Source organism: Rhineura floridana, chromosome 10 (genome assembly GCF_030035675.1).
Source record: "Rhineura floridana isolate rRhiFlo1 chromosome 10, rRhiFlo1.hap2, whole genome shotgun sequence".
Lineage (NCBI taxonomy): Eukaryota > Metazoa > Chordata > Lepidosauria > Squamata > Rhineuridae > Rhineura > Rhineura floridana.
This window is the reverse complement of record NC_084489.1, coordinates 18,008,265-18,065,553: the sequence shown is the minus strand read 5'-3', so window position 1 is coordinate 18,065,553 and position 57,289 is coordinate 18,008,265. Positions and strand designations below refer to the sequence as shown.

Genomic DNA, 57,289 nt, shown 5'->3' with positions numbered 1-57,289 from the left:
CCCTTCAGCTAAAGGGTGAAGCCATTTAATTCTGAAAAGGGTATTATTGGAAATACACTGCAACAGCTTGGTATTAATGTTCTTAAACTACTTTACAGCAAGACTATACTACAGTGAGTGCCAATAATGGGGAAATATATTCCTTCTACTGGAATATTCTATAACAGGACATATATGTATGATGCTATCTGTTATGGTAATTTAACTATCAAGAAAAATTCTAATAGGTTGTCAAACAAAACTTTTGATATGTTTGACTCTTAAAAGGTCATGTGTCTATGAAATTCAAAAGGTGAAAATAAAAAGGTACTTGCATCCCTATTTAGATTGGTTTCAATCATTTCAAAATAAAATGGCAGATCAATGAAGGAGGCAATCTTCTATCAGTAGGCCTTTAAAGTTCAACAGATTATATGCATCATCATCACCAACACCTCTTAAAGAGTTATACGGTTAACAGTTCCATAAAATGTAGTTGGGAGGGGGTAGAACATTTCTGTCCAAATAAAAAAAACACGCACTACCACCTGCACTTTTAGTATTAGTTACTAGGTCTTCTAGGTCTTACAAAAGTAAGGAAAAAACTTACAAAATTATTGGAAAATGTTTTTACTGAAATTGAAATGTATACATCTTATTTAAAAACAAAAAGCAATTTGCTGGTGCCATAATTAATCCAAGTGGACCAAACTACTGTACAGCTTTTATAATTTAGTGACTTTTTCAATCAAAGATTCTCCACAGATCAGAAAAATGTGATGACGCATCAAGTCAATTGAAGACACCCAAATATAACTAAACTAAAAATAATTTATAGGCAAGAAAAATACAGTTAAGTATGCTCAGAAACTTCGCTCTCCCTTCCCATCAGTGCAGAATAGTCTCGGTCATGCAGGGATGTGGGAAGGAAGCCCTCATCCTAACTCGGAATGAAACAACTTTATTAAAATAAAGACTTAGCCTATGCATAATTAAAATGGGAATGAAATTAAAACAGTAGTTGACATGCTGCTCTTCCCCCCCATCAAATATTCACTACATTATTTAAGATTTTAGCTATCTGATAAAAGGCCAAGTCCACACACCGTGACGGCAGACCACCTTGCGTTCTTTGTCTGAATCTGCCACAAACCTATATTTAATACATAATCTGTAACAGACGTGCACCTGTCCTTGGATAGCTATCTCCAATCTTCAGGTAATTAAGGACATTTCTGCAGTTCATTAAGATGTGCAACTGCTAATCAAGTATTTGGTTTTATGGAAGAGGCACTGTAACTATGGTCTTTCCACAAGACTCAGAGAAACAAGGAAGTAACAGTTCACACATGGGAGTGATTTAAGGGAAGATACTGGTCTTCAACTAGAGAGAAAAAAGTAATTTGAAAGTTTGTGTTGTTCACTCCTGCCAAAAAACAGTCCCTTGATGACAGTGACATTCCATTTTTCTCCATGAGGAAATCCCAACTCACTACTATTAACAGTATGGTTTGAAAAGCAAACAATGAACAGTGCTTTATAGAAAAACTAAAAAAAAAAAAAGACAATGCATAGGCAGATTCTCTGTAATGAACCTATTACAAAGCAAACTATTGTACCTTCACAGGATTTGTTTTAATCCTCTCAAATAGGTACTAAACATAATGCTCAATTACCATTAATTATGGTTGCTGCATGCTTAATTTTCACCTGGTTAGGACTTTTAGTAAGTCCAACTCTGACATTTACACTTCTTACATTCACGCTTATACACAATTTACACAGAGGATGCTGTTTTGACAGCTTTACTCTCAAGACCCCAAACCTGATTGCTATCATCTTTACTACTTATTTCCACACAAATTACTATGTGCTCTGCTAACATCAAAAAAAATAAAATCAGCATAAAGGTACAAGCGAGTAATAGACAAACTGGCACAGAAAGGTAAATGCCCAGAATAAGTTTACATTCAAACTGGATACAGTGTAATAGGAAAGCAGTGATGCTTCTAGAAACTGCATCTACTGGCCAGAGCTTGCCTTATTTTTTAAAAAGGGCAAACACCTTTTGTTTCCTTTGTTTCCTCCATGCCTGTACATAAGCTGTTAACGGCATTTATACCTCTTATGAGGACATTTGGCTACGGCAGTGGTAAGTTCATCTAAACAGCTCATTAGAAATGTCAACTTGTGTTTTCAATATGAAACATCCTATATGGTGAAGTCAAATCCCTGAAGAGACAATGTTATATGCCATTCTTGAGCATGACTTCATTCTATACTGGAATATCAGTCCATCCATATGTATGGCAACATCACTTCAAAATTATATGGAAACCTTCGCCATTTTCAGCTGCAGAGGAAAAAAATAAGCAATTAAAAAAAGGAGTCATCATTTCAATAAAGTTCACAGAAGCAAATACAAGATTATGTTTTCATTCTGCACTGCAAAGATTGATCTCATCAGTTCTTTCGTCTAAGCCTCAATCCTGGAAACACTCATTCTATAAGATTTAAATACTTTAAAAAACCCATTTTTTTCAAGTGGAATGTTAGTAGTTTTAGTTTCTGAATTTTTACCAAAAGAACCCTGAATTACAATACAGAGACGTAAAATGGTCCTTTGCTCAGAAGCATTAGGCCGCAGCTTAAAAAAGGCTCAACATCTTCAGTTATACAACACATCTAATGGAAAGTATTTTAAATTGAATGTACAAGGCATTTAAATGTACATTTCTTATATAGTATTTTTGTAAGCCTCATGACCCTGCGCAGAAACATAGCGTGACATAATGGGTGTGGCACCCAGCAGAGGGAGCACAGCTGTGGCACCCGTGGCAAGCAGATGTCGCAAGCGAAATGCCTGGTGGTGGCTGGGCCTAGCCTTTGGTGGGTCAGTTGGCTGGTGGAGGGAGGGGGCATGCTGGAGACCCATGTGCAGGGGGGAGATGGCACACTGGAGACCCGTAGGGGAGGTGCGCTGCTGACAGCAGGTGGGGCTGGCGAGTGAAGTCCCTAGTTACTTAAAACAATGTACCACCAAAAATATTCTCGGGCTAAAATGCAGGGATGCCAGTACATGCATGTCAATTATTCATGTGTGTGAGTGGCCAATTCTTCCTTCAAGCAGCAACCCCTTGGATCTTATCATATTCTCCTCCAGAGTGCCCCATGATATGAGAGATGCCCCGGAAGAAAGTGAAAGCCCCCAAACTAAGATTATCTGTATGTGATAGCTGATAATATAAAAGCCAAAACATTACTCATTCCATTATTTTAGATTTATTTTATTATAATTCTGTTCATGACCAAGATGCCAGACTGGTTAGCTACACCACGAAAAATACCAACTCGTTACTTATATGAGGGAGGGAGCGTGTATGGTTTTGTTGTTCCCTTTCTGCCTCAGAGGAAATCCTGAAATGGGTAACTCCTCTCACCCACCTCCAGAAACATAATACATACAAAGCCCTTTTTCCTTTTCTTCCAGGAGTTCCATCCATCTTTGGTCCATCTCTGAGCAAGCAGGGCAGATTGCTGTTTTTTTGGCAACTCTTTTTCATTCTTACCACCTTCCCAGTCTTAAATTGGCTGGACAAGAGGTAATATCCAAATGTCAAGCCAACATCACAAGGAGGAGCTGTATAGGAGCTGTCATACTAAGAGATATCTTGCATGCACAAAATGAATGTTATTTAGTACTTGTAAAGTTCTGCAGATCAAAGCGGTCAAGTGAGCATATATGCAGTAAGATGATTCTTCAAGTAGGCGGGCATCTTTGCTATATTCTTTTTGGCACCTGCTAAAACCTTTTTTGTTTAGGCATGCCTACCCAGATATGTCCCCCTTTAGGATGCACACCTTAATGTGGTGAAGGGGTTTGAGAGTGTTGAAGAAGCTGACAGCAATGCTGTCAGGAGTCTAGTTCAAGAGGCTAGACTCCTAGCAAGGGCACCCATGGCGGAATGGTCAAAGCTGAGACACCAGACTAAGATGCATCCAAACTCAGAGGAAGGCAATGGAAAACCACCTCTGAATACCTCTTACCACGAAAACCCTATGAACAGAGTATCCAAAATGCAACACAAGATAGTGCCGGAAGATGAGACCCCCAGGTCAGAAGGAACTCACCAAGCTACTGGGGAAGAACAAAAGACAAGTACGAGTAGCACTGTGATTAATGACGCAGCTGGGTCAAAGCCGAAAGGAAGCCCAGAGGCTGATGCGCACAGATGTGAAAGGAGAGTCCAGAGTTGTACGACGTACACATTAGGAACATGGAATGTGAGAAGCATGAACCAGGGAAAGTTAGAAATTGTCAAGCAAGAAATGGAGTGTATCAACATTACAATACTTGGCGTGAGTGAATTAAAATGGACTGGAATGGGACATTTTCAATCAGGCAACTACAAAATATTTTATGCAGGAAATGAGAAATCAAGAAGAAACGGGGTTACTTTAATAGTAAGAAGTGATGTAGCAAAAGCAATTAGGAGCTACAATGCAAGGTCTGAGCGAGTAACCTATTAACGGGAAACCTATTAACATAACCATCATCCAAGTCTACGCTCCAACATCAAATGCAGAAGAAGAGGAATTGGAGAGATTTTATGCAGAAGTACAGGAGGAAATTGATCACACACCAAAACAAGATATGATGATAATCATGGGGGACTGGAATGCAAAAGTAGGGAACAGAGAAGAACTAGGAATTGTGGGGAAATGGGGCTTAGGTGACAGAAATGAAGCAGGAGAAAGACTTATTGAATTCTGTGAAGCCAATGATTTGTTTCTTGCCAACACATTTTTTGAGCAACCACAAAGACGACTGTAGACGTGGATGTGACACCCCTTCCCTGGCTCTCCCTGTCAGGTTCCAACCTGCTCGTGGCTACTGCCTGTCACTAGGCACCACCAGGGACTCCACCAGTCCGGACCATCCTTTTTTATGGTTTCCCTCTCCACTCTAGCATAGATCTCAACATATCCCCCTGCTAGGCAGCACTACCAGTCACGTCCTATAACCAGTATTCCCAGAGACTCTGCCTGAGTCTCTCTCAATCATGTTACCTCTGTGACTCCGTGCTTAAGCTGTCCCACTCCCTTTGTATCAATGCAGATAATTCTGGTTTGCTCTGAATACTTGTGGTGTTATTCTCTTCACCGCTGCCACCATTTGTTACCCTTCAGCCTTGGTTATTTACCTCACCCTCCCTTCTGGTCTGTGAAACCCCAGCCAAGGATCAGGCCTTTGGTAAACCAAATTAAGTATTTATTAAATAACACAGACAACAAGATTACTTCATAAGGCACATAAGCATATGGTTTTATCTAATACTAATCCGAACTCCACCCCCCTCCTTCTCCACGCTCTCCTGACAAACACCACCAAACACTTCTCAAACAACTCTCAGAAAACCCCCACACGTCCACACAGATTTACCTGACATCCTTCCATTTATACTCTCAGCCATTTTAAACATTCAGCCAATCATCCAGCATTCTACTGCCCATTCACTCCCCCCTCCTCTTCCATTCCACTTACCATGTATCTTTTATTGAAACAGCACTTACCATATATACACTAATACAGGATCATCACATTGGACATCACCAGATGGTCAATATAGGAATCAAATTGATTATATAATTGGAAACAGAAGATGGAGAAGTTCCATACTTTCTGCAAAAACAAGACCAGGAGCAGACTGTGGTACAGATCATGAACTGATCGTATCGAAAATCAGAGTAAAGCTAAAGAAGAACAACAAAGCAATCTTAATGCCAAAATACAATTTAAATAACATCCCAGAAGAATATAAAGATCAAATAAGGAACAGGTTTGAGGCTTTAAACTTAGTTGACAGAGAACCAGAAGAACCATGGAGTGAAGTCAGAGACATTATCAGGGAAGAATGCAAAAAGACAATACCTCTAGTTAAAAAGAGAGAAAGACCTCAATGGATGACTGAAGAAACTCTTAAAATGGTTAAAGAGAGAAGGAAAGCAAAAGCAAAAGGAGATGGAAACACGGTCAGAACCCTAAATGCAACTATACAATGACTAGTACGTAGGGACAAAGAAAACTATTACAATAGTTATTGTATAGAAATAGAAAAGGACAACAAAATGGGAAGAACAAGAGCCCTATTCCAAAAGATTAGAGAAATGAAAGGGAAATTTAAACCATGAGTAGGGATGTTGAATAATCAACAGGGGAACACACTGACTGACCGAGATGAAGTAAAAGGAAGATGGAAGCAATACACCAAAGAACTCTATAAAAGAGATGACAGGATCACAGATTCATTCACGGAGAAACCATATGATGAATAACCAGAAATTTTAGAATGTGAGGTGAAAGCTGCTCTTAAAATTCTTGGAAGAAACAAATCACCAGGAATGGACAGCATACCAACAGAGTTGCTACAAGTTACTGAGACTGAATCTGTCCAAATTTTGACAAAAATTTGTCAAGAAATATGGAAAACTAAACAATGGCCCACAGACTGGAAGTATTCAATATATATCCCACTTCCAAAGAAAGGGGATCCCAGAGAATGCAGTAATTACCAAACTATTGCCTTAATATCCCATGCAAGTAAAGTAATGCTCAAGATTCTACAACAAAGGCTCTTACCATATATGGAGTGAGAAATGCCAGACGTCCAAGGTGGATTTAGAAAGGGAAGAGGCACCAGAGATCATGTCGCAAACATACATTGGATAATGGAACGGAGCAAGGAATTTCAGAAGAAAATCACCCTGTGCTTTATAGACTACAGCAAAGCCTTTGACTGTGCAGATCATGAAAAACTAGGGAATGATTTAAAAGAAATGGGGGATGCCACAGCATCTGATTGTCCTGATGTGCAACCTATACTCTGGACAAGAGGCTAGGACAGAGGTAAGGACAGAATATGGAGAAACCGATTGGGAACCAAAGGGTGTGAGACAGGGTTGTATTTTATCACCCTATATGTTTAATCTGTACGCAGAACATATCATACGGAAAGCAGGATTGGACCAAGATGAAGGAGGTGTGAACACTGGAGGGAGAAACATCAATAATTTAAGATATGCAGACGATACCATACTCTTAGCAGAAACCAGTAATGATTTGAAACGAATGCTGATGAAAGTTAAAGAGGAAAGCACAAAAGCAGGACTAAAGCTGAATGTCAAGACTAAATTAATGACAACAGAAGATTTATGTTAACTTTACAGTTGACAATGACTTTACAGTTGACACCTTGTCACAGATTATCAATACCTGGGCACAGTCATTAACCAAAATGGAGACAATAGTCAAGAAATCAGAAGAAGGCTAGGACTGGGGAGGGCAGCTGTGAGAGAACTAGAAAAGGTCCTCAAATGCAAAGATGTATCACTGAACACCAAAGTCAGGATCATTCAGACCATGGTATTCCTGATCTCTATGTATGGATGTGAAAGTTGGACAGTGAAAAAGGCGGATAAGAGAAAAATCAACTCATTTGAAATGTGGTGCTGGAGAAGAGCTCTGCCCATACCATGGGCTGCGAAAGAGACCAATAATTGGGTGTTGGAACAAATTAAACCAGAACTATCACTAGAAGCTAAAATGATGAAACTGAGGTTATCATACTTTGGACACATAATGAGAAGACATGATTCACTAGAAAAGACAATAATGCTGGGAAAAACAAAAGGGAATAGAAAAAGAGGAAGGCCAAACAAGAGATGGATTGATTCGATAAAGGAAGCCACAGACCTGAACGTACAAGATCTGAACAGCGTGGTTCATGACATATGCTCTTGGAGGTTGCTGATTCATAGGGTCGCCATAAGTCATAATCGACTTGAAGGCACATAACAACAACAACAACAACTCAGATATGTAATGTGGACACGCATTTTAACAGGCAATTTTTTGTTTTTTATAATGTATATTTTTAACTACTGGTTTTATTTATACTTGGATTTGGTTTTTTTAGGTCAACTTGTTTTTAACTTCTGACTTTTGTTGCACATTTTGATATATATTTCACGTATAATGGCTGAAAGATCCTTTCTGAGCAATCTTGACATTAGCTGTGAGAGTATGTGATTGTTTTCTATGTTTTTAGACTCTTTAATTGTTTTTAAATGCCAAGTGTAGATGATTTTAATAGTTTTAAATATGTTTTAATTGTATTGTTTTATCTCTGTGTGTGTTGCCCTGGGCTCCTTTTGGTGGAAAGGTAGGATAGAAATTTTATGAATAAATAATGAATAAACCCTCCACAGCTTTCCGGATGGGCAGATAATTGATTCTCCAAATGGCCACTGCAACCTAACTTGGGGCTTGCACCCAAGCACATATCCTGCGGCAACACATCGAGAACCAGTATCCACCAGATTCTGGGTGTAAGTCAAGTTTTCCATCACCTACCCCTGACAATATCAGGGTCCCTGGTACCCCTGACAATAAAAGACAGGCCCTTTCTGCATCCTGGATTTTATAGGAATTAGGATGCCCCACTTCCATGGAAAGCACAAAAAGAAATGAGAGTGCTATTGATCTCCCTTAGAGTTGCCCAACCCTTACTGCTGTTGTTCCAGTTCCTAACTCCAGATTAAGTAAGGGTATAACATCATTACTTTCCCAGTGTCATTCACAACTCAACAGCCATTTTAAAGAAATCCTTCTCACAAAATCCTAGTATCCATACAGCCAGGATACTTAGAACCACATCCATACCTCTCCCCACCTACCCCACCCCCTGTGGATAAGGATTCCCTTGCCCACCTCCCAGCAGACTGGATCAAAGGGGAGGCTTCCTTGATATCTCAGAACAGTTTGTGGATGAATAAACTTCCTTTCTCCATGTCTGAAAAAGGAACTGTGATCTGACATTGCTAGTAATGAGCCTCACCTGCACAATTGTACCAGAGGACAAAGTCAAGGGAATCCTGATTTTAGCAAGAACATCCCAACATCTCAAGAGATTCTGAATTCCCTAAAACTTTTTTTTTTTTTTCAATAATTTTTATTCAGATTTTCATAAAACATACAAGACAAAATCATAAAACATTCAAAGACAAAAAACAAAATCAAAAATAGTTAAACAAAAAGAAAAAAAGAAAAGAAGAAAAAAAAAAATAAATAAAAAATAAAGAGTAAAATATTGACTTCCCATTTGTCAAAGATCAAATCAGTTATAAGTCTATAATATATAGCAATCCTGTCTCTTAAGTCATATTATAAAATCACTTTCCTCCAGTAGTTATCTTACTTAATCATCAAATCTCATAAACATTACTTTATTCTTTCCACAAAAAGTCAAAGAGAGGTTTCAATTCTTTAAGAAATATATCTATCAATTTTTTTTTCCAGATAAGCATATCGATTAATCCATCTCATTACTAATTATGATAATCTTATTGTCATAACCATAGTCAAAATAAACATTTCAATTAATCCATCACATCAGAATCTGTTAGGTTCAGTAATTTCAGTAGCCATTGTTCTATTATCTCTATTAGTTCCATTTTCCATCTTCCATCTTCAGTAGTCTTGTTAAGTCCAGTAATTTCAATATCCAATCTTCCATTATCAGTATTCCATAATAATCTTGCTGTCAAAGCCATAGTCATATAATAAGAGTCTGATGGGAATTACCTCTATCCCAAATATTTTCTTGCCATCCATTCTGAATAAGTTGCTGAAATACTGCTGTAAAATCATATCTCTGTTCTTTTTTTCAAAATACACTGGGTCATCTCTTAAAAGTTTTTCCATTGTCACATGGCTGCAGTTAATTCCATAGATTTTCTCTATATTGGGCTCCATCACATCATTCCAGTCCAGAAGATAATCCATGCCATTGATAACTTTATCTCTAGAATCTTCATTAATTTCTTCAGAGATAACATTGAGTTCCAAACAATAGATTTTATTTCTAAAGTCCATAGACTCCAAATCTTGTTCCTGTTCCACGTTTGTTCCAATCTCCGGGATCTCCTCTCTCACAGGGACCCCTATTCCAGTCTCCAGGGTCTCCTCTCTCACAGGGACCCCTATTCCAATCTCCGGGGTCTCCTCTCTCACAGGGACCCCTTCCAGGGTCACCTCTCTCACAGGGACCCTTATATCTTTAATCTCCTGCTTCATTTTACTCAATTCAATTTTCGTTATCTCAATCTCATTCATTATTCTCTGAAACATAGTTATTTCCAGATTCTCAGCCACTTTCTTAATTGCCATTTTAAAAGAAAAATATAGGAAAACCACTTCTTATTTCAGCAACAATTGGGTTAATACTCCAAACTTGGTGACATCACAGTATAAACAGAGCAGACAGCCTTATCTCTCCAATAGTTAAGTAAACAAAATGCAGTTCCCAGGATCGAAGCAATTAATGGCAATCGTCAAGAAACAGATTCGTCAAAATAAAATAGACCAAAAAGAGAGTAGTCTCAAAACAGTATAATATTTTTCAAAATAAAAATCTGGAATAGAAATCCCTCTTCTGTGTGTATCTTTAGAATGCAAATCCAGGACAGCTTTTTGCAACAAAAACAGAGATAAGCTATTAATTAGTGCGTAGCAGAGAGAAGTTACGGCTCCCCAGTGAGATGTCAAAAACCGATCAATCTGGCAAATCTCTTTTAAACAGCAACAATTTAAGTCAAGTAAAAGAAAAATATAGAAAGAAGGGTGCTTGCCTGTTAGTGCGTTCTCTCTTAGAAGATAAGATGAACGTTCGCTTTAACAGATAGAGCTTGCTGTTAAAAATCCGTCCCACCTTCGTCGGCTGGACCTCGTCCCATAAATTAATGAGATCTGGTCGTCCCAACAAAAATAGGCTTTGAGGTTAATCTCTTCGTTTCTCCCTACCCGGGAGAAGTTTAATCAGTCAAAAAAAAAAGAAAAAACTGACTGATATATCTGAATAAGCTTCTTTTGAGGCAGGAGCCCGTCTCAAAAGCAGGCACAGGCTAAGTCACCCTTCTTTTAGGTAAAAACCCTGATTGATCTTCCTGAATAAATTGTTGCAATATTATTTTCAATCTTTCAGCCAAAATCATTGTAAAAATTTTATAGTCATTGTTCAGTAGAGATATTGGCCGATAATTTTTTGTTTTAGTTAAATCTTGGTCCTCTTTAGGTATTAATGTTATATTAGCATTTTTCCAACTATCCGGTATCTTTCCCTCTTGCAAAATAGAATTCATTGTAGACTGTAAAGGTAGCAGGAGTTCTTCCTCCAAACATTTATAATACATTGCAGATAGCCCATCTGGTCCTGGTGCCTTTCCTAATTTAATTTTATTTATAGCTTCAGATATCTCTCTTGACGTAATAGGGCCATTAATAACTTGTCTCTGAAAATCTGTAATTTTAGGCAAATTCTGTTTAAATAAATACTCTTCTATTTTTTCAGATGGAATTTCTTGACACTTATACAATGTTGAGTAATATTGATGAAAAATCTTTTTAATTTTTACATTATCTGTCAACGTCTCATCTCCTTCTTGTATCTTTAAAATGATATTTTTTTTGACGTTCTTTTCTTAATTTATATGCTAACCATTTCCCAGGTTTATTTGCAAATTCAAAAGTCCTTTGTTTAGCAAAATTTAGTTTTCTTTCAATTTCTCTAACTGTCAGCATTGATACTTGCTTCTGTAACATTTTGATTTGATTTACAATAGAAACTTTAGTTGGATTCTTTTTCAATTCTTCCTCTTTTTGTTTTATTTCTTCCAAAATTAATTGCATTTTCTGTTGTTTCTTTTTTTTTAATTCAGAGTTACATTTAATAAGATATCCCCTCATAAATGCCTTACTTGTATCCCAAACAATATTTTCACTTGTTCCTTTATGTAAATTATGTTCAAAAAACTCTTTTAATTTCTTCTTACATTCTTGTACTACTTTGTCATTCTGTAATAAAGATTCATTTAGTCTCCATCTAAATCCAAGATTTTTCTTTTTTAAAGTTAATATTACAGGGTTATGATCCGAAAAAGTTTTTGGTAATATATCCATTTTAAAAGTGTCCTTCGCTAAAATTTTAGACATCCAAATCATATCAATCCTCGAGAATGTTTTGTGTCTTTCTGAAAAATAAGTAAATTCCTTTGCATTATCATTTATATATCTCCAGGTATCCACCAATTCTAAATGTTCCATCAGTTCAAAGCAAATCTTCGGTAATTTACCCTGTGTCTCTTTGATATTTTTTTCAGAAAGCCTATCAATTTTTGGTGAATTCCCTAAAACTTTTAAAGGTTGTATCATTTATTGGTTCCCGTTTCTGGTGCAATCTTTCTCAAAGAAGGAGATGACATCCTCAAAAATCCATGGGGAAAAAGAAATGAGAATGCTCCATAAGGCAGACACGGCCTCAATACATGGACAATTATTTGTGCAACTGCACTCGTGCTCTGGCACTGGAACCATCTAAATAAGACTACACTCACCAGAACTCACAAAGGTGAAAGGAGACCTGTATAAGCTGAACAAGGCTACTGCCTCCATAGTAGATTTCTGCCTAGACTGTATACAATTCTCAGAAAAAGAAATGGCAGATTCTGCAATGGTCTCCAGCTTAAATCTTGGAACATGGATGCTAAGTCAATCTTGTCATTCCTCTCTTTCTAGGGAGCAAATCTCTTAATTTGAAAGTCTCTTCAACAGGCCCGCACAGACATTAAAGAAAAAAGCTATCATCATCTGCTCCGTAGGAGGAGCAACATAATCATATTATTAAGCAATCATCTGATTTCTTCCATATTTACAGGTTTCCTCTCTTTTCCAGGGTTTGTAGACTTCCCAGACTGTTGTACATAAGGAGCCCATCTGCTCTGGGCAAGTAGAACCCGAAACACAAAACACCAGTCTAGTGCCGGCAGAGCTTGGCAACTGAGGGAGCAGTTTACATCATGGGACCAAGTGTACCCCCGTCTTATGGTGGGGTGGGATGGTGCCAACTATTCTTTCACAGGTGGAAGCACTCAGTGGCCAACCATATACTTGCATACTGGAAATAAGTCAGAAATGTTTCGCTGTAGCACAAACCAACTGCAACTTCATATATCATTCTCCTCTGAAGAGAAAAAACTTTCACAGCATGCCCAACGTGACTTTCAGCAGCTATTGGACCAAACTGCTTTTGAAATGCAGAATTCAAAATCCACTTTGAGGGCTCAGTGGGCTGGTAGAAGGGAATATTAATAAAATATTTCTTACAAATGCTATAAAGTCTCCAGATTACAACCAATCATCTCCGGCATAACATTTCATTACGAACATAGAAGCAACCCCCCCCCCCAAAAAAAACCCAGGCAATATGGTGTAGTTAAAATCCTGGAAGTTCTTCCTTTGTAATAACAAAGGTCGTTATTTCAGAATAACCTTGGCTATCACACATCATATTCAGCACTGCATTTTGTCAATTATTACTAGCATACCTTTTATTGTGGTAACTAAGAAGCAGCTTTCATCTTCAAAATTTTGAACCATCTAGGAAGAAATACAATTAAATACAACTACTTGCTGACAACATGCACAGCAACATACCATAGTTTCATGGAACACACAAAAAAATTGCCAGGAGAGCCAAACTGTTTCCACAAGCTGAGCCTGATTCTTCCCCCTCCTCATTTCAAATTTGTTGCTCTAGTGAAAAAGTGCAGTGTTTCCTATAATTCTTGTACAGTGTAAAAAAATATATATAATGCTACTTCATGTCAACAAGATGTGGCATTGATGTGGCTATAAATGGGTGTCTTGGGCTTTATATATACATAAAGAACCCACTCATTATTAAAAATAATCCCATAATAATAAAGTCACATTAAGTCAAATTTGTTAGAAACCATTGGTCATCACAAAAATACAGAAGTACATTTTAGCATACGTGGTCCCCCACACTGGAGACCCCATCTTGTACAATGAAATTCTGTCTGATCTGTTGAGTTGCTAAGGCAAATGTAGAACCTTATATGTAGTGTATTTGTCCCCATCCATCAACAACCAACATATTTTTCCCCTATTATTCAAAAAGGTAACTCTCTGGAGAATTTGAGAAATCTGTCTTTAGAAGAATAATACAAGGAGCAGTACAAAAGATTTTCCACCTCTCCTTTGCCAGTATTCTGGTATATCTTCCTTTCAAATATGCTGTGGGCATACTTTGAAATTTCAAAGCTGTAAATGCCTTCCTCAATGCATCAATTGTTAAATTTAAAAAAACCTGGAAGACATAGATTTCACATAAGATGGTGAGAACTGTGTAGTTTGGAGATAACATCAAACTAACAAGGTCCCACTTTTTATTTTTAAATATACTGCTTTGCAACTATAGGAATAGTAACCTCCAGGGTATCAACAATCAGTCCATATTTGATAAGGGTTTTGCATGTTTTGGACCAGCTTTGTACAGATTAGAAATCTGCGCCACATACATTTTTGGGGAACCTTGTAATTTCAACTAGTACCAAAGCAAGGAAACAAAAACTCTGAATGACATGGGGGGGGCAACGTCAAATATCATGGCAACAGGAGTGCTATGTGGAGGTTCAAGAGTGACTTCAGAAAGAAGCATTGAATGGTTTCTAATTTGACATAACTTCCCAAGCATCACGTTACATATTATGCATCACACACATATATGTGGAAAAACCTGACAACATAGAGTGGGGCAGCAACTATAAGTGACATGTCCATGGGACAATCTTGAATCCTAACCTTTGACCTGGGGTGCAAGGTACAGGTCATCATGAATCTTCATGATTTTCATATGGGACGCCAACTAAATCATAGAACACTTTGAGCATGCAGTGACCTACGATTTGATGGTGGTTTTGAGGGAATCTAGGCTTTTGTGCATTGGCAGATCTGCAAAGTGTCAGATCCATGATTTTTATGGTTTAGTCAATGAAGACAGATGTGATCGTGATTTGACAGTGGTGTGTGTTGGTAATGCTCTTTCCATTTCTTTTTCACTTCTATGTGCTTTTCAAAGCTCAGGTTGATAGCCCAGGTACGAAAATGAGTCTAAAAACACACAGAGCTGAAAAAGTGGGGGAAAACAACTTTCTTCCCACTTCTTCCTCCAGCACTCAGTACTTTGTTTCGGGGGGGGGGGGATGGGGAAGATAACCACACTTAACATCTCGAGACAAAGGGGACAGTGAGCAGGGGGAGCACAAAGGCTTTGCTGGCACCAAAAGCAACCTTCAAGAGTGCCACAAGCAGGAAACCAAAGCCAACAGGAACCAATCTTTTGGATTTTATTTTAATTTCAATTGGTTGATGGTGTTGGCTCCTCCTGCTGTTGCGGTATTGGATCATCACTTAAGAAACAGGGACCCTGCCCTAAAATGTTGAGGTTTCCTATGAGATTTAGAATCCTCGGTGATCAGGGTTCTAAATCACGTGGGTAGCCTTAAACATGCCACACACTTCCTGCTTTGGAAGTGATGACCCATAACAGCAATGGCAGGAGGAGCTCAGCAACTTTAGAGACGAGGCTAAACACACAGTCATATTACTCCTTTCATCATGCTTACCCCTTCCATGTGAGTAATACAGGAAAAGGGCTGCACTCACATATTAAAGCACCTTAGAATTCCTTACCATCAGCAATACTTTTTATGTTAGAATTTGTATCCCCGATTTTACATTTGTTCATCCTTGGCTATAGCAGCAACCATGCCACCAAAGCAACTCTGAGTGAGTTCTAATTAATAATTCAGATGTTAATTAAAAAAAACTAGATGGAAAAATATAATTTACCTGGTCACTGACAAGGATATGGATGCCAGTAGGACCCTGTCTGTAAACCTGGTTGATCTGATGCAAAGGAATATTGAATACCAAAGCAAGTTTGCGTGTGACTTCTGAGGCAGCCATTTCTTCCAAGTAGATTGCATGATAAACTAAAATAAATATATATTTTAAGTACTCTGTTCCAAAACACAGACTTTCTGTCTTTTCTTTGTGAAAGTTATTGGAATCTTTATTTTAAAAAACGCTATAATGTCATTCAGCCACATACACACAAAGTAATAGTAGTATGGTGTGGGCTATCAGAAATGAAGTTACCTGCAGTTCAGATCTGCGACAGTCTCTAGAGACTTCTTTCCTATGTTCTCTGCTCTCCAACTCAAGGGCAGGTGTCTCAGTCTATCAATCTGGTTTAGCACAATCTCAACCTTGGTACCAGCTGCCTAAAACAGGGTCTAGAATCCTAATCCATCAACCATTCTCTTCCATAACATCCTGGAACTGGAACCAAGCCAAGACAAAATGTAGTCCTTCTAGTGTTCCAGATGAATTCCAAGTAGCAATAGGCACAACTTTCACCCCATACAATGTCTCTAAGGGATGGTACATCATTATGCATCATCCCTCAAAGGGGTATTTCCAGCTGCATTTCACAGCACATAGCAGCTGCTGTAGTCTCAAGCTGTTCCAAGCACCTAGATCCTGTTTAATAAAACAAGGAAATGCATGTAGCCTTTGGACCACCTTCTAAAGGTGTTGTGTACATACCTTTAAACAATAAATAAATCTGCATATGTTGTTTGAAACTGGTCAGAATGGACTTTATAATGGTCATGTGCAAAACTTGTACAGACCAAACTGAGTTTATCTGCTCACTCTTTCATATATTGTTTTGTACCTGTTAGAAGTTTCATTTCATTGCTACTAGTTCACATCAAGTGCCTCAAGATGACTGCACAATTTTAGCTTTTCCTCTACAGTATTTGAAATTTCCAGTTTTGTTATCTGTGCATTTGAGTAGTAGAATGCCCTTTACCTAGCTCATTAATGAGTATATTAAACAGCACCAGACCAAGGGCCCCTTACGGAACCCTGCTACACTTTTCAGATCAATGCAGATCCTACCCACTCAACCACCACTTGTGAGCAGCAGTTCCATGTCAAGCTAGTTTATTTTTATTTTTTAAAAAAGGTTGTCTCATGGGCCCAGCTAAAAACCTGTGCACATGTCTAGTCTGTGTCAACTTTGAATCTCTGGTTTACTAATTAACCTACCTTGATAAAGGGGACAACCACAACAGATTTGGCATGATTTGTTTTTAGCATGTCAAATGTTAAGTGAAGCAGTATCTTTTTTTCCATTCTAGGTGCTTGGATATTGTTTATGTACTCCAATATTTTGTCCATGAAGTGTTTCCAGATATAACACCAACTCTTTTTGTTATAGAAGTTCCAATAATTCTGTCCATTATAGACTATTCACATCAGCACAGTAAAATTCAAATTATATTTGTTCCAAACAAATACCCAAAGAACCTTTAAGTTCTGTGGCTTACTACAAAGCCCAAAGATGGCTGTAAGTGATGAATAAATTGCATTCCTTCAATATAGATTTCATATTAAAATAAGTTTTTGACAGTCACATACCATATATTGCACCATTCCTGCTCTCTCCACTGCCTGAGTCTTGCTGCCTTTCCAGTTGTAGGCTTCTTGATTGCTCTTGGCATACATAGATTGTTAGACGTGGCCTAACAGACCTAGAATGTAAAGAATTTAATTAATTATGTTTAGTATACGCTGACATTGTTTTAATTTTTAATATTTTTAACTTTTTATATGTTTTATATTGATACATGTCTTGTACTTTGCTATTTCTTGTCTTGTGAACCGCACAGAGAGCTTCGGCTATGGGGCGGTCTATAAGTTTAATGAAATAAATAAATAAATAAATAAAGACAAAAAAATAAATACCCCTGTACATAATGGATCGTCATTTTATTTTGTTATTTTAACACTATTCTTTATTTCTTTACAATCTATTTCAAATCTGAGGCAAACTACCAAAGATTGTTTAGTCTGATGACTAATCTCAGAACCACTGAGATTGTCTGATGGTGAATTAATCTTCAAATTTAAATTAAAGCAATTAGGACACTGGTGTATGGTGCAATTTTGGAATACAACTACTTGAGTAGCAGAAGTAACAGCAAGTTAACATCATCTATTATGCCAGCTTAATTCATACTTAGAAATCTGCAATTGTTAATATTTAGTAGCCACGACCTCAAGAACTTTAGGTTGGTTATAGCTCACCTAAATGAGAAGATTTGTCTCTTGGCAACAAACCCATCCGTCTTCAAGAAATCAGTACTGCCCAACTGCATTGCTACCAGTCTTACAGTCTACCTTTGAGCTCATCAGTGCCTGCATCATATCTGTGGCCTGCCCTGAAGGTGTACAACAAAACATTCTTCTTTTGAGCACAGTACTTCCAACTCCTGCATGAGCTCACACAGGCATATGCCAATCTCCCAATCCCTCTAGTCTAAGACAGACTTTCTTATACAACTGATACAAGCAGAGATGACATAAGGATAATATTTACCTTGATTTAAGTGCATTGTACAGCCGAATTCCATCAGCTGGACCACAGATTTGTACCAGATCTTCTCTCGTAAGCTTCAATAAATCAGCACCTACAAAAATAAGACAAAATAGCATCTAGATAGTATATATATCAGAATGCAAAGTCTAGCTGTTGGAAAGCAATGCTGTGCAGGGATCAATCACACATTTGGCAACATTTTATTTATTTATTTTATATCTTGCCCCCTTCTCCCAGTAGGAGCCCAGCGAGGCAAACAAAAGCACTAAAAACACTTTAAAACATCATAAAAACAGACTTCAAAATATATTAAAATACAACCATTAAAAACGTATTAAAACAAAACATCTTTAAAAACATTTTTTAAAAAGCTTTAAAAAAGGTTTAAAAATATATCAAAATGTTAAAAATTTGTTAAAAAACTTTTCTGCACAAGTTACCAGTTACGCTTGCTGGCTTTAAGGCATGCTAAGCAAAACTAAGCTCCCTTGGATTCCTGTTAACATTCCTTCCATTTTAAATGTGAATAACATGCAGATTGCAGGCGGCACTTCAATAAGACGTAGATGAGGAAAAGATAACCGTAAGATGCATGATTACATAAGCCATCGGCTCTTGTAAACAAAGAGCATGCTATGTTCCTTCTGTGCTTTCCTCCTTCCTAACTGTTGCAATGCCACTGTGGCCTAGCATGCATTCCAACAGATACTTTAGTGTCCCTGTCTCCAAAGTATTTAGCTGAAAGGTGACGCATGCTCAACCTTCTAATTCTGTCAAGACAATTTTAGCTGGCTTCAGGGAGTTAGCTGGAAAACAATTTTTCTAACTTGGTTGTTACATGCCTAGCAGCAGTATCGACATTACGCAGGACCCAACGTCTGCTACTAGCACTGCCAGAACTGCTATCAACAAACACACGTCATACACGTGCATACATACATTCTAAGCTGGCTAGGATTCTCCCCTCACCCACAAGAGGAAATGTGTCATCTTGGGATCATGGCCAATAGCTCAATAAAAATTCAGTTTGCAGTGGTGGCAAAAAATGAAAATCCCAACTTGTGGATAATCAGGAAAGGAACTGAAAATAAGACTGCCACTATTGTAATGTTTTGAGATAAATGCGGTCATATTTGGCATCCTGTGTACAGGCCTGCTCACTCCATCTCAAAAAGGATATTGTGGGGAAAAGATGTAAAAAAAAAGGCAACCAAAATGATCAAGCACTGGAACATCCCTACAAAGGAAGCATTTGGGGCTTTTTATTTTATTTTATTTATTTATTACATTTATACCCCGCATTTTTATTCCTTTCATACATTACTAGAACTCAGGCTCCCCCAATTAAATAAAATGGCAACAGATCCTGGACAGACAAAAGTACCTTGCACACAGTTATTTCCCAAAATTTATGGAAATCCCTGCCACACTTGATGCCAGTGGCACAGATGCTTTAAAAGGGGATTAGACACTTTCATGAAAGATACCCAATGTCTATTTCTTAGTGAAACTTCCATGCTTCAGAGGCGATATTCTTCTGGATACCAGCTTCTGGGGGGCAAACAGGAAATAGCGAAGTTGTTTGTGGGCTTCCCAGAAATATCTGGCAGGCCACTTTTGGAAATGGGATGTCATTTAGATAAACCATTGGCCTCCTCCAACGAAGTGGTTCTTAAGATTATACCCAAGAAACGATACTACAACAGTGTCAACAAAAACAATCAAAAATGCCGGAAATAATTTCAAGGACTAAAAGAAATCTGGTTAGATTTAAGATCACTTGCAGAGTAGCCTGCTAAATATGTATGTCTCATCTGACCTGTAAATCAGGAATACACCAAGTCTCATGGGAAGAAGCTTTCAGAAGATCTACTTTTAAAAAACAAACAAACAAACCCAACAGTTGATTTTGTAAGTACCTGAGAAATTTGAGAACATCCTGCTGTAAGTGGAAAATCTATGTTTAAGCAACCATTGTTGGGTTTCCTGGATTGTGGCTGATGGATGAAGTTGCTGGGGGGAAAGAGAAAAACTATTACTTGTCTTTACATTTTGTATAGCAATGTACACTCTTAGGCTTTTTAAATACAATGTATTATTTGTTTATATAAGTATTTCTGTACTGCCATATCATAAAATATCAGGGCTGTATACATTGATAAAACATAATACACCATAATAAATACAAAAAATCATTGAAGTGACTGGCTGTTGAAAAAAGGAAAGCCCAGTCAGCATAAAAAGGTCTTAAACAGACACCTGAAACTCAAAAGCAAGGATGCCTGCTGAATTTCTGCTGGAAGAGAGTTCAACAGGATAGGACCAGCAACACTAAATGCCCAACTTTTAGTCATGGCCAGTCAGGCGTTTGTAACACAGGGGACAAATAACAGCGCTCCTCCAGATGATTTCTATGATTGGGCCCGAGTATAAGGGTTCAGGTGGTCCTCAGGTTATCTTGGACCCAAGTTGTTTAGGGCTTTGTTCTTGCTACACAAGAACACTGAACCTGTCCTGGTAGCATATGAGCTTGCATGCTGTCAGCCATCTGATTCCATCAGCAGACTAGCCACTGCATTTTATACCAGCTGGAGCTTCTGGACCAGACCAAAGGGCAGGCCCACATATAGCACATTGCAGTAATCCAATTTCAAGGTTGCCAGTGCACAGATTACAGTGGACATGTGATCTCAATCCAGATATGGCCATAACTGGCATACCAGACAAAGCTACTAAAAGCCATTCGTAACCACAGAGGCCACTTGGGCCTCTAATGACAGAGATGTATCCAGGAGTACTCCAAAACTACATACCTACTTCTTTAGAGGCAGCGCAACCCTATCCAGAACAGGCAACTGGCCTATCTTCTGGACATGGGAACCATCTATCCACACAGCCTCCATCTTCCCAGGGTTAAAACTCAGTTTACTGCCCCTTATCCAGTCCACCACTGCGTTAAGGTATTGATCAAGGGCTTGCACAGCCTCTTCCGATTCAGATGTTATGGAGAAACAGAGCTGCATGTCGTCAGCATACTGATGACACCATACTCCAGAACTCCTAATGACCATTCCCAATTCTTCACACACATGTAAAATAACAGTAGGCACAAAATGGTGTCCTGTGGAATCCCATAGCTTAAGTGCAAGGGAGTTGAAGAGTACTCCCTCCTTGCTACTCTCTGGAATTAACCATGCAGATAGGACAGTGCTTCTGATATCCAACCCACTCAGCCACTCCAGGAGGATACCATGGTCAATAGCATTAAAGGCCACTGAGAGATCAATTAAGAGTAACAGGTCACAACTCACCCGTCCTCTTTCCAATACAGGTCACCTATCAGGGCAACCAAAGCTGATTTAGCCCTGAAACAAGACCTAAAGCCAGACTGAAGGGGATCCAGATAAACAGTGTCATCCAGGAACACTTGCACTTGCTCTGCCACCACTCTCTCCAGTACTGGCAACTAGCTACTAGTGATTACACACCATTGAGTCCTGGGTGGATTTTAAGAATCAGTCACACCTCTGCCTCTTAAAGTGAAGCTGGCACCAACCCATCATGCAATGATGCATTCACACTGTGGACTCACCTGGCTACCCCATTCTGGTTGGCTTTAACCAACTGGGAAAGGTAAGGGTCCAGAGGAAACAGATGGACGCATCACTGCAAGTATCTTGTCGACATCATCAGGCTGCATGAACTGGAAATGATCCCATAACACTGGGCCAGATGTAATATTGGATACTTGACTGGATTTGCTGTGATAACAGCATCTAAGTCACTACAAAGTTGAGCAACTTTGCCCTCAAAGTGTCTTGTAAACAGCTCGCTGCTAGTCATCGTGTGCTCCAGGGGTCCATCCCCTGAATCTGGGGTAATGATGCTCCAGACAACATGGAACAATTCTGCACACTGATTCCTCAAGGATGCAATGGATGCAGTGAAGGAGACTTTCTTCACTGCCTTCACCACCATGCGGTAGGCCTGATTATGTGTCCTAACAAGTGTTCTATCAGCTTTGGAGTGAGATTTCCACCATTTGCGCTCCAGTCTTTGTCCAGTCCAGTCCACTTCATCAACCACAGTGCCCTGGAGTACGAGGGAACAATGCAATCTCCATGGTGCCTGAGATGACCCTTGGGATCAACTGTGTCAATGGCCCCACTCATCTTGCTGTTGCACAGCAAAACAGCCTCAACAGGCTCACTTGCTTTACCCACTGGAAAAAAACCCTAGAGTCTTCAGAAGTCCATCAGCCTCCAAGGGCGGACCATACAAACTGGTCCCCCATCCCTGCAGATGGGAGTAGTTGCTACAAGACCAAACTTCACCAGGAAGTGGCTGAAATGACAATGGGGTAAAAACTACCCATCTACTTCCAGACCACTCCCCTCCACACCTGGAGCAAACACTAAGTCAAGAGTATGCCCTACTTTGTGCACTGGGACGATTACCATTTGAGACAGTTCCAAGGTCACATGAAATCCTGAGCTGAACCCAAGGCGTCTTCAGCATGGTTGTTAAAGTCACCCAGGATCATCATCCTGGGCTTCTCCAGCACCACAATGGAAGCCATCTCAGCCAAGGAGGCTCTTGGGCAGCAGGGTAGACAGTACACCAACAGCATCCCTAGTCTGCCTCTTTGGCCAAGCACCAGATGCAGGCCTTCCAGTCCCACTTCACGGAAGAGTTTATTGGAGATGGAGAACAAACTCCAGTGGACCACAGCAACTCCCCCTCCCCACCTCTCCAATCTGGTTTGGTACTGCAATGAGTAACCAGGAGGGCAGAGCCAAGCTAGCTATAGTGCCCCAGGTCTCAGTAATACATGGCAGGTCAGCCTGCTCATCAACAGTTAAATCATGGATGAGCAAGGTCTATCTTATGGCAAACCGACCTGGCATTTAACAGCAATGCCACCAGACTGCATGGCACAGTGGTGGAGCATCCAGCAGTATCAAGGACAGGCAGGAGCTCAGTGAGAGACACAGGCTGCAAATGCCTCTAATTCCCCCTCTGGCCATGCCTGCCCTTCCCCTAGATCACAGACAGGCTGTCCTGCTATGGCACCCAAAACTTGTTTCCCCCAGGTACCTACAATCCACTCAACTGAATGTGATCATGGTTATGAATGAACATTATGAGGTTTCCTGGATGCATGAGAAACTGGCACTCACCTCTCCAGATACTTGGGGAATTCCATCTCCTTGGTGATTTGGAGATGATGAATTGCTAGACAGGGATGGATGTGGAAAGAAAGATCACAAAACTATTTGAATGTGACTTTATGAAGCGTTACAAAATTAAGAGCATGTACACGTCTTAAGTACTTTCCTATCAGCAGCTTTCAATTGCAAACTTTGACTTGCTGCTTAAACTTTTTGAAGTTTAAAAGCAGTTTTGGAGTTTGGTGCTAAAATTCCCACTAGGAACCAACTCCAGTGTATGTGCTCTTTGAAAGTGCATGTATCATCAGTGCGCCAAACCACTAGGAAAAGTTAAGTAGCTGTTTTCTATCAGATATCTTAGCGTGAAAGACTCCTGATAAGGAAACACAGCAATGCAAGATAATTCAGTTTCCCAGACGGAAGACAGCAGAATACTGTCATAGCACAGAGCCTGGGTACTTCTGCTTATGTTGTGCTTTGAACAGGGTCGATCCAGGACATTTTGCTGCCTACGGCAAAGGACAAGGTGCCCCCTGCAATATTCCACAAACAGAAGCCAACCAGTCTGGCAGCTTACTTTAATGTGGGATATGACACAACGTCCTCCACTGCAACTGAGGGCAGGAGGCTAGCTTAGGGGCACAGGGCAAGCCACATGGCACACACGTCTGTCCTCTTATCACTTCATTGCCACTCTGCAGCATCTGCTGCCTGCTGTGTCTAATGACAGGGGCATGCTGGCTTAACATTGTGTGTTTATAACCTAGTGTAAAATCCTGCATGTCTCTAGGGCTTCCTGGGTTTTCCCAAAACACTACAAAGTCAGGAATCCTGAGGTTAACCTATCTCTTCCACATTTTTGGAAAACTTTGGGCTTTGTATTATAATTTCTTGCAATCTAATTACCCCCAAAAAGATAATTAAATGCGAAGAAATCACCAAGTTCCACAGCATCATTATCTTAGACTCTTAATCTTAAAATATGGGAAACCAGAAGAGAAACATACCTGTCTGGGACACTGTAAGTATTATGTGGAGTAGAGGCAAAAGCCGGAGTTGGGGTAGGACTACTGTTCACAAATGCAGTGGGTGTATCAGGCCATGGTGAACACTAGAGAAAAGAGAAACATTAAAATAGTAGTTTTATCATTAAAGCTGGGCATCACTCTGCAGGAGCATAATCTTTATTTTTTTAAAAAAGATCTCTACCAGTTTTAGCCCTCACTTACTTTATTACACAATTATATTTTTGCCTTGCAAGCATACAACTCAAGATAGTTACGAAGATTTGTGTGTTATATGAAGGCAGTGATTTGTTGCCTTGTGCTAATAATGAATTAAGTAATAACCAACTATTTCCTAGACCAATGTTCTTCAACTTTGAGTCCTCAGATGTTGGACTACAACTCCCATGATTCCTTGACCAGTGGCTAAGCTGGCTGGAGATAATGGGAGTGGTAGTCCAAGAACATTTGAGGACCCAAGGTTAAAGAACAGTGCCCTAGACAAATGCAATCTATTCAAACCTCTATTCCTAAAATATTCCATAAACTGACTCAGCCTTCAGTGAATGACTAACAAAAAAACCAAGAACTTTTACAGGTAAGTGTTATATTTTAAAAATTACATATTTTAAAAGCAACTGAAGACTTACTATGTACAACATAGTGGTCCTGTGGCCCATGCTATTACCACTGCTCACATAAGTTGCTCCAAAGTAGCTGGCTGACCTTGTAGGAAATACCCAGAAACTACCTGAAGGTACATTTTAGAAACTAAGGGTATATACCTGAACTGTGTATGTAAATTGGCTTTCCTGGCATGGCTTCCTTCACAAGAACCAGGGAATGGAAGCTCATAAGGAACCACAGATCTCTCCCTTAAACTGTACTTTCAAGAGTTCCTTAAGGGAAGCCATGGCAACATAAAAGTACTTTAAACTTTAAGTTTGAAGTATAGAAGTAGTCTAGAAAATGTGACGCCATCTCATCATACCTTAAATCAGGAGTTGACAACCTTTTTGGATCAGGGAGCACATTTCAAATTTTGAGAGACTGCCTAGGGTAACAGTAAAAAAATGGCCACCATGGGGGTGTGGAATAACACAATATAGCTGCCATGGAGAACATGGCATGAAAAAAAATAGAGTATAGCCGTTGCTGCTTCTCTTCCCACTTCATCCCCCAGGACAACCTCATGTTTACCATGGGAAGACAGCTATGTCCCGCTGGTCCTGACTGTGGAGATACACATGTTAATGACACAAGAACCCTGTTTTCCCCAATGCTAATTCTAAATCAAAGTCTAGACTGTCATCCTCTACCCAGCAATTTGCCTGGGAGTAAGCCCCATTAAACACCAAATTAGATACTTCTGAAGTAGACATATATACCATTGTATTGTAAGTTCACTATACAGTGAACTCTTAATAAATGTCTGGTCATCAGCATCTGCATACCAGGGGACATCCCTCACCCTCTTTGCAAAGTTTTCACATTTCATATTTGCCATTTGGGGAGGGGGTTCCTTAACACGCACTCACAGGACTCTCAGAATTTGAAAAGTTTGGTGATCCTTGTTCCAGGGAATACCTGATCTCAGACGAACCCACCACAGGAAAGATGCATCCTGGTTGCTAGCGAAAAAAAGGAAGGGCATACTACAGAGATTCCAAAGACTACTAAAAGAAAGACAGAAGCAGGAAAAGTGCACCAAAAGGGGGGAGGGGGAAAGAGCAGCTCTTTAGGATCCAAGGGATTCCTATTGCCTGGTGTCCAAATAACTCACTTATCAATCACAGCTCTTGCACTGAAGGGGAAGCAAAAACAGAAGCTCTTTAGGCCCTCAGGGATTCCTAACGTCTGGTGTCCAAACAATTCATTTATAAATCACAGCTCTAACTTCACTCATTGGCTAGGAGAGCTAGACCCTTACTTTAAAAAAAATGAAAGCTGGGGCCCCTTCTTTGGAGCACCAAAAAAGGCCTTTGCAGGTAGCAGGGCACCCACAGGGTTGTCAACACCTGTCTGAAATGAGTAAGGGCAGGAACCTCATTCATACATAGCAAGTAAATTGAGCTCTTGCATGGAACAATTTGGGACTTACGAGCTTCTCACCCACATTTATAACTAGCTGTAGTAACCTGGACTGCAATTCTGCTTTACAGCTGGGAGGGGAAACAGCAACACTACACAGAGAAAAACTATATATCTTGCTGATGCAGAGCTTTTAAGGCAACAGGCACTAAGACTATTGGCACTCCTTGCTAATTCCTATATGCAGAATATATTGCCAGATCAGATAATTTTTTAAAAGTGTGTCTTAGATTAGCTAATGCTAATTCCCAAAGTGCTGTTTTGAATCACAGAATGTCTGGATTCTAAGCACGTTCAGCTGAACAAATTTAGATTCTTCCCAGTGATTGGGAACCATGCCTTACCAGAGTTCCATTTGCACGGAGTTAGTGGATGACACGCTAGCTTTGGGGGGAGGGGGGACCATGCAAACCTTATGGGATCACACCAATGTCTAGCATTCAGGAATTTGCCAGATGTCTTTGGATACTTAGGCTAAGAACATGATGGCCATCCTTTGTTTCTCCCCAAGGAACTCAGATTTCTTTATCTCTAAACTTGCAATCACAGTGATTTGCTGCATTTTCTGAGCTGGATGAAACTGTATGTGCTGGGGAAGAAGGCTATGAATGCTGCTAGTATCACAACTCTTCTTCCCACTCTCACATGTACCCCCCTAGGGAAACAGAGTAGAACCATTTTCAGCAGGCTTTTTCTTTTTATTATAGAAAAAAAGAGATTCAATCACCCTGAGAAACACAGAGTGCTGTGACTAGTACTTGTAAGTACACATAGTATTAACTGCATGCTTCTTTGTCCTGGTAAGGAGTGCACTTGACCCCAATTGCATCATAGTAGCGGAGGGGCAAGGTGGTTTGTAGTGGATGTGCTGGTGGCTGTTTTCAATTCCTTATGTGTATGGTAGGAGTTGAGCCCCAATTCTTACAAAGTAAATACAAAGTAAATGACTCATATGGCAGGTTAGGTTCCAGACCCCTGCCGAAAAGCTAAAACCACCGGAAAGCAGATCAGCTGCAGCGTGGGGGTCTGGAACCTAACCCGCTGATTGCACCAGAGGAGGAGATCAGCTATAGCATGCTACAGCTGATCTTCCCCTCCTCCAGCGTGATCAGCTGCAGCGCGGGAGTCTGATTGCGCCAAAAGAGAAGATCAGCTGCAGCGCGCTACAGCTGATCTGCTCCTCCTCTGGCGAGATCAGCTGGAGTGCGGGGAGCTCCAGCCCCCCTCCAGTTGATCACCCTGCTGGCGCCGTATTAACGGAACGTGGAAAGGGGGGGCACCGAGAAGCGGGGCCCTATTGTATGCATTTCAGACTAAGACATGCACATCACACTATAGCTATTCCCAAATCTCCAGAGATTTATATTGTTTACGTCAGATGTGGATTCCAAAGTTAAACTTTTTTTAAATGTACCAGTTTAAAAATGGCATTAACAGCTGAAGGTATCAGTTTCTGGGTGTCTGAAATGTGGTGGTTTGGCATTTGTTTTGACACAATATGAATTTTACATTGAATTACGATTGCTTTCAATGTACCAACTGAATAGTATTCTTTTTGAGTTTATAATACATGCTGTCTATGATTAAGTTAGACATTTTTGCTGAATTATTTTCTCAAGGTTCTGGAAGTTAAGCAGAAATTAACACGGGGGTTAAACTGAGTATACTCTGGTTAAATTATTATTTTATTTTAAGGGTGCAGGGTCCCAGGGCCCATAAGATTTTGTTTTCCCACAAAATCTTACAGGCCCTGGGACCCTTAAAATAAAATAATTCCTCTCCGTGGATGGAGTAATTCCTGCTCTTCCTCTTCCTTGCCTCCTTGTTGCAGTCACGGAAGCCTCCACCCGTTCCTCCCTACTCCAATGTACTCCAATGGTGGAGAGGGAAAAAAGGAGGCTTTCCAGGAGCATGTTGGGGAGGCCTTAGGTAAAAGCTCTCTAGTTCCCCTGAAATGCCCCCAAAACAGCTGGCGGTGGGGGAAGTATACTAGACCAGAATCTGGCATGCTGATTTTCCTTCCCATTGTTAGCAACAGGAAGCAACATACTTTAAGATGAATATGGAAAATGCAGTTGTTCAGCTTTCTCTACCCCCTCCCAGTGTGAGACTGGCAGTGCTTTGGATTTGGTGCTTTGATCCCCACAACCATTCCTGCCCTGGACTTTGTAGAATTGCTCTGCCCCGAATTATAAACAGAAAGCTCCCAACAATATCAGTTAATATATATTAAGGTGTTTCTTGGGGGGGGGGTGATAAAAGCTTCTGCTTTCTATCCTTTTACTTAGTGTTTTGCCCTTGCCTTTTTAAGCCGCACATGTAAGATAGCTAATGAAGTAAATTTAAGATGCAACACATCAGTAGCTTTTAAGCCTTCTGAAGAGTTACATTTGAAGAACACATTTGATTCTAAACAAAGCTTTATAAGTTGTCCATTATTTTCCACACAGAACTCTGTCAAGGCCTTAGTGACTTCTTTGTCAATGTTCTCTATATTTTATACTACTTCCCCTCACATATTGTTTGTTTCCAGCCAAAGGAACCAACAGTTTGTATACATGATCACAGCATGAGTTTGAACAGCCCTTTTAGGAGAGCTTTTTTTTCTTTCCCTCAGATTCTTCTGCTACTGTCAGTTATCTGGACAGAACTGATTTCCAGTTCCTGCTATATCATGGCAAAAAAAGCTACAGAAACCCTCATATAGAAAAGCTTCAATGCTAAAGCTATGAGAAAAGGAGGATACAATAAAATCATGTAAAACTGTGACCAGCCTTAAAAATACCATCATGGTGACAAGACCTGAGCTATAGGGAAAAGTGGCTTCCACCCTTCATTGCTGGCTTTCTCAAGCAGAGCAATGACACACAAGCAAGTTTATTCCAAAAATTACTTAGTGGCTGCTTCAGGCACTGTTCCTATGATCATGCTATAGCCCTGAAGCACATTCTATGCTGGAGGTTGAATGCTGGAATGTTGCCACATACCGGGAAGGCTAAAGTAGGACCAATGAAGGCCAGAAGGTGGTTGTGCCCACTGTTTCCTTTCTCTAATTAAAACTGGGCCAGTTTCCCTTTTCACGTAGCGATGGAATGAAAGCAGCCTGCCAAGAAGTTCTAGGTTTGGTCTCTTTTTTTTTAAGCCCCTCACCAACCAAGCTGCTGCAATGCAAAAGAAGAAGAGCAAGAAAGATAAGCAGAACACACTGACACCACTACTGCCCCCAGTAGCATCTGGATAGGATTCCGATTTCTGCAGATGAAGGATTATCTAGGGATTCTGATCTGGTACCTTATCAATGGCCAGAGCCAATTCTACTATACCTTGTCAAGACTTAGAGAAAAGATACAACCTACTTGTTTGGGGTTTTTTTAAAGGAAGATTTTGAAGGTTTTTTTTTTTAAAAAAAGACAGCAATCAGCAGGAATTGTCAACTAGTAGCCTGTAAGTCAGCAACATCTTTCCACCATCAACCACCTTAGGGACAGAAAGTGCTGGCATTCTAAATTAGGGGCGAGAAACCTTTTCAACCCGGTGGTCCAAATCCTCACCGCACCCACCCCTGCGGGCCACTTTAGGTGGGTGGGATAACCCACCAGTCAATCACCAGCACCAATCAGCAAGGCCTAGAGGCAAAGGAATAATTGCAAGCACACTTTAAGTGGCCTGTTCTTTCAGAAGCTTCAACTAGAAGTCAGGCATTTAGTGTTGCCAGTCCCATGCTCTGGAAAACTCTTCCCACAGAGATCTGGCAGGCATCCTCACTGCTAGCTTTCAAATGTCTCTTAAAGATTTTTTTTTTAATGCCAACAGGCCTATTCAGCTATACTTTTTTCAATATGAGCCAGCCACGGTTATGATTATTTTGTATTGTTTTTATGTATCTTATGTTTTAAGGTATTTGTATATATTGTTGTATACCACCTGGATATTTCATATGAGCGGGTAGCTTGTAAATATTTATATACGGTAAATAAATAAGACATATATAGGGAAGGTGGCCGTGGTTTGGAGAAAACAGTCTTGCAAATCAAATCAGGACCCCTGCTGCGGTTCAACAGTACTAGTTCATAGAGGAGGAAAGCTCAAACATTGCTTTTCCAATGGATTATCAGTATGGCCAAGGACTTTTTAGCAGCGGGATATACTTGAACTGACCCTTAGTGGCGGCTGCTTTCATGTTACTGAACTGAAAAGGCAGATTTTATTCTGTGTTCAAAATCTATTAAAAGAGGAATGAAGGCATATATAGCGTTGTTAAACTGTCCGCTGGTATATTCACAAGTGTATCATATAATTATTTGCATCTTAAGCAAATACATGACCACACCATTTAGAAATTTAACATTATAGTATTTAAACTTGTTCTATACCAAGATAACAAATGAAAAGGCAGTTAACAGAAAAGCAAAGTATTATTACTGCAAATAGTTTGACAAAATACAGGGCCAGGAAAAACCACTGTTTGTGGAAACATGCATGTGGAAATAAAGAAAAATACATCTTAACTCTATGATATTGCTACTTCTCATTTTGTTAATTACACACGAGAAAACAGTTTTTAAGAACACAGTTATTCAATACAGCCATTTCAGGTGTAAAATGAAGCTCTTGCTTTTATTAAGAGTCACAGGCCTGCTAACATTTTTCTTACGTGTTAGATTTAGGAAGCATTTCTCACTAAGATACAAGCATGAAGTAATTTCTGGGTAAATAACTGTGAACAAAATTAAGTCAAGGAAGACAAAATCTTTGTTTTTTGATCTTGGATGATGGAAATTGGTCCTATATCTAACACTGCACAAGATAACTTGCACAATGAAAAGTAAGCAGAAGTCCCTTACACTGCCTCGCTTTGCCAGAGAATCACCGTAGTCTGCTGGCAAAGTCCGCTTGCTGGACTTTTTCTGCTCATGTTCAACTGCATCTTCAATTATAGGCTCAAGCCTCATCTGGACAAACACCAAAGATGTGGATCAATTTCTTTTCATTATACAGTGAGGAAAATGTAAAAGCTTTTTAAAAACTTCTGCAATTGTTAGAAAGCTATAGGAAACTCACTGGTGTTTAAATAAAAAGAAATGCAAGAACCCAGCGAGGCTCTGCCCATAAAACAATTATCTCAAAAATACAGCTGTGGGCCCAAACTGGACAAGAAGATAACATATCCTGAGACAGTTTTTTCAGCACTGAAGGGCTTTCAGACATGTACATGAGATCTGAGTAATAGTAAATGTTTAAAGAAAGTATCTATTTCTACTTGATCCTAAGTCTTACAGGTCTTTGTTTCTTTATCAAAGACATGTATCAAATAAAAAACCTATTTTTAGATATATTTAGCTTATGACCCACCCCTTGAGACCCTAACTTTACTTATATAAAGTATGTCATGCATACTTTGTACCATTTCTCTCTGCAAATAAAGACATTTCCATATTATTACCTCCGTGAGAATTGTAGTGTCATACGAAGGTTGATATTTTTCTTTTTCATGGGCAGTTCGTTTCTCCATTTTTTCTCTGTCCGTTTTCTGCTTTCTATCTGCCCCTTTTGGCTAAAAATTAAATTACACACAGAAATCATGCCTTAAAAATTATGTCAAAAATAAACACTGCAAGCCCCTCTTCTATGCTAATTTCCCACCACTCTTTATTTAAATCTCTTACCTTGAAAACTTTGATTTGACAGCTGGCAGAATGCAGGTGATCAGTGTATTCTCCAGGTTCTGCCTGTTTAAAAGTGTCAACCTGAATCCTAAAAGGAACTCCTTTTTCACCTCCATGTTTACGAGGTGTAAATTCAGTGCTGATACAATGTACCTTTAAGAAAAAGCCACAATGTAGCATTCAATTGTCACTATCACAATTTTCTTGAGATGAAAAGTAAAGAAGTTATAACCTGTTTTATCTCCAAGTGAAGATATGTCTCTATACTTCTCTCTGTCCCAGAGATGTTGACTGAGGGACTACCTCTGAATTAAAGTAGAAATTGTTGCTACTGGCATATAAAGCACTATTCAACTTAAGGAATTCACTGCTACAAAATGTGGCAAGTAATTATCTTTAAAATGTTTTTAAAAGAATTAAAGAAATTCATGGGGGACGAGTCTATCAGGAGCAATTAGCATGCTGAATAAATGGAACCTCCAGGTTTAGGGGCAGCAAATGTCTAACTGCCAAATGAGGGGATGGGGAGAATGAACTGTTGCTATTATGCCTTGTTTTTCACCCTTTTTCTGAACCAGCAGGGCTCTTAGATTCATTTGGGATAGCATTATATTTTGCAAATGTTAGCAATTCTGAGAATTCTTGGATACAATAAAGTGAGAAAGACATATTACATCTAAGAAGAACATAGGAAAGAGTTTCAGCTCTTTCCAAAACTAAAGCCCACAATTTATCTCCCAACACTAAAGAGCACCATCATTTTCCAAGCTAACAATCTTCAAACCTGAATAAAGGCAGATGTTCGTTTTCCAGGATCCCACAGAAATTCAACTGCATTAAGCTGGCTTGGATTGGTCTTTATATCGATTACTCCAACTGACATAGGAATATCTTTGTAAAATAAACACAACTTTTAGGGAAACAACACAATGAAGCTTTCATTTGCACACTTTCAACTTAAATAATGTTCTCTTAGCACATGCAAGAATTTTTATTTAAAGTTCTAAGCCTTTTTTAAAAAAGTCAATCTCTGTGCTTGGTTCTCACCATCTATTACTTATTGTGGCATTGCTATTAACAGGGCATCTCCAAATGAATAAAGAGAATTTCTAATGGCCTTCATGGAAATCTATGCGCTAATGTATTATCTATACCAGATACGATTCAGATTTTACTATAAGGTATGTCAGAACAGTTAACAGCTCTTGATGAAGAAGCTACATGAATTAATACACTTACCTAAATCAAGTAATCTGTCTCCAGGGCGATTCCACTTCCAACCTTCCAGTTGCTGATGCTCAGTGTACTGCAGCCTTCTGTCGTGGAACACAACTCTTATAATACTCTAACAAAAAAGATGAAGTAAAAAAAAATAAGATAAAGATATAGTGTATAGTGAGAAGTGACACACATTTGCCAACTCTATGCCCACGCAAATTCTCTTACTGCAATGTAATTTGACAAACATGAGCTATGCTTCCTTTCGGAGGAATGCAGGAGTATATAAAGCTATGAGCTTCTCTTGGGTGACCTCTAGAGCAACTACAATACCTTAATTTTAGACTAGCTACAAATATTTTGATGATTCTCTCCCTGGTGATGTGAACTCTGTAAGGGTGACACTAAACTTAGAAGAATCTAGAGAAGTAGTATTGGATTCTTTTGAACTCCAAGAGTACCTTACCCCACCAGAGAAAAAGGTGTACTTGGCTCCTAAGAAGAAAGTCTAAACAGGCTGAAGGGGTTGAACAATATAAAAATGGAGGGGGATACACAAGAACTAAAGTGGTACTGACCTGAGAGAGAATAAATGAGTCTGTACAGGTTTTAGAAAACAGAACCAGTTAAAAATTATCTTAATTAGACACTGTAATCTGGATTCAGCAAGATACAATGAAAATCTAATCCAGGGTAGCCAACATGGTACCCTCCAAAGATGACTGGACTACAATTCCCATCATTTCTGACTACTAGCCATGCTGGCAATGGCTGACAGAAGTGGGAGTCCAACAATATCTGGAAGACACTAAGTTGGCTATGCTTGCCTAATCTATTTTAAAACTATGGAAATATCATATCAGTGTGCACAATAATGAAAATGTCACCTATCAGTTACAGGCTCAGTAAATCCATCAGTAAGATCCTCAGTACTTGTACTTTAAATCATAAACTTGTACTTCGTCTTCAAGCAGGTTGCTTGTCTGTGCAAAAATGTGCACTTTGAATAACCCCACAGTTTAAGGTAAAACCCTACCTCATTCTCTTCTCCCCAATATTATTCTCCTTTTCCATTTTCCTTTCACAAACCAAGAAGGAAGGTAAACAACCAGGCTGGAAACATACTTGTATAGCTCAACTAAAATGGGCTCATGTACCCTATGACATTCACTCTAAAGTTATTTTGTCGACTACAGCCCTAACGCTGATTTAGAAGTCTCAGGTAACGTCAGCAGATTGGAGGACTGGGAATCATGAGAGCCAGGAGTTTCCTCACCCACTTGCCAGGCAGCTTAGGGTATGTTTTTCTTCAGGTGATAAACATTCACAGCTGCTATGACTAGAAGAAGCTGTAGGTGCTCAGAAATCCATAATTCAGTCTCTGTATCAGTTTTCCCCTATCCAAGAGGGATTTTAGGCTAATACAGGTAACCAGTAAGAAGTGAAGGTTGTTTGGGTACTGAATAGATAGGTACTCCCCCGCCACATGTCAGACTAGCTCAGAAATAAGCGGAACTATTTCCCCTGAAATGGGAAACAGCTCAGATTTTCTGAGCCAGTCCAAATTGGTGAGCATTACAAGCCCTGAAAGCTCAGATTTTCATTCCAAATACAGAAAACTTTGCCACCATCATAAGTACTAAGCCACCCTGTAAGCAGGTACAAAACCTTTTTTAACGAATCCATCTACCCACATGTACCCAAGTTACACAGCGTATTGTGAACAATGAGACTTATCACAGAAGATTTTTTTCCTTCCCACAGCTGACTAGCTAACAAAAAGGGAATTAATTGTTATGTATGCCTGAAGATTCCTCACAATCAACTCTTCATGCTTTTATACAATGAAAAAACCAAATACACATGAGGTGGTGTAGCAGGGCTAAGGTTAAAGCATGAGCTATATTGAAGTGCTCAGCTAAGACCTCAGCAAAGGATGCCCTCTGCTCCAGTACTCCCCACTACACATATAGATTCAGTAAAAATGGGATCTTACTTTTCATTTACATAAGTATTGAAATAATTTATTTTAAAAACTTGAGTGTATTTAGGATAAGCACAATAAGTACTGAACATTGTTTAACCAATTATATGCAGACTTCAAGTTCCATAACAATTCCACTCAGAAGTGGGCTGCTTTTGACATTACTTGCTCTGCTCAGGTCTTAAGAAGGAAATGTTGGAAATGGAACATGACATGCCCCCTCCATACACACCATTAATTCTTTCTAATGTCTGGTAGCCTAGCTGTATACAGGATTTTGGGATGTTCAGGCCTATCCAGAGCCTTCTATCATTACAAAGGTGTGAGTGAGTGAGTGAGTTGCCCTCTCACCTTGCTGCATTTTTAATAGCCAAAGCAGGGAAATGTTATCATTGGAAGCAGCCCCAACAGTCAGACAGGATCACAAAAAGACAGGATTCAAGACTGAGTCACCAACATACCTTCACCATTTTTCCATTGATCTCTGGCATATCCCCAATTTTCCTATTATCTAACAGCCGGATTTCATAGGACTGACCTTTCAGAGGGGAAAAATATATATATATATATTTATGTAGTACTCCACCCCCTTGGCAAAAATAACACTTTATTGTAATACTTTTAAATACCCTGAAGTGTGACACATTGCATTAAAACAATTTTTAAAACTGTTTTGTTAAAAAAAGGGGGAAAGTGGAATGAGAAAGGAAAAATATGCAGTGGGAAAGCTAGCTGATGGAAAACCTACTCTAGCACAAGGAGAAAAGAAAATTCTCTAGGCCCTTTTGCAAAGGTGGGAAAGAAGGAATAGTTATTAAGATTGGAAGACATCTACTCTATATTAAAAGTTCTGCCATGACAAAGATGTGAACATTTGATCTCCCAACAGCATGTGTGCAGCGTATGTGCATTTATCATACAGAGTCTTGAATATCAGCAGTGCCATCTTAAACTCAGCCTACACTCTTATAGACAGCCAATGTAAAATTCAGGATGGACATCACAATTCTAACAAACCTGTATGCAACCACTGATTTTAAATGTACTGCAAGAGATAGAAAAACAATAATGGAAACCCACCTAAAAGAGGACTGCTAGTTATCAGGCTGAAATCATGCTAGACCAGAGGTACAATTAAATAAACTTCTAAATTACTTTCTTTTTAATGTTTCTCTCACTGATATAACACAAATAAATCTATGAATGTTTATGTGACAATTTGACACTTTTATCAAGCTACCATTAAATTTAGGAGAGTGAACATTGATTCCGATTTGTTAAAATACTTCATTAAAACAAATATCAATACAGCAGTTTTGTGCAACATAAAAAAATAAACATATGGATTAAATCTCATCCTAGACAAAAATCCAAAAGCAAGTATAAATGCAACTATAAGAGCAATGTATCACAATATCTATGAGCAAAGCTGAAGGAATGCATTTTCTTAACATGTCACTTCTATTACGGTGTCGTGTTCTTTTTAACTTGAGAATGTCTCAGAGTAAAGGCATCAGGTAGACCTCAATTAAAGTACACGCTGCAAAACACTGCACATCCAACATGACTAAATGATCCCAAACATTAAAAAAATGTTTAGCATAATAATATATTATGGGGTAACCTTTCATTATAGACTTTTTTTTGCTCAGGCACCAGCAGGTTTTGAGTTGAAAACAATGCATGAATAATGTTAAAGGTCTAAGATCTTTCAAAAATTAACAATGGGATGATTTTAGATCCTACATTCTATCCTAGTATATCCTGTACTACACACTAAATTTAATTAATTATTGTTTTCTGGATTAAAATAGGAGTCATGACAAATACTTTTTTACTATTACTTAATCATGGTCTCTGTGCTCTAATACCAGATTAATAAAGTACTTTCCAAAAGGAGAAAGATTAAACTGTATATGCAATTCTATGTTGAAATAAGAGCCTAGTAAATACAGTCCAATACCTGAATATACCCCACAACACCAAAAACTTTAAATCACATGAGTGCCTCTTCGAGGTCTGAACTACATTTTTCTAGCAATACTATTAACCTTGACTGCAACTGTTACTTATCTACTGCATTTCAAGCCTGGCTCTTTCCTTCTTGAGGAACAAAGAATGCTATCATATGACACCATTCTGTCTTATGTTGGAATTAGCCAACTGCTCATCATGTCACATATGTTCAGCCTTACACAAACACCACGTTTCCTGTGAATTGAAATGTTTGTATTTCAATTTCATAATTTTAAAACCTAATGCATATTCACAGCATTTACTTGTTTTATGCCTGTACATACCAGGACACTAAAATAAGCACAGCTATTTATAATTACCCTTCTCAGAGCAAATATTTTTGTACACCTACTATATAAATTATAATATACGTTTATTTCAGACATTCACAATTTATTAAATGGTAACCATAAACAAGTGTAATAGAAGTCTGTTCAGAGGAACAATGCTAACCTTGATTTAAGTAAGTAAGGGTTTCATCATGCAGTTTGACTGCTGGAGACGTTGCAGTACACATAACATATTGAAATGGTGGATGTTTTGTGTCACTATCAGGTGGAAGGCTAGAGTCTTCTTGCTTGAAAATGGGCAGTGCCAGAACATCACTGAAATGAGAAAAGGCCACAGTGTTAGATCTCAGAAGCCATAGTTCTGTTTATGTTAGCAACACGGCAACTACTCACTGGGAAGGACAGTGGCATACCAGCAGGAAGTAGCAATCCTGTTACCAGGAAAGTGGCAGCCTTGAATACTGTTTTCCTTCTAAATGTATACTGAAACCTCAGCAATATTATTGAACTGAAAAATTTTTATACCACCTTTTTATACCACCTTTACCTTTAATTTCTTTCCCCAAGGCAGCTTACAATTAAAAAAAATGATGAAATACCAAAACAATTAAAAGTTACACAGTATCAAACAAATTAAAAATGCACCAGCAAAAATGAAAGAGGTAGCAAGAAGAAGAAATCATCACATGAAGTCTTATGGAATAAAAAAGCATCCAAAGCGCCTCCAAAACACAAGAGGTGGTGCGTTGGATTTCCTGACAAAGATCCCTAAAAGGTGGTGGTGCCACCACCAATGCAGCTCTGTCCCTCATACCAAGCGTGATCAGTGCTATGTTTTTAGACAATATTCAACAATTACAACCAAACTTCACAGTGAAGAAAAATATTTTGTAAATTACTAGTGATCACCGTAATTGTTTAACTACTTTTTTGTCCCAATGAAAAAAAAGCTATACATTCAGCTCGTTTTAATTTATTCGATTCTTACCAATTCCTCATACACAATGCCATAGTTACCTAATGTTAACACTACAGGAACAGTATAAAAAGTGATGAAATTTTTAAAAAATAAATATTCCCTTGAACTAGTTAGTTACTGTAAACCGCCCAGACAGCTTCGGCTATGGGGCGGTATACAAATACAATAAATAAATAAATAAACAAACAAACAAACTAATTGCTTAAGAGCCCCAGACAACATGGCAAGATGCCATCTTCTTCAAAATCTCTAAGGATTTACTCATTAGCTTTCAATCTTTACTTTGTGGCTAGTCAGCTACTGTTCATTATGTACTAAGTTAGTGATCATAAACATATAGCATTAGTTATCAAAATAAGGCTTTCAACTGAATTCTCCGGATAAATAAACCTATAAAGAACACCTTAAGTAGAATTTACAAATCATGTGCCAACTTCAGAAGCTGTCCTAGAATCAAAATTGTGACTTTAACCTTCAAATAAATTTTAAAAAATCATTATAGCAGAAAGGGCAGACTACAACTGGTAAAATTAAACTGGAAGCAGCAGCAGAATCCTCATTAAATACGTTTTAGATTATTAACAAGACATAATAATAATAAATTTTATTTGTTGGTCGCCTATCTGTCCAGGTTAGTGGACACTCTAGGCGACTAGACTAGACAGTATAACAGATAGCTGGGAACAACACTATGCACCCAATACAGTTTACACAAAACTGCTTTGAATCAAGTGTCCCAAAACACACAATTTATCTAGTATAAAGAAACCTTCAGCCTATTACAATGTAAGCCAACAAGCGTTAACTGATATATTAGCTAGTGATCCCAAGTAAAACCCAAGGTACTGGTAATTCTTGATAAAATCTTAACCGGAATAGAACTGAGTTACCTAAACAGCCACCTTCCTGCTATACACCATCTGTGGTTATCAGAATGTTCTGGCAGGTTATCCTGAAGTACTAACACAGGGGGACAGATTTAGTCACAAACACATGTGTGGTATTTGAACTACCCAGACAGAAGATCCAACTACAGATCATCATCTGATGATTTCCCCATCCCAGACTCACCACTAACCAACTTGCACTTTAAAAACCTGTTCAACAGAAAACAATTCATGAACACCATTGTCAGAGAGAGAAAATAACCACAAAACAAGCTTCTTACTTTAGGCGGGCATTGATAACCCCTAAACTAACAACTTGGTGCCATAACTAAACCTCAAAAAAGAGAATGGACTGAAAGAATGTGGTAGCAGGAGTTATGCTGATGTTGTCTTGTCGAAATCAAAAAGGAATCAACAGCTGTAGTATAGATTCTCTTAGAATTTACTTATTTAAGAATTTTTATCCCACTCTTCAGTGATAAATGGTTCCAGGAGTGACTTACAGATCACTAAAACAAATGGAAAGTCCCTGTCCTCAAGTTTATAATATAAAAAGACAAAAAGAAAAATGGGTTGGAATGGATAAATGAAAAAAGCAAATTCCCATAGACGTTCTTGGGCTGTAACTGAACATGGGAGGGATGAATGTATTAGAGCGACACCAGCATTTCTCCACAGGTGCAGAACCCCTTTCCACCTGTGAAATGGGAAGGTGGGCAAAGTCTACAGAAACCCGCAAAAGTTGGCATTCTGAGGGAAAGGATAAACTAGCCAGGGATCCGTTGGATCCTGAGCCAGCCCCACTGCCATAATGTGATGATATTGACCTGATTCTTGCACCAGCTCCAGACTGGTCCAGCAACTTGCCTTTTCCTCCACGTCCCATGCAAGCAAGCAGGGCTGTGGATATGGTAGTGAGATTGCCACTCCACAGTCATTTGGATTGCAATGCAAGATGCAAGTTCTTCTAATGACCAGCTGGGATCAAAAAATTCAAGAAGAGGCACCAAAAGTTGCTGGTGTCTCTATTCTGCTGCTGAAGGAGTCTCCCATTCCTTCTGTTCTGCAGTCTAATGTAATGGCTGTTGTCACGTGACAGCTGATGGTGGCAGGAGCCTGGTTTTACCAAACCTTGGCCAAAATGAAATTTGAAGCAATTCCATAAAACTAGCAGAATTTCTGAGAGATGCCTTGCACATTCCTATCAGTCTTTTAATCAAAGGAATCTGTACATATTATGAATAGGAATGGAGGGGGAAATTGGCAGTATTCATGTATCACAGAAAACCATATTTAATGGGAGCAACAAACCACCATCTCCTCTTTGTTTCTCACCTAGTGTGAACAACAAACCATGATCCCTGGCTTAGTTATGTCCAAACCAGGGATCATGATTTATTTCACGTCAAACAAACCAGATTTGTTCTTGGCTTACCACTCGTGTTTGGGAGTGAAACAAAGCACAACGATGGTCAAGGTTCATGCTTCATTGCTCCTGGTAGGTGGGAGTGATCTATGTATTCACAGTTAAGCGATTAGCTATGGTTCACTGTGATGTGTGAACTGGGCCAATGTTCAATTCTATGCAACAGCTTCCTGAAAGCACCACTTGAATTTCTTCCTTACACCACACATAACTATTAATGGCACAGCAGCATTGCTAGACAAGAAAATATGTCAGAAGAAGAGATGGGCTTGACGATCTTCTTGCGGGTCTGTGCAACTTACAATTGCCCAGAGACATCCACACCAAGTACACACAAGTCTAACCTTAGGGGAATTTGGATCATTGGATAACCAAGCTAAAATAACTCCTGGGGAATCTCAAACCTTTGAAAATATTCAACACTGAAGGAAATGTGCTCTGAACGCCAACATCTGGAATAAGGGGCAATACGCTAACCGCTAGTAAACCTAAGAGAAACACTCATCTTCTAATGTTAAAGGAATGAACAAAATACTGAGGAATTCCAATACCAGGTGAGATTTTCTTTGGAAATTTTAATCTGAAGATGGAAAAGGAAACAGGAACAACACTTCTCAGGCAAGTTCCACACATTCCTAGATCAATCTGGTTCAGATATAATGCTGAACTATGATTTACGGTTACATGTATGAGCCTCAGGCTCATGTGCTCTCCCCTATTCCAGCCTGGCCATGCAGAGATCAGAAGTTCTCATTTCTGTTTTCAGTTAACTGTGGTTTATTGTTATATCCAAACAATAATGTAGCTTTTTGTCTGAAAGAAGCCACTCTCTTTGTAGGATAAACTCCACAATCTTCCAAACTAACCTGCCAACTTTATGTGGGAAAGTAACTGACATCTGATAACTGTTCCCTTTTAAATGGATTGGGTGCTCTTTCAAGAATATTTGGGTGCCAACTCATTGTTATTTATGCGTTATTACTTTTGCATTGTTTTTATTATGCAACTGTTCTGATCTGCTTCAGGTTTATGCAAAGGCAAGATATACATTCCTAAAACAAATACAATAGCTTGCCTCTCAGACACACAGAGTTTTGAAAATCTAGTAGGTAAACCATCTTTTACTGTTAACTAGCATTTATTCTTGTTAAGCCACTCTTTGGTTTTGAATATCTTGCTTTTATATGTGACAGAACTACAATACCAGCACAACTACATGGTGTGGATAGAGTGACAGGCCATATCCTAAGCATTCACTGATGTGACATGTTCTAGGATCAGATTTCAAAACTTTGTAACTCTGAATGTCATTAGCTTAACATCCTGTCTAAGTACTGCATTATATTGCATATATATTGTTTATAGACTTTGCAACAATATAAATGCTACCAAAACACATGCAGTTACCCTGACACATTAATATAAACCAATATATTGCTAAATTCAGAGAGGCCTAGTTTGCACATAACACTAAAAGATTGTTTATTAAATCCTGCTCAGCAGCTTAACTATGGTTTATTTACTGTCCACAAACCATAACTTGAAACCATGGTCTGTCGTTGGCTTACAGACCTAGGTTTGCTCAAACTATGGATTGGTTTTGCATGTGAATCAAACAGCCTTTCTAAACCATGATTTCTTTGGCCACCCCAGCTTGAACACTGGCCAACTTATAAAGGCACAAGGCAAAGCAGGTGGAAAACAAATCAAACTTTGATGAAACAAATCATTATTTGTTAGATCTTCTGTGGGGAAACTTGTACTTTGTTAAACAAGCCATGGTTTGTGTTATGTGCAAACCAAGCTACTATTTTTTTATCTGCAAGATGATTCCTGGAATGACTGTCTGGATGAGCTCACATTAAAGTGTGAACAGATTAATCTGCTCTTTGATTACTTCATCAGAAAAGGCCAAATTCCTAGAAAGTTGTGGTTTACAGACTAGGTTAATCACAGTAGGCCTTGACATACTGAAACCCTTGAGAACTAAAGATAAGGAAATAGTGGCTACATTTACATGAAATTCCAATGACATTTATGGAAACAGTTTCTAAAATATTTAGGATGCAGTTATGATATAAAAAGAATGTATGTGCTGAACAGTATGTCATGAAGTCCACAACTACTCTGGTGGGCACCTCCTTAACCCAAAGTGAAAGAACAAGCAGAAACCAATAGCTGACTGCTGTGCTTCAAAGACATCAAACCATGTGCTACTTCTGAAGGTCAACTTGACATCAACAGTAAGATTCCAACCCTTTCTGAATTGAGAGAGGGTTGGCAGCAACCAGAGCTATGGGTCCAAATGTGTGCATCCCTGAGCATGGCGAAAGATTGAGGGTGAGGCAGAGGACTTGTCAGTGGCAAACAGGTTAAAAAATTATTATGAGCAAGTATAATAAACCAGTGTCTGGACACCACAGTAGGGAAGATGAAGGCCAATAAGTTGAATCCTAATAAGGTACTGTGGATAGGCAATTTTATTGTTCCAGAACTGAGACGCTTCCATTTCTGGATGGTATTCCATGCCCTCTGAAACAGTACGTGTGTAGCCTGGGGTGCTTCAAGAGCCATCACTGCTGATGGTGGTGCAAGTAGTCTCTATGGCAAGGAGCACCTTTTACCAACTTCAGCTGGTACACCAACTACAGCCATTCCTGGACAGTGATAGCTTGGCCACAGTGATCCATGGCATGGTAACCTCAACATTGGTTTATTTCAACGTGATCTATGAGGAGCCACCCTCAAGGATGGCCCAGAACTGTAGCTAGTGCAGACTTTTGCAGCTAGGCAGAATTTGGGAATGCATTACACTAATTCTGAAGGAGTTCTACCGGTTGCCTAAAAGCTATCACACCAAGTTCAAGGTGCTTGTGTTCATGTAGAAAGCATTATACTGCTCAGTACGTAGTATCCAATACAATGCCTTCTCCCATATGTACCTGCCTACACACTGAAATCTGGTGGGGACTAACTCAATATAGTCCCCGCCAACTATGGAACTTCCTTCCCTTCTAGCTAAGGTCTGCAGAGACCCTTATTAGCTTTCACTATCAGTTAAAAACTTACTTTTCTCCAGGCCTTTAGCTGATTTTTTTCATTAACAACAGCAACAATAAATGGCAGCAAAGAATTCTGTCGACAACATCTGCCCAGTTAAGGAAACAAGGCAGGGCCTCCACCCCTCCCTGCACTGGTGCGGAATACCTACTCCACAGGTAGCCAAATAAACCAGTATTACTAAGCTGACATCTATTTCAAATGGTTCATTTAAAATGAATGTCAGCTAGTAACTTGGGCTAATTTGGCTACTGGTGGGATGAGAATGGGGTCATAGTGCAATAGTTCGAGTTAAGCATTCATTATTATATTTATGTTCCTTCTTTTCCCCAAGGAGCTCAAGGTGACATATATCTTCCATCCTCATTTTATTCTCACAACAATCTGTCAAGGAGGTTAGGCTGAGATACAGTGATTAGTCCAAGGTCACCCAGCGAGCTTCACAGCTGAATGAAGATTTGAATCCTGGTCTCCCCAGTTCTAATCCAACACTCTAACCGCTACACCACATTGTCTTTATGTTGTCTTGTTCTTTATGTCCACCCCATGTCTAGAACAAACTGACAAGCTTGCAGGACTTACTTCAGAGTCCTTTCTTCTATTTACAATAAAAACATACAGATCGTTACGCTTAACGTGCATTTAAAAAGTAAGGAAACACTCTTGGAATCATGCACGCCTGAAAAAGAACAAAGACACATCTAATCTACATTTAACAATATATTTAAGCATGAAACAACTTCTGGAAAAAAAAAAGGACCCAAAACTGGTCTTCTAAAAATTTGTACCTGCCACACAGCATCATGCACTTCTTGGTCCTGGCTTTAGTGCAAAACTGAAATGTTAGCAGCACCGTCTGAAGAAGCATGACATAGGGTTCTTTTACTAACACCACCCCTTCTGTCTGAACTACTTTATCTTGGCATAGGCTGCGATTCCTCCCCTCTTCTACAGAAACAGGCAAGGGATCAGACTGCTTTCAGCAAGGCGCACCTGCTCACACATGCCCAAAGTTACCCTTCTGACCACACTAGGCATAATTGGCTCCTTAGACATAGCAGAAGAAGAAACGACCTACTACCCTATCACTTCTTTCTGAAAGCAGGGTCAGGCGATCATAACTTCCACGATACAAGCCAGTTAAGCGGCTCCCTATGTCAGCGGGGGGGGGGAGCGGCTTCTCCGCTGAAACAGCGCCGAGGGCAAAAGGGAAGACGCACCCTGCGTGGCTTAAGTTCTCTCCCCAGCATATGGCCAGAGGAAAGCCTTCCCTTACTCGGTTCTCCCCTTTTCCCTCCCGAGAGGCCCCTACTGCTTCGACTCACCTCATGCTATAAGCGCCGGCGCCCAGCTCTTGCCCGATGCCGGAGAGGCTGGCGTCGAAGTCGTGCGCAAGCCCGGACTCGATCACTTCGTCCATCTTCAGCACCCACGCCATCTTCCACAGCGGTCTCAAAAGGAAGGAGACCGGCAGCAGCAGGGAAGGAAAAAAGCCCTCCTCCTCCACCCCTTGCAAGTGGGGCCACCGAGCCTGGCCGGGCTGGGGAGGAGGAGGAGGAAGAAGGGGGGGAGGAAGAGGATTTAACGGAAACACAGAGGGGAGAAGGGGGTACGTCAGCCTCGGGGGAGCCCTTTCCCCTCAAAGGAAACGGGACTCGCATGAAGCAGCACCACCACGGCGGGAGCCGCACTCAGCAACATCCTGTGCTCTCCCCAGCTGCTCCCGCCCCCACTCTACCAGGGTCCCGCTCCCGCCCCCTTCACTTCCACTCAAGTCACCAGCCACCTCTCAAACCCGGCCCTGAGGCGCCGTCGGTCAAACGCATCAGCGCCGCCCTCAGCTGCTGCAGCAGCGCGGAGACCCGCCCGCTGCTGCCGCCGCCGCCGCCGCGCGTGCCCCGCCTAGTAAGCCCCAACGGCTTCTCCAGCAGTCGGAGTTGTTCCGGCGTCTCCTCCTCCTTCCTGATGTGCGGCGGCGGCGGCAGCAGCAACGGCAAGAGTGGAGCCTGCGCTAACATGGCGGTCGCATCCTCCTCATCCAGTCTTTCCTCTCCATTTCTGTTGGTGGAGGCGGTGCGGGCGGTGATTGCTCGAAACCTTTTTTGACAGGCAGCGTGGGCTGACTATTCAGAGGCTGGAGGGGCTTTTTATTTTAAGCCAATCAAACAAGGTTCCCTTCCTTTTCTCCTCTCACGCTCGCGTTCCCTTTTCGCTCGAGCTTTAAAGGAGGCCGGTCTGACTACAAGACCCAGAATACAATGCGAGACGTCTGGATAGGTACAGACGGCTCTTACAGCACAGATGATATTATGTAACACACCGTACAAAAATTTTACGGCTCTTATTTGTCCCACAGTTGCAGCCAAGTATCCTAAACCTCCCAGCGACTGCCACGGTGGCTCATTATTCAGATCCGTTAAACGAATTAAACGTACATTTTTAAAACGTTTCGTTATCGTTATGGAAGTCCGTGACGTTCATTATAGGATGGTGTGGCATTAAAGACAATCCAATTCAAATGGCAATACTTTAATATTAAATTGCCAATGCATTCAATTTATATTAACAATAAAATACTTCAAAATTAACAGCCTATTAAATGATTAGATGTTTTTAAAAATTGACCACAATCTTATTCATTCATTCATTCATTCTTTATAGCTTGCCCAGTATCAAATTGATCCAAGGGGAGGCACAAGAATCCATTTCAAATCCATTTATATCTTTAATAATAAAGTATCAGATACAACAATGAACAAAAGCCAACAATCTTAAACAGAGCAGCAAACTTCTATATTATTATATTTTTATTAGATTTATTAGTTACTTGATACCCAAAGGTCCCCAAGCAATTTACACATTGTTAAAACAAAACATAACACTATAAAAACATAACAATAAACAACAACAAAACAATAGCAATAGTACCCCCACACAGCCATAGGATGGTTTGGCAGCATATTAAAACATCATCTCAGTCTAGCAAATGCCTGGGAGAAAATATACGTTTTACTTGGCGCCAAAAAGATGACAATGAAGGCCCCAGGTGGACCTCACTGAGAGCATATTCCACAGATGGTGAGCCACAAATGACAAGGCACTCTGAGTCCCTTGTCATCATCTTTTGAGCCTCCCTCAGAGTGGGGACCTGGAGAAGGGCCTCAGAGGAAGATCTAAGGGTCCAGGTAGGTTCATATTGGAAGAGGCGTTCCAGAAGATATTGGGGTCCTGAGCTCCAATTTAAAATGTCTTACATCAGCATGCAAAGAAAATAGGCAGAGATGTCTCAGATGAGTTTTATTTCTTCTGTTACCAGTTGCCAACTAACAAATTAATAAAGCTAATAGAGAAGATACATATGATGTAAGTAAGAAAATCCCCTGGTATATCTAGGAAGAATTACTCCAGTTTCTCTAATAATCTTTCAGTTCCTCTTTAAAAGACCCAAGCTCTTAAAAAACAAAGAGAGATGTCAACTATTGCTTCCCTATGTCATTTTCAATGCATACATATTTATCAGAAGTACCACTATGTTCAATAGGGCTTACTCCCATACAATAGCTGCCTTAGGAACACAGGATAATGCATTATACCATATCGGAACACTAGTCCATCTAGCGCAGTATTGCCTAATTCAGCAGTGGGTAACCTCCAACACATTGGGGTAATTAGGCCTGCCAGTCCATTTAGCTTGTAAGGCCATTTTGGCCAAGCCTTATCCATATACCTTACACTTGACATCATATATGATGTGAGGTAGGTAAAGGCATACCTGGGCCAAAACAGGGTTTGCAAGTATCTGTGAAGCCTTGTTGTAGAGTGCTTTCAAAGCACTGTGCAAGAGGTTTTGCAAGTCCTGACAATCAGCTGATTGTCGGGGCTGGCATAGAACCAGGAGGGGTGTTTTCAAGCACCAACAATCAGTTGATCATAGTGGCTTATGCCTGTATAGTTTAATTTCAAACTATGCTGGTGAAAATGAATCACCTGGCATCTTTGTAACATCAGCTGATTGACTGATGGGTCATGCCACCCACTTTTCAAACTTGGCAGTGACTTTCTAGGACTGCATACAGGTGTCCCAGTTTTATCTGTAGATACCAGGGATTGAATGTGGTTCTTCTACAAACAAAGCAGATGCTGCAGCCCTTCCTTTAAAAGAGCTTTGAAAAACTGAATGACTCTGTTGTGACACTCTTCTGTCAGCTTCCTAGTCCACAGTGCTTCAGTAGATCGACATGCACTAAAAACAAAAGAGTACACAGAAGTGATGTGTATGTGTACCCAAGTTGAGAAAATTTAGCAAAACACACAATCAAAACTTCTGCTGACTGCCAAATGAACACCACACACAGCTTTTCAATCTGTCCCATTAGCATCCATATTTTGATGTTACTAGAGCACTTTTAAAGACCCAAACAGAATTGACAGGCAAGATGAAACCAGATGAATTATCATTTCCGCAAGACCCAAACAGAACCTGTGAGCTCAATCATAGATCTATTTTGGTTTTTTAAATGTCAGGGTTCAATTCTGGAAAGCACACACAGAATGCCTTTCCATCCCGACTTTCCACAAAGCTGCGGTATATAAAAGCAATAACTTCTGCCTAGAAAATTGACAGTTGAGATTAAGGGATTTTCACTTCAGTTTACCTTGTTGCCAGGATGGAGCTGATTTGTGAAGCCTGGAAGGAGGGTGCTAAATGGGCAAAATCTTCTCACAGTTGTGCACTCTCTTGATTGGCTGGGATGGGAAATGAGGGGAAACACATTCTACATAAGAAGAGCCTACTGGATCAGGCCAACAATCCATCTAGGCTAGCATACTGTTTTCACAGTGACCAACCAGATGCCTATTGCAAGAGCATTCTTTCTTCCTAAAGTTTCTAGCACCTGGTATTCAGAAATGTACGTTCTCCAACCATGGATGCAGAGCATAGCCATCATCGCCAAAAGCTGCTGATAGCCTTGTCCTCCTTAGCTTGCAGTGTTTTTGTTTTTAATCATCAAGTTGCACATGCCAGCCTGTGATGGTTGGGAAGTGGTGTATTGAGGGAGCTGTGCAGGCCTTCTCTCCTTTCTGGGTGGGTCAGGCCATGAGACTTCTTGACTTTGTGTCATAGTGTGGAGCTCTCCCACAGCAATGTGGCTGGTCAGGCTTTGCAGCACTCTGATGTCAGTTTGGAGGTCTGAATTTTTGTCTGCCTGTCTTTGGTTGTCCATCATGGATCAGAGAGGGAGGGATCAAATCATTTAACTTTTTAGGGCCCTTACTGAGCACCTTTGTTCGCTGATGACTATTGCAGGCTCATCTGAGAGCAAGGGTATCTGATGATGGCCCCCTCTTTTGGCATGATTTGAGTTTTCCTTTGACCCAGTTTTAGTTTGTGATGATTTTTAGAAGGGGTGGCAGTTTGGAGTTTGCTCAGACACTTTTTGCATTGGGGCAACCATGACTGTGGCTGAGTTGGGTCTCAGTTGGGAAGATGTCATGATGGCTGGCAGGTGGCGCTCATATGACAGATCTGAGAGCTATGTTAGGCCCAGGGGATGGCACAGTATTTCTAGTGAAATATAATTTTAGTTAGATCTTTCCCCCCCTTTGCTTTCAGCTCTCCTCTCCTGGATAAGTGGGTAATAGGGCACAGTCCTGTGTATTGGACACAGTCTTGTGTGCTGAGCAGTAAAATGTGTTGCTGAAGCAGGTCCCAGATTCCCTTAGAACCTTGGCAAAGTGGTTCATATAAAATGATTTACAGGGAGATGGAATACAGGGTGTTGGTTCCCTCTTTGATGGAGCAGTCTAGATCTGATGTCCCTCTGCGTATCCACCTGGTGGGAAATGTTGTGGTTAAGGACATAAATAATCTCTATGATTATTGGGGATTTCACTGAAATCCTCAGGATTTCCCCTCCAAATGTGGGTGGTCTGGGTGGGGATGTTGCCCAGACAGGTATGGAGGAGGACAAGGAATCCCAAGGCTATTCAGCTGGTGCACTGGAAGGCAAATGCAAAGTTAGTCAGGGCAGTTTGTTGGTGAGGTGGTATCTCATCAATCCTAGGGATCACCCAGGACAAGCTCAAATTTTATTGGAATTGAGGATGGCATCCATCTACCTGCAATGGGTGCAATCTCTCTATAAAAACCTTACACACATCTCTGTGTGTCCAACTTGATGACCTAAAAGGTATGCTGCAGGATTTGGTCCCCCCCCCAGTTATTTGAGTGAGGTTGTTTCCTACTTTGGGGAGTTGAACTGTTGAGCACCTGGGCCCTCTCTCAGAAGGTTGAGGGAAAGGGATAAGCAAAGCTGTCCCCTTCAGTGGCTGGTGGAGAAAGAGCCAAGGAGAAGTAGAAAGTAGGGGGCTATCAGCTACAGCAGGAAGGAGAAATTAGGATAGCTTGCTGAGTTGTCATTGCCTTGAGATTTCAGGGACAGCATTGGCTGAATGGTATGACTGGGCAGCAGCTGGATGGATGGCATTTCCTTTCAAGCAAAATTGGCAGATTTGCCAAACAGGTTCAGCTCAGCTCTGTGCTAGCCCCTGGGGGCCAGTCAGCAGGACAGCCAGGCCTTAGGTCATAGGGACAAGATTGGCTCTCTTCCATTCCTGGCCTGATTTGGTTATTAATACAGATCTAATACAGAGAACTCAATAACTTGCTAAAAGTGCAAATAATGTTGTGGCCTATTCCAGTCCAGCCAATGCTTCTGTCTCTTCATTGCACTTGCAGCATTTATTTTTTGTTCTCATTACCAAAGAGGCAGGCTGCTGTTCAGATTAGAAAGTGGTTTACCTCTCTGGCAACATAATTTACTAGGGGGGGAAACAGTAACTAAACCTCTGTCTCACATGATCTTCCCAAACAAGCACGTTGCCCTTCTTTGGATCCCAACCTCAACAGAGCTGTTTTCTGCATCACAGCTACACCTAGCATTCATGCAGTAAAAAAGTTTTTGTGTAGTCGTCAGATATTTCAAATGTTGTTTTTCCCTCACTCACACACACTATGAACTCTCCAACATATAAAGAACATTTCTTAGAGAAGAATCCTACCCACCATTTCATTGTTCTCTTGTTCAGTGTTCTCTTACTGATATTATTTGGGCATTCAGTTCATTTTTGAAAGTCTTGCTCAGCCTGACATCAGGTTTGCCCGAAGCTAATTTCCTTGCTATTACTCCATCAGTTTTCATGCCATGGATTATGGAAATGATCTTCTTGCTCTGAGATGCTGCCTAGCAAAATCTTATTAGTATCTTCCCTAACAACTCTCAAGGCACCAACGCAAGCCCAGTCTGGTACTGCAGCTTACTCTGGACAAAACACCCATCAAATGAAAGCAGAGGAAAGCAGGGTTTGTTCTCCTTTCACAATGGGTGTGAAAGCATTTAACATCACAGAACAGATGTGTGTGTCTACAACTGCCCTTTAATACAAGTCTTAAAAACTAATATGATACAGCTGCATTTTTAAACATTTTAAATGCTCTCTAAGAACTGCTGGCAGATTCTTTTCGCCACTCTTGCGCATACTTTGCATAAATCAGAAGAGAAAGGTGGTCAACCGGTGCTTTACATGGACCACTTCAGATTGCAGGTAGGATACTGTGTGGTTAAAAAACAGGAAACCCCTATTCCCCTTATAGAGCTACAAATTTTCAGAGTTCTCTAGAAGAGGGACTGATTGTTCAACCACTCTGCAAATTGTAGCTCCGAGGGCAATAGGAATCTCTTAACAACTCCCAGCACCCTTCACAAACTATACTTCCCAGGATTCTTTGGGAGAAGCCATGACTGTTTAAAGTGGAACAATAGTTTAAATGTATGATATGAATGTGCCTCCCCCACAATTCAAAAACAGTTTGACCACCTCATCTGCTCTGTCTGAGAGAATTAGGCTACAGTTCTTATTGCTCAAGAAATTGACCACATTTCCTTCCTATGAGACAGCAGACAGGTTGTTGAGTGGTGTGGATCAGTATTTGGATGATCCTAGGCCAGTGGGGTGGGGTGGACTGAGGGAGAGAGACCAGCTCTTTAGGCCAATTGTAATCTTAGGGTTCAATGCAGGCGCTTGCAATACAACTTTACTCATTGCCATTTAATTGTTTTAAAATATATCTGTCAGGCTTCCATGGGCAGGGGTACATCAAAAGGTCTCATGTCTATTCCACACCCCTTTCCTTTGCACAAATGGCCACAACGACAGGGATGTTCAAGTGCACAGCTTTTATGAAGGATTAGGTGTTCCAGCACACACCAATAGCTGTCCTCAGCAATGCCAGAGCTACCTCTCCCTGGGCATTAAGGCAGCCCCCCTGAATTAGGATTTTAGAACAGCCCCCCCCCCAATATCAGCCAGTGGTTATACTCAAGAGCACTTTGGCATCCAGTAAATAAAGTCCAACAGTTCCTTCTCTGGCAGCTTTACCTCTGGCTTCCCTGGTGCTGGCATGCAAAAGGAAAAAGCCTCTTGCTCTTCCCTTCCAGGCTGGTCCCACCACCCTGGGGTTGAGACAGAGGAGTCCATTGAATGAGGCCCAGTGCTTACCCCCTTCAGGGACTTTGAGGATCTCCCTTCTTCAAGCCCGGCCTACAGCCCACTAGGCCTCCAAGTGCCTCCAGCCTCCTTCCACTCAGCTTCCCAGCCTGGGGTGCAGTCAAGTGCAGTCAGCAGCCTTACTCCTCTCCCTGTTGACAGCCGGTCACATTAGCCTTCTCCAAGCAGTTTTGCTCAGCTTGCCTGTTGCTCAGCTGGGACACTTGCCAGCCCCCCCCTCTTTCCTCCTGAGTCCTGAAGCTTCAAGGCCAACAGCTGTGTCTTACCTGCCTTATCAGGCCACTCCATGGGGAAGAGAGCTGCTTGTCTTGTCTATGGTCAAGTTGAGCCTACGTCTAAGCAGATGGAAACACAGGATGCAGCAGGGCAGTCCCCAATGGTCACAGTATTCTTCCCCAAAACAAAAAGACTCAGATTGACAGAAGCAGGGAGAACGGAAAGCCCAAGTACATTGCTGACACTCTTCTTTCCCTCAAATGGTGCGGCACACAAGCTCCTAACACAGAGACACCTTGTAGATCTCTCCGCAGGGGAAGATGCCATACTTTGGAGAACACAGGGAAGCATGGAGAACATGTATGTTTCCAGGGGAGGGGAGGATACCAGCACTGGCTGTGCTAGGATACCTTCCAGTATTTCACAGATGAAAATAGGAAATACAAGTCTTATGGACTTGTAACCTGGCACACATTCTCAAGCCAACAACCATACCATTGGCAGAGCTCCCCCTCCCTGAACTGCATGTTTAGCAAAGGCTCTTCCCTTCCTGCTGCACACTACACTGTATTCATTTTACTCTGCAACAGCATGTACTGCTATGATTACCAAAGCTTTTAAGAAGCTAACCTCAATAGTTGTATTGTTAAACTAAAGAATATTTAATAGTCATGAGTGGATAGAAGAAACACAGTGCACCAGCACTGTGCATCCAAAATGGCAACCTGCAACAAAATGTTGCAGTGCATCCTCACCCTGAATGGGAAAGCTCCTATTTACAGTTCCAGCCAATCAGCCAGGCCCTCTTCTCTGACACTATAAGCTGTAAAGGACTCAAGGAGGCCAATCCAACCCCTTTCTATTTCCAATTGACACACAACATTGTATAGCTTCTGGAGGCCACTGAACATGTTCATTAGGCAGTTTCTTAGTGGGTTTTCTTTGCTGCCCCCCCAAATATATATTTCTGTGTACTTCAGGGTTTCCCCAATAATATTGATACTTATCTCTCAGTGACCCCATTTTGGCTCCATTTCTGTTGACAATCATCTGAATTCACTATGAAAGATGTGCATGTGTTGACGTGCATGTGCATTAGAATCAAGGTGCATCCACCCCCAGCTTCTAGTGGCTTGAAGGCTGATGCTAAAACCCAAAAGAGCTGATGCAAGAGGCTGCAAGATTAACTGCAGCCTCTCTCTGGAGTCAGGGTCCGACAGGGGTCCCAATCCTTGCAGCATTTACCAGGAGCTTCAGCTGTCTCAGGAGACAGCAACCCCAAGGAGTGAGCAAGCAAGCACCCAGATGTTCAGGTACTCACTCCCAAGGCAGGTCTTCTCCAGTCCCCCAGTGCTGCAGCTGTCCCAGCAAAGATGCTTGTAATATGTGTGGTATACGAAATGCATTCCAGGTATCTGTATTTTAAAATGAACTACCTTGTATATGAAACTTATTTGAAAATACAAGGTAGACGGACTGATGAATTGCTGAGCTGACTCATCTTTTTCCCAAGTAGTCGTTGAGGTTTCATGTTTGGATCTTTCTCTCCCAAATGTTGGAACTGTGATGTTAACTCATTATATATAATCTTGATTCTTCTGCCAGCCCAGAACTTCTTCAAACTTTAATTGCTTTAAATAGGGGAAAGGCTGTAAACTCAGTGGTGGAGCACCTGCTTTGCATGTAGAAGGCCCCAGCATCTCCAGAGAGGGCTGGGAATGTCCCGTCTGAAACCCTGGAAAGCTGCAGCCTGTGTAGACAATATTAAGCTAGATGGACCCATGGTATGACTTGATATAAGGTAGCTTCCTACTTTCCTAAATCTACCTGATGTTAAGATATAACTTTGATTAAAACAATAGAAGTCTTAATGTTGTGTGGATGCTTTATAATTGCTCTGTTAGGCTACATACCAGCTTCACTCAGTAAAGGAGTACTTCTAAATACTTAACAGTTTTCTCTCCCCATCATAGTCATATTGTTACCAACAGTCCTGTGCTGTGATATCTTATTTTCCATATTGTTCTCACACAAACGGAGATATAGTTTCATATTGAAAAAGAGTTCTAATTCCTTTCTTAAAATACAGTATGCCATAATACAGAGTCCAAACTTCTATTTTGCATATAATTCTAGATCAGTGAAGGTAGTAGATTTGTTCCTCTAAGCCACTTTACTGAGCATGGCAACAGGAGATTAAATTCTATAGTATTCAGTAACCAACTGATAAGGCATATTCTTCCTCATTCCCCACATTTTCAGCTATTTCTGATCATTTGACAACATGGTAGGTAGCTCTACTTAGTCTTTAGTCCTATAAAGAAGCTGTTTGTGTGGCCGGGAGAAAATGATCAAGTCTAATATTTCTCCTAAAAAGAGAGCGAGCGAGCGTGTGTGCGTGTGCAGGCTATATCCAATGCAAGAAATCTAAAGCTGGCATACTAATCCTTACCCCTAAAGTTGCTAGAGGATCTCTTGGATACCAGTCTACAAAATCGTCTTATTTAAAAACCTGCTGGTTGTCCAGGGCTAACAGGAGGAAATGGGTTTCTAATCAGTACTCCCTTCTTCCACAGTTCATCTGGATCAGTGTAATAGGCAGCGAATTCTAACAGTTGGCTGATCTACCTGCAGTCTTCTAAGGCACAGGATCTTGGCCCATGTTTATTTTTAACATGATTTAATGACTCCTCTATTTTTATTGTTGGTTGCTGCTTTTGTCTTAGGAGTGAATTCTGCTTTTCACAAGGCACAGATTGCCCTAGCAATATTTTGCCTTGACGTCTGGATGGTGCCAATTAGGGACAAAGAGAACTACCTAGACTTCTACAGAACAGTCTATTTGAATTTGGGGGTGCAAATGCATACATATTCCAAAGGAGGGCTCTGGTAGTTTCAGGTCAAAATGGAGGTAGATATTGGAGTTCATAACTTTCTTTATTGTGCCAGGTCATATTAAGTCCACCCCCAAGAGCTCAAGGCTGTAGTCCATGCACTTGTCAGGAGTGTGCTATGGCCTATAAGCCTTTGGCTGTTGCATTCTGCGTGGTATAGATCGTACTCTGTGAAGGAAATGTCTGATTTTATCAAGGTTTGTATTACACAGGTACATGGATTTAGTTTTTCAGTTTCCCTTCATCTGGTTAGGGAGATATGAAAGAGCTGTCTGAGTGCAAGCTTAAAATGGCTAGATGTACATGCTGGCTTCCTAGTATCAACATCTCTGCCACTAACAAGAACTGGTGGGCTGCTCTAATTCTTATGGCTATTTGTCTAAATGAGAGTCTTTTGGAAAAGAAATTCACAGGCAAACAGTTTCTGTTCTTCTACAATGCAGAAATGATTTATCTTCTTGAAATTCAAGTTAATTTATATTAAAGCTAAAGCAATTGTGTATCTCATGACAACATTGGTGAAGCCAGTATGTATTTTGTTATGAAATATGTAACAATTGCACACTCTTGGTAATAAAGTACACACATCTTCCATTTGAAATCATTACATACACTTTGATAACCAGATCCTCGCATTTAATCTGCCATAGGACAAGTTTACACTTTAGGAGATCTGAAGAGCTTGCATTTTGGAATTTATACCCCCCCTCATACTTTTAAGGGTCAGGTTGACAATGAAAGGTTTGCATTTTTTAAAAAATGAAAAGAAAGCCTGAAGCAAGAGCTTTTAAGAGAGTAACACAGCCAGATTTGAAATGAGAGATAAAGTTGAAAGGTACATGAATTAACAGGTGCAATGGGATAAATGAAGAGGAGATATAAAGGGTAAGGCTGCAATCCTAATCCCACTTACATAGGAGCAAGACCCACTGGATTCAGTAGGACTTACTTCTGAGTAGACATGGTTAGGATTGCCTGGAAAGCAAGGGTATAAGAAAATTAAAGAAAATACTTGAAGAGGATTAAATCAACTCTGTCATATTGATAGTCTTTGGTGAAAAGGAGACTTGAACCACCAGGAAACACAAAACCCAGTTCTGCATTTTAAATGTAAAAATCCCAATCAGATGAATCTGAAATATAAAAAGACATAACATTACTTTCTGCTAGTCTATGGAATGTTGAAGAACTAGGTTTACTAGTGTAATGCCTGTGAGCACAGTGGTGCCCCTGAGAACTTCCCTGGTGCCTGTGAAGTGTATGAACCTTGCCCCCCCCCCGGTTTCCACTGTCATAAGGTAGTTCCTCCTTGAAAAGTACATAGAATTGAAGGAGGAAGTTGGAAGAGTGAAGCTCCTTCCCCACCCTCTTTTACCTCTCTGTGTTTTTCAAGGCTCAATTTGGCACAGGAGCAGCTTAAAAACACCCACAATGACTGAGAGGGTAAGAAAAATGGGGAGAGAATAGGACAG

General features: G+C 40.3%; 1 protein-coding gene across 3 annotated transcripts; it reads right to left on the bottom strand.

Moving 5' to 3' along the window:
• Positions 1-593: 593 nt before the first annotated feature.
• UBP1 (upstream binding protein 1) lies at positions 594-45,584 on the bottom strand. Of its 3 annotated transcripts, XM_061586170.1 has the most exons (16): positions 45,465-45,584; positions 37,951-38,102; positions 35,943-36,019; positions 33,519-33,624; positions 33,064-33,170; positions 32,280-32,432; positions 32,057-32,167; positions 31,458-31,565; positions 24,526-24,629; positions 23,528-23,582; positions 20,267-20,360; positions 18,348-18,438; positions 17,387-17,499; positions 15,749-15,891; positions 13,420-13,471; positions 594-2,332 (listed from the first exon to the last, which is right to left on the bottom strand). In XM_061586170.1, exons 1-16 carry the CDS (start codon positions 45,575-45,577, stop codon positions 2,295-2,297), a joined length of 1,617 nt encoding a protein of 538 aa, XP_061442154.1. In that variant the 5' UTR covers positions 45,578-45,584; the 3' UTR covers positions 594-2,294. The 3 variants fall into 3 exon arrangements, 2 of the variants coding, with proteins under 2 accessions (XP_061442154.1, XP_061442155.1); XM_061586171.1 differs by lacking the exon at positions 31,458-31,565; XR_009758083.1 differs by lacking the exons at positions 594-2,332; positions 13,420-13,471; positions 15,749-15,891 and adding an exon at positions 18,056-18,189 and having other exon boundaries at positions 17,414-17,499.
• Between the last annotated feature and the right edge of the window lie 11,705 nt (positions 45,585-57,289).

What these genes read in the sequence shown, in the direction of transcription:
- UBP1 (XM_061586170.1), bottom strand. Translation starts at nt 45,577, where the DNA reads ATGGCGTGGGTGCTGAAGATGGACGAAGTGATCGAGTCCGGGCTTGCG. An exon ending in CAGGAATGGTGCAATATATG is followed by an intron (nt 15,892 to 17,386) that starts GTATGTGACTGT and finishes TATTTATTTTAG; the next exon opens with TTTATCATGCAATCTACTTG. An exon ending in ATATCCTTGTCAGTGACCAG is followed by an intron (nt 13,472 to 15,748) that starts GTAAATTATATT and finishes ATTTCTTCCTAG; the next exon opens with ATGGTTCAAAATTTTGAAGA.